Source organism: Telmatherina bonti (assembly GCF_933228915.1).
Source record: "Telmatherina bonti genome assembly, chromosome: 10".
NCBI classification, from domain to species: Eukaryota; Metazoa; Chordata; class Actinopteri; order Atheriniformes; family Telmatherinidae; genus Telmatherina; species Telmatherina bonti.
In genome coordinates, this window is record NC_136628.1 from 4,026,166 (window position 1) to 4,097,509 (window position 71,344).

Genomic DNA, 71,344 nt, shown 5'->3' on the forward strand with positions numbered 1-71,344 from the left:
CGTGGTTAAAGGGCCGACCGCGGTCCGTTTAAAGGGCCGAACAGCCCTAAAACCACAAACGTTCCCCCGCTCCATCGGCTCAGCAGAACCAGACAGGAAGTCTCTGCAGGGTTTTTTTTCAAAATGAAGTTTTTGGCAGAGAAGTACAACGACATACTTTTAATATTAATAATAAAATAGTACGCAATACGCAATAATATGCATAAATAAAGATGTTATGTTCTTATGGATTCATCCAGATAATCTCCACTGTGACACCTGAACAAAGCGATGGCGGTTCAGAAGGTGTGGCGGCGTTGCTTCAAGCAGCAGAAACTCTTATAATGACGACAGAGCTGGTTGGTGCTGATCGCTGCTGGCTGATGGAGGACCAAGGTAACCGGCAGGGAAACAAGAAGCAGATGAAGAACGTTCTCGTTTCGTCAGAGAATATCCTGCCGACGTCTCCTCAGTGTTGGGAGGAAAACTCAAACGTGATGACTGGCACCAGCACTCCTCCACCGGAGCGGTGGTGTCCTCCACCGGCGGACGGGCGGGCGGTGGTGTCCTCCACCGGCAGATGTGCGGGCGGTGTCCTCCACCGGCAGATGTGCGGTGGTGTCCTCCACCGGCAGACGGGCGGGCGGTGGTGTCCTCCACCGGCGGACGGGCGGGCGGTGGTGTCCTCCACCGGCGGACGGGCGGGCGGTGGTGTCCTCCATCGGCGGACGGGCGGGCGGTGGTGTCCTCCACCGGCGGACGGGCGGGCGGTGGTGTCCTCCACCGGCAGACGGGCGGGCGGTGGTGTCCTCCACCGGCAGACGGGCGGGCGGTGGTGTCCTCCACCGGCAGACGGGCGGGCGGTGGTGTCCTCCACCGGCAGACGGGCGGGCGGTGGTGTCCTCCACCGGCAGACGGGCGGGCGGTGGTGTCCTCCACCGGCAGACGGGCGGGCGATGTCCTCCACCGGCAGACGGGCGGGCGGTGTCCTCCACCGGCAGACGGGCGGGCGATGTCCTCCACCGGCAGACGGGCGGGCGGTGGTGTCCTCCACCGGCAGACGGGCGGGCGATGTCCTCCACCGGCAGACGGGCGGGCGATGTCCTCCACCGGCAGACGGGCGGGCGATGTCCTCCACCGGCAGACGGGCGGGCGATGTCCTCCACCGGCAGACGGGCGGTGGTGTCCTCCACCGGCAGATGGGCGGGCGGTGGTGTCCTCCACCGGCAGACGGGCGGTGGTGTCCTCCACCGGCAGATGGGCGGGCGATGTCCTCCACCGGCAGATGGGCGGGCGATGTCCTCCACCGGCGGACGGGCGGTGGTGTCCTCCACCGGCAGATGGGCGGGCGGTGGTGTCCTCCACCGGCAGACGGGCGGTGGTGTCCTCCACCGGCAGACGTGCGGGCTGTGTCCTCCACCGACAGATGTGCGGGCTGTGTCCTCCACCGGCAGACGGTGTCCTCCACCGCCAGATGTGCGGGCTGTGTCCTCCACCGGCAGATGGGCGGGCTGTGTCCTCCACCGACAGATGTGCGGGCTGTGTCCTCCACCGGCGGATGGGCGGGCTGTGTCCTCCACCGGCGGACGGGCGGGCTGTGTCCTCCACCGGCGGACGGGCGGTGGTGTCCTCCACCGGCGGACGGGCGGTGGTGTCCTCCACCGGCGGACGGGCGGTGGTGTCCTCCACCGGCGGACGGGCGGTGGTGTCCTCCACCGGCGGACGGGCGGTGGTGTCCTCCACCGGCGGACGGGCGGTGGTGTCCTCCACCGGCGGACGGGCGGTGGTGTCCTCCACCGGCGGACGGGCGGTGGTGTCCTCCACCGGCAGACGGGCGGTGGTGTCCTCCACCGGCAGACGGGCGGTGGTGTCCTCCACCGGCAGACGGGCGGTGGTGTCCTCCACCGGCAGACAGCTTACCGAACGTCACCATGAGAAATCTCTGCAGCGTTCGTCGCCTGGAAAAGCAAACATCCATCAGGCTTTCCTTCAACAGTTTTATTTTTACGGATGATCCCGTTAACCTGACAGACACCAGACCCAGTCTGACCGGAGCTTTCATCATTCAGCACGTCCAGCGGAGCCAGGACTTATCAAGAAAAACCCATTTTGTCAGGAAACCGGATCAGCTGTCGTTTTAGGTTGTCGTCAGGTTCAGTTCCTCCTTCCAGTCCAGTAAGAGTTCCTGCTGCTGGACACGTGGCCGCAGGCAGAGCGGAGACAACCAGAGCCACGCTGCGGATCACCACCGACAGCTAAGCAGGTTCTGCAGATGGGAAACGAGCGACCGCCGTGTCCAGGAAAGGTCCCAGACCTGACGGGCTACGCGGGGGATCCTTGGAAGCTCAGAGCGATGTTCAGCAGCTGAGCGCCCAGCTCCGCCTGCCCCCCGCCGGGCAGGAACTCTGCAGACAGCTCTCTGAAGGTGCAGCAGACTCGGCGCTGATGAATATCCTCCCTGCGAATGGCGTGTTTCCATCGATGCCTCGCGTCTCCGTGCAGCGCGACTAACCCTCTGCGAGGGAGATGCACGGACACGTGGACTTCCTCTGCGAGTCCCAGGTTGGGCAGGCCCTCCTGAAGAGACATGGTAAGCACAGTGTGCGACAGCAGGTTGATGGTGACCAGCCGCTCCCCCCACAGCCAGGAGTCGTCCAGGTGGGGGTCGATGGCGGCGCCTCGCTGCGGATGGTAGTCCAGATTGCACTGCTCCACCGGCTGAAAGCCCGCCAGGCAAGGCTGCTGCTGCATCCGGAGGACCAGTTTCTGGCTCAAAGGAGGGAGTCCGCGGAAGTCGCCGACACGCACTTTCCTTTTCTTAAAGTTGACCTTCGGGCCAAAGTCCTGCGAGAGGAGAACCCCTGGTTAAAGCACGAATGTTCTCTTTCTCAGACAGCAGCTGGTGTTACCGCCGACATGTTGGGACGTCGGTCCTCTTCAGGAGCGGCGTCTGTTTGACACGTCACACGGACGTCTCAGCATGTCAGAGGAAAAACCAGCTCCCTGCGAACGCCTGATAAAAAGCTAATCATCTATCTAAAGTCAGCTTGGACGTATTGAATGCTACAAAATCTTCTCACCGTGTTGAACAAGAAGAGCGTAGAGCGTTACCTGTTTCCTCCGACCAGACTGGGACTCCCTCCATGCATGCTGGTCCATGCACCCAATCAGCTCCTTCTCCTCCTCCTCTGATATGAAGTCCTCCCACAGGAAGACTCCAGGAAAAGGGAAGGACGACGCCTCGGCATGCTCAGCGCTGCTCGTCGAAGGGTTGTACAGGAAATGCTGCACGATCTTTACACAACAGAAAAAAAGACACAACAGCAGTTTAAAGGCAATAGTTTGGTTTTTTCATCTCTTTGGAGTAAAATCTAGTCCTACGATTTACATTTAAATCATTTCATGATTAATAATGACACTTTAATAACATGTATAGCAAGGCTTTTATTTCATACCAGGCCAGGATAAAACTTCATCCATGTCAGCAGATATTTTCCCTGAGCTCCTGTCGGAACATTTAACATATCCAGGATCAGAATGGTCGGGTATGTAGACGCAGCTTCTCACGACTTCTCCAGGCTGACCTCCGGCGTATCCAGACAATCTTTGCACCGTGTGTTTCAGCTTCTGCTCTGTTCAAAGGCTCTCAGGAAACTACTGGAAGTATTGGAACGCTGGTGGGCGATGTCATTTCAGTTAATCCAGCACCAGCAGATGGTGGTTGACATGGTAACGGAGGCATTCATAGACTCAACTCCATCTTGTTGCATCTTCAAGCTGATTTGTCTGAAGTCTGTCCGTCCACAAGACGGGCACCCAGCTGTGAAGAGACTGTTCTGCTGTGGCTGTGGGCATGAGAAACGCCTGGCTGTCGGCATGAGAAACGCCTGGCTGTGGGCATGAGAAACGCCTGGCTGTCGGCATGAGAAACGCCTGGCTGTCGGCATGAGAAACGCCTGGCTGTCGGCATGAGAAACGCCTGGCTGTGGGCATGAGAAACGCCTGGCTGTGGGCATGAGAAACGCCTGGCTGTCGGCATGAGAAACGCCTGGCTGTGGGCATGAGAAACGCCTGGCTGTGGGCATGAGAAACGCCTGGCTGTGGGCATGAGAAACGCCTGGCTGTGGGCATGAGAAACGCCTGGCTGTGGGCATGAGAAACGCCTGGCTGTGGGCATGAGAAACGCCTGGCTGTGGGCATGAGAAACGCCTGGCTGTGGGCATGAGAAACGCCTGGCTGTGGGCATGAGAAACGCCTGGCTGTGGGCATGAGAAACGCCTGGCTGTGGGCATGAGAAACGCCTGGCTGTGGGCATGAGAAACGCCTGGCTGTGGGCATGAGAAACGCCTGGCTGTGGGCATGAGAAACGCCTGGCTGTCGGCATGAGAAACGCCTGGCTGTCGGCATGAGAAACGCCTGGCTGTCGGCATGAGAAACGCCTGGCTGTCGGCATGAGAAACGCCTGGCTGTCGGCATGAGAAACGCCTGGCTGTCGGCATGAGAAACGCCTGGCTGTGGGCATGAGAAACGCCTGGCTGTGGGCATGAGAAACGCCTGGCTGTGGGCATGAGAAACGCCTGGCTGTGGGCATGAGAAACGCCTGGCTGTGGGCATGAGAAACGCCTGGCTGTCGGCATGAGAAACGCCTGGCTGTCGGCATGAGAAACGCCTGGCTGTCGGCATGAGAAACGCCTGGCTGTGGGCATGAGAAACGCCTGGCTGTGGGCATGAGAAACGCCTGGCTGTGGGCATGAGAAACGCCTGGCTGTGGGCATGAGAAACGCCTGGCTGTGGGCATGAGAAACGCCTGGCTGTGGGCATGAGAAACGCCTGGCTGTGGGCATGAGAAACGCCTGGCTGTCGGCATGAGAAACGCCTGGCTGTCGGCATGAGAAACGCCTGGCTGTCGGCATGAGAAACGCCTGGCTGTGGGCATGAGAAACGCCTGGCTGTGGGCATGAGAAACGCCTGGCTGTGGGCATGAGAAACGCCTGGCTGTGGGCATGAGAAACGCCTGGCTGTGGGCATGAGAAACGCCTGGCTGTGGGCATGAGAAACGCCTGGCTGTGGGCATGAGAAACGCCTGGCTGTCGGCATGAGAAACGCCTGGCTGTGGGCATGAGAAACGCCTGGCTGTCGGCATGAGAAACGCCTGGCTGTCGGCATGAGAAACGCCTGGCTGTCGGCATGAGAAACGCCTGGCTGTCGGCATGAGAAACGCCTGGCTGTCGGCATGAGAAACGCCTGGCTGTCGGCATGAGAAACGCCTGGCTGTCGGCATGAGAAACGCCTGGCTGTCGGCATGAGAAACGCCTGGCTGTCGGCATGAGAAACGCCTGGCTGTCGGCATGAGAAACGCCTGGCTGTCGGCATGAGAAACGCCTGGCTGTCGGCATGAGAAACGCCTGGCTGTCTGCCTGTCCATCTAATGGCAGCAGAGGAGTCACAGATGCATGAAGCAAGGCTACATCCCACTTCCTCATGCAGTCTTTCTAACATGGTGATCCTTTCTCACTTTGTCACGCGTACACACACACACACACAGAAACACACACACACACAACACGCTGAGGCTGAGAGCCAGTTGTATAAAAACAGATGTGTGCTCCAGCAATAGGCTGACTGCAGTGTCGTCATCATGTTTGACCTGCAACAGCGTGACGTCATCTCGCTGACAAACCCCAACACCGTGACGTCATCTCGCTGACAAACCCCGACCCCATCATCTAAAACACGTCAGGAGAACAGTTTGTCTTCTTCTGAGGGAAACCACTGACAGGACAGACCAGTAAAGAGTCTGTAGTTGTTTTAGCCGGACTACAAATGCAGTGTCCTGTGACGGCTTCCGTAGCAACAGACGTGCTGCGCTTCTACTTCTCAATGAATAAATAATCCTGTTTCTTCCGCCAGATGACCCTAAAGCTACACTTACCTTTTGTTCTCCTGGATTCCCTTTAATCTGCTCACACAGGAGACACCGCCGGACTCCTTTACACGCGCACAGAAAACCACCGCGTGCGCCGTCGCGAGCCATCGGTCTGCCGCGTCTTCTTCCAGAAATTCCAGAAAGTCACCGCTGGCGCCCCCTACTGGAGAGGAGGTCCGCCTGGCAGACACATCTCAGGGAAAACTACTGCAGAGCTGTAATGCAGCGCCACAGTCCGCCTGGCAGACACAGCTCAGGGAAAACTATGCAGGGCTGTAAGGCAGCGCCACAGTCCGCCTGGCAGACACAGCTCAGGGAAAACTACTGCAGGGCTGTAAGCCAGCGCCACAGTCCACCTGACAGTCACAGCTCAGGGAAAACTTACATTACAGGAAGCCACGCCTCCGGAAGTGTGCAGCGTTTTCCCGGGAAAACTCGGTCTCTGCGTTGATCTTCGGTCTGTTAGAAGTTTGGTAAGTTATTTTATTCATAGATGTCTACAATCCCCGCCAACCAGTGTTGGTTTCCGTTTAGTCTAGATTAGTTTAGTTTACGCAGATCGTATCGATACTTCGCTAATCGATACTTCCTTTGCACGTGGCTGACCCATAGACCGTGTATGAAAGATGAACGCAGCCTCCGGCAATTAAAAGTGAAATCTATGCGTGTTTCTCAATTCAGGGTCTGCACACTACCAAGTGCGCAGACTGCGTAGGCAACGAAGTGTTCTACGTGGTCTGCACACACCGAAGTGCGCTTCCTGCCAGTAAGATGAGACGGCCTCTCTAGTTGACGAGAATTACCCATAGTGCTCCAGTCCTCCGTTGCTTGGCAACTACATATGACAAGTTTATCTAATTACTGATAGCATTCTGACACAAAAATATTTTTTAAATGACAGAAAATGGTGGCATTAATTTAACTTTGATTTATTTTCTTTTTCCTTTGTGTGTAAATGAGCAACATGAGGCGGTTTAGACGAGCTCTCCTCTGGCTGACAGCTCATCCTGTCAAGCTGATGTTAACTTCAGTGGAAAATAATCCTTGTTAGACACATATACAGTCGTCTTCATATGTATTCATACCCTCCCATTAAAGAAGGAGAAAACAGCTGCCTGGGAAATAAGATGAAATTGACAAAAGTAATAATAAATAAAAGTGTCATGAGAGCCATGACATTATTTTCTAATTCTGGTTCAATAGAAATATTTTTTAAAAACCAAACCAATATGATAAAATAACATATGGTACATCACTCAAACTAACTAACATATATATATATATATATATATATATATATATATATATATATATATATATATATATATATATACACTACTCACAAAAAGTTAGGGTTATTTGGCTTTCAGGTGAAATTTATGGAAAATGCAATATGTTCATGCTACAGTGATATAATATCATAAAAGTAAGACATTTAAGTAGAAGGATGCACTACTGATTTCCTCATCTCAAAAAATTCATTCAACACAAAAGGTAACAACAATGGTAGTTACACCACAACAAAAAATTTGAACGTCTCAATATCTCGTCATGTGCCCTTGAGCATCAATTACAGCTTGACAACGACGTCTCATGCTGTTCACAAGGCAACTTATTGCCTGCTGAGGCATGGCATCCCACTCTTCTTGAAGGGCAGCCCTCAGGTCATTGAGGTTCTGGGGTGCAGGGTTTCGAGCCTCTACACGACGGCTGATGACACTCTGTGACACTCCAAGCTCAGTGGCCACCTCTGTCTGAGAACGTCCTGTTTGAAGCATCGCAATGGCAAGGGACTGTTGTTCCATTGTTAGGTGTCGTCTTGGTCTCATGATGTCAAAATGTGAACAGCATGATGAGGACAACTGTTTAAACACCAGCTCTAATTGAACCAGGACATTTATTGGTCAATTCAAGGATCACACACCTGCCGTGATTTTTGCCGTTAAGCTCCTTGTTAGAGAACAGCAACTTGTGCAAAATTTATTGAAACATTTAACAGTTGGACATGTGCATTTAAAAGCTTAGAGAAGATCACATTAAGTTCACCTGTACAGGTTTGAATGCATTTTAGGCTTGTTGTGAAATTTCACCCAAAAGCTGAATATCCCTAACTTTTTGTGAATAGTGTATATATATATATATATATATATATATATATATATATATATATCCATCCATCCATCCATCCATCTTCTGCCGCTTATCCGGGGTCGGGTCGCGGGGGCAGCAGCCTAAGCAGGGAAGCCCAGACTTCCCTCTCCCCAGCCACATTTCCCAACTCTACGGGGGGGATCCCGAGGCGTTCCCAGGCCAGCCGAGAGATATAATCCCTCCAGCGTGTCCTGGGTCTTCCCCGGGGTCTCCTCCCCGAGGGACGTGCCTGGAACACCTCACCAGGGAGGCGTCCAGGAGGCATCCTGACCAGATGCCCGAGCCACCTCAACTGGTTCCTCTCGATGCGAAGGAGCAGCGGCTCTACTCTGAGCCCCTCCCGGATGACTGAGCTCCTCACCCTATCTCTAAGGGAGAGCCTGGCCACCCTGCGGAGGAAACTCATTTAAGCCGCCTGTATACGAGATCTCGTTCTTTCGGTCACGACCCACAGCTCATGACCATAGGTGAGGGTAGGAACGTAGATCGACTGGTAAATCGAGAGCTTCGCCTTCTGGCTCAGCTCCTTCTTCACCACGACAGACCAGCGCAGAGCCCGCATTACTGCAGACGCCGCACCGATCCGTCTGTCGATCTCACGCTCCATCCTTCCCTCACTCGTGAACTAGACCCCGAGATATTTAAACTCCTCCACTTGAGGCAGGACCTGACTCCCGACCCGGAGAGGGCAATCCACCCTATTCCGGCTGAGGACCATGGTCTCAGATTTTGAGGTGCTGATTCTCATCCCAGCCGCTTCACACTCGGCCGCGAATCGCTCAAGCGAGAGCTGGAGATCACGACCAGATGAAGCCAACAGGACCACGTCATCCGCAAAAAGCAGGGACCCAATCCTGAGGCCACCAAGTCGGATCCCCTCAACCCCTCGGCTGCGCCTAGAAATTCTGTCCATATAAGTTATGAACAGAATCGGTGATAAAGGGCAGCCTTGGCGGAGTCCAACCCTCACCGGAAACGAATCTGACTTACTACCGGCAATGCGGACCAAGCTCTGACACCTGTCGTACAGGGACCGGACAGCTCGTACAAGGGGGTCCGGTACCCCATACTCCCGGAGTACCCCCCACAGGAGCCCCCGGGGGACACGGTCGAATGCCTTCTCCAGGTCCACAAAGCACATGTAGACTGGTTGGGCAAACTCCCATGCCCCCCCCAGGACCCCAGAGAGGGTATAGAGCTGGTCCACTGTTCTGCGACCAGGACGAAAACCACACTGCTCCTCCTCAATCCGGGATTCGACTATCCGGCGGACCCTCCTCTCCAGGACCCCTGAATAGACCTTACCAGGGAGGCTGAGGAGTGTGATTCCCCTGTAATTGGAACACACCCTCCGGTCCCCCTTCTTAAAAAGGGGGACCACCACCCCAGTCTGCCAATCCAGCGGTACTGCCCCCGATGTCCACGCGATGCTGCAGAGGCGTGTCAGCCAGGACAGCCCCACAGCATCCAGAGCCTTAAGGAACTCCGGGCGGATCTCATCCACCCCCGGGGCCTTGCCGCCAAGGAGCTTTTTGACCACCTCAGCGACTTCAGCCCCAGAGATAGGAGAGTCCACCCCTGAGTCCACCAGCTCTGCTCCCTCATGGGAAGCCGTGTTGGTAGGATTGAGGAGGTCTTCGAAGTATTCCCTCCACCGACCCACAACGTCCCGAGTTGAGGTCAGCAGCTCCCCATCTCCACTGTACACAGTATTGATGGAGCACTGCTTCCCCCCCCTGAGCCGCCGGATGGTGGACCAGAATCTCCTCGAAGCCATCCGGAAGTCTTTCTCCATGGCCTCGCCGAACTCCTCCCATGCCCGAGTTTTTGCCTCGGCAACGGCCGAAGCCGCATGCCGCTTAGCCCGTCGGTACCCATCAGCTGCCTCCAGAGTCCCACAGGCCAAGAAGGCCCGATAGGACTCCTTCTTCAGCTTGATGGCATCCCTCACTGCTGGTGTCCACCAACGAGTCCTGGGATTACCGCCACGACAGGCACCAACTACCTTACAGCCACAGCTCCGGCTGGCCGCCTCAGCAATAGAGGCACGGAACACAGCCCATTCGGACTCAATGTCCCCCGCCTCACTCGGGACATGTTCGAAGCTCTGCTGAAGGTGGGAGTTGAAGCTCGCTCTGACGGGGGACTCAGCCAGACGTTCCCAGCAGACCCTCACAACACGTTTGGGCCTGCCAGCTCTGACCGGCTTCCTCCCCCACCATCTGAGCCAACTCCCCACCAGGTGGTGATCAGTTGACAGCTCCGCCCCCCTCTTCACCCGAGTGTCCAAGGCATGTGGCCGCAGGTCCGACGATACGACTACAAAGTCGATCATTGAACTGCGGCCCAGGGAATCCTGATGCCAGGTGTACATATGGACACTCTTATGCTGGAACATGGTGTTCGTTATAGACAATCCATGACGAGCACAGAAGTCCAACAACAAAACACCATTTGGGTTCAGAGGGGGGGGACCATGCCTCCCAATCACTCCCCTCCAGGTCTCACTGTCATTGCCCACGTGAGCATTGAAGTCCCCCAGCAGAACAATGGAGTCCCCAGAAGGAGCACCCTCCAGCACTCCCTCCAAGGACCCCAGAAAGGGTGGGTACTCTGAACTGCTGTTCGGCGCATAAGCACAGACAACAGTCAGGACCCGTCCCCCCACCCGGAGGCGGAGGGAAACTACCCTTTCATCCACCGGGGTAAACCCCAACGTGCAGGCACCAAGCTGGGGGCTGATGAGAATGCCCACACCTGCTCGGCGCCTCTCACCATGAGCAACTCCAGAGTGGAAGAAGGTCCAGCCCCTCTCGAGGGTACTGGTTCCAGAGCCCAGGCCATGCGTCGAGGTGAGTCCAACTATATCTAGCCGGAACCGCTCAACCTCGCGCACAAGCTCAGGCTCCTTCCCCACCAGAGAGGTGACGTTCCACGTCCCTAGAGCCAGCTTCTGCAGCCGGGGATCGGACCGCCAGGGTCCCCGCCCCTTGCTGCCACCCAGCTCACACTGCACCCGACCCCTACGGCTCCTCCCGCAGATGGTGAGCCCACGGGAGGTGGGGCCCATGTAACCCTTTCGGGCTGAGGCGAAGGCCCGGCCACCAGACGCTCACTCTCGTACCCCGCCTCCAGGCCTGGCTCCAGAGGGGGGTCCCGGTAACCCGCGTCGGGGCAAGGGAACATTTATGCCCAGGTTTGTCATCGTCATAGGGGTATATATATATATATATATATATATATATATATATATATATATATATATATATATTTTTTTTTTTATTTTTTTTTTTTTTGGGTGCTGATTCGATTTAAATTGTGATTCTGAAAATTCTTCAATATTGATGATTTTTATTAAAAACAAAAACTTTTTTATAAAACTTCTTTTTGCTAGTAATTTTTCTTGATTTCAAAAAGCAACACAGTAGCCAGATCATTCTGCTGCTACAATGCCCAAGAAGACAAGTAAAAAGATCAATAGAACCAATGAAAATGACAAAAATTTTATAGTGGATTAATTTTATTCATTTGAAAAAAAACAAAACAAAACGATTTTTTAACAAAAAATCGATTATAAAATTGTGAAGAAAAAAAATCTAGATTTCCAATTTTTCGATTAGATTTTCCCACCCCTAATATATATATATATATATATATATATATGTATAATTTTTTTTTATTTATTATTTTATTTCTTTTAAATCCCTTGTTTTCACTTCAGTCAGGTGTTTTCTGTTCCTCTCAGTCAGACTTCTGCACCTGTTGACAGGTATTTTGTCCCACTGTTCATCAGTAAAATACTCGGATTTTTTTTTCTTTAACTCGATTAAATGACAAAACAGTGTCTTATACCACTGGATTATAAATTAGCACATTTTTAACTATTCATTCATTCATTTTCTGAACCGCTTATTCCAATTCAGGGTCGCGGGGAAGCTGGAGCCTATCCCAGCCGGCTTTGGGCGACAGGCAGGGTACACCCTGGACAGCTCGCCAGTCCTTCGCAGGACCACACAGAGACACACAACCACTCATTCCTAGGGGCAATTTAGAATGGCCAATTAACCTATCATGCATGTCTTTGGACGGTGGGAGGAAGCTGGAGTACCCGGAGAGAACCCACGCATACACGGGGAGAACATGCAAACTCCACAAAGGCCTCTGACCAAACCCCTCCCCAGCCAAGGATCAAACCAGTGACCTTCTTGCTGTGAGGCCACAGTGCTAACCACTGTTCCACCGTGCTGCATTTTTAATTATTGTTTATTATTTTAGTCTCCAGTTATCTGAGTGACTGTAATAAATTCAGCCTTTTCTTTAATGAAAGGAGACGAAGACATCTGAGGATAACTGGAGTGAAATTGATTTGTGGTTATTGGACACAAATATGTATGTATATATACATAAAAATAAATAAATAAACGGTCTCGCTAGTGTTGTACCTACACCGGCGCTCTGCTGCTCATTATTTTACATCAGGAACGCAATGAATTCTGGGATAGGTGAGGGTGCAAGGGATACATCTCTTGTATCCTTTGTTTTAAGCTAATCTAGAGCCAAACGAAGTGCGCATTTGAAGGGTGGATTTGAAGGAGCCTTTGAATTGGGACAGCACTTGGCGCGCCACCATGACGCATGCAGCCGACGAATCCGCACTTTGAATTGTGCAGACCCTGAATTGAGAAACACCCTATGTGAAGTGCATTAAACTGCAGTTCCCCCTTTAGCCACTAGGGGCTGCAAAACAGAGCAACCGCTAGACTCCCCATAGACTCCCATGTTAAAAAGGCCAACTTCACAGCAGAAAGAACATGTTTACAGCAGGAATAAACATGTTTACAGCAGGAATAAACATGTTTACAGCAGAAATAAACATGTTTACAGCAGAAATAAACACGTTTACAGCAGGAATAAACACGTTTACAGCCTGGTTCAAAAATCCATGTTAGGTTTAATAGGTCAGGTTTACCTTCATGACAACTGTGGGGGGAGTGAATTTTTTTCTAACTCGCCCGTTTAAAAGTAATTTTATCTCAAAGTTCGGCATATTTAGGGGCGTGTCCTTTTGATTGACAGGTACTCGATCTCCCGCATCAAGTCAGAAGAACGTAGAACAACCGCAGTTTTTAGCCGGTTAACAACGTGACTTAGCTTTAGCCTGCTTACCTCCGTTAGCTGGTTAGCTCCTGTTATCTCCGGGTTAGCTCTTAGCTACAGAAATCTCAGAGTTCGCTCGATGTCAATCATCCACCATGACGCTCACAGCCCCCCTCTCAGCTCCACCTCTTTGCCCATATTTGTATTTTCCGGGAGAGACGACACACATGCCCCTGCCAAGATGGTGATGGTAGGAACCGCCCACCGAGCTTCATTCAGCTCTTCAGAAACCTACGGGTGACGTCACGGAGGCTCCGCCCATCTCTTTAAATGCAGTCTATGGGCTGAGCTCTGACATCAAGCTGATGGTTTTTTCCACAGGTCGCGCCTGTATCAGAGGATCTGGTAGATAATCATCGCCAGCATCTCTGATCCTCATTAGGAAGATAAACTTTGGTTTTCTGCACAAACAGAGGAAGAAAATCTGAATCTGGTTTAGAAAGATGTTAGGAACCCAATCTTCTCCTGATAGTAGCCTGTAGTCCTCTCCAGATGCTCCAACCACGGAGCCGGACTTTCCAACCGGGGAGCCGGACGCTCCGACCGAGGAGCCGGACGCTCCGACCGAGGAGCCGGACGCTCTAACCGGGGAGCCGGACGCTCCAACCGAGGAGCCGGACGCTCCGACCGAGGAGCCGGACGCTCTAACCGGGGAGCCGGACGCTCTAACCGGGGAGCCGGACGCTCCGACCGAGGAGCCGGACGCTCCGACCGAGGAGCCGGACGCTCCGACCGAGGAGCCGGACGCTCCAACCGGGGAGCCGGACGCTCCGACCGAGGAGCCGGACGCTCCGACCGAGGAGCCGGACGCTCTAACCGGGGAGCCGGACGCTCCGACCGAGGAGCCGGACGCTCCGACCGGGGAGCCGGACGCTCTAACCGGGGAGCCGGACGCTCCGACCGGGGAGCCGGACGCTCCGACCGGGGAGCCGGACGCTCCGACCGGTTAGCCGGACGCTCCGACCGAGGAGCCGGACGCTCCGACCGAGGAGCCGGACGCTCCGACCGGTTAGCCGGACGCTCCGACCGGGGAACCGGACGCTCCGACCGGGTAGCCGGAAGCTCCATCCTGAACCTCTGGTCCTGCTTTTTCTCTGCAGAACATGGACAGAATAACGGAGGAACTCTTACTGGAGAAAGGCTCCCCGACAGCCAGCAAGCTGGAGGAAATCAAGACCCTGAAGTAGGTTTTCTCTCCATCTTTTGCTTTATATTTACACGAAACGTTGATGCTCCAACCCATCACATCCTTTCTGTTGTTCAGGCCGTCTCGGCACCTCAGGAGAGATCATCAGAATCAGATGGATTTTAAAGAAAAGGAATTATAGTTTTAAAGTGAAAGACACCTAAATGCTGGAAGTTTCGTGTTTTTTCATTTTGCAGTTTTAAATATGTGGTTTGGTGAACAACCTTTTATCAGCTGGACATCTGATGTCCATCTGGTGTTCAGTTTGTCCAGGATGGGGCTGAAGCTTCAGGACCTGCCCGTCCGGCTCCTGTCCCGCCTGCGGGCCCTGGAGCGCTGGGATCTGTCTGGAAACCGGCTCCAGGAGTTCCCTAAGACCCTGAAGCTGCCCGCACTTCGTTACCTGGACCTCAGCGACAACCAGATGGAGGACGTCACCTCTCTGGAGAGTCTGGGTGGTCTGGAAGAGCTCAGGATGGAGGACAACCTCTACGTCACCGTAAGGACCCGTTTACTGGCATGCAGTGGAAAAAGTGTGTGTGTGTGTGTGTGTGTGTGTGTGTGTGAGCTCTGTGGTCAAGTGTGTTTCAATCGTTAGCACGCCTGCAGATTCTTCTAAAGCCTTCATGTAGACTCCACCTGTCCATCTGGACGGTCCTCACCTCCACCTGTCCATCTGGACGGTCTTCACCTCCACCTGTCCATCTGGACGGTCCTCACCTCCACCTGTCCATCTGGACGGTCTTCACCTCCACCTGTCCATCTGGATGGTCCTGACCTCCACCTGTCCATCTGGTCGGTCCTGACCTCCACCTGTCCATCTGGTCGGTCCTGAACTCCACCTGTCCATCTGGACGGTCCTGAACTCCACCTGTCCATCTGGATGGTCCTGACCTCCACCTGTCCATCTGGACGGTCTTCACCTCCACCTGTCCATCTGGACGGTCCTCACCTCCACCTGTCCATCTGGTCGGTCCTGAACTCCACCTGTCCATCTGGACGGTCCTGAACTCCACCTGTCCATCTGGATGGTCCTGACCTCCACCTGTCCATCTGGACGGTCCTGACCTCCACCTGTCCATCTGGACGGTCTTCACCTCCACCTGTCCATCTGGACGGTCCTCACCTCCACCTGTCCATCTGGACGGTCTTCACCTCCACCTGTCCATCTGGATGGTCCTGACCTCCACCTGTCCATCTGGTCGGTCCTGAACTCCACCTGTCCATCTGGACGGTCCTGAACTCCACCTGTCCATCTGGATGGTCCTGACCTCCACCTGTCCATCTGGACGGTCTTCACCTCCACCTGTCCATCGGGTCGGTCCTGAACTCCACCTGTCCATCTGGATGGTCCTGACCTCCACCTGTCCATCTGGTCGGTCCTGAACTCCACCTGTCCATCTGGACGGTCCTGAACTCCACCTGTCCATCTGGATGGTCCTGACCTCCACCTGTCCATCTGGACGGTCCTGAACTCCACCTGTCCATCTGGACGGTCCTGAACTCCACCTGTCCATCTGGACGGTCCTGACCTCCACCTGTCCATCTGGTCGGTCCTGACCTCCACCTGTCCATCTGGACGGTCCTGAACTCCACCTGTCCATCTGGACGGTCCTGAACTCCACCTGTCCATCTGGACGGTCCTGAACTCCACCTGTCCATCTGGTCGGTCCTGAACTCCACCTGTCCATCTGGTCGGTCCTCACCTCCACCTGTCCATCTGGTCGGTCCTGAACTCCACCTGTCCATCTGGATGGTCCTGACCTCCACCTGTCCATCTGGATGGTCCTGACCTCCACCTGTCCATCTGGACGGTCCTGAACTCCACCTGTCCATCTGGATGGTCCTGACCTCCACCTGTCCATCTGGACGGTCCTGAACTCCACCTGTCCATCTGGACGGTCCTGAACTCCACCTGTCCATCTGGATGGTCCTGAACTCCACCTGTCCATCTGGTCGGTCCTGAACTCCACCTGTCCATCTGGTCGGTCCTGAACTCCACCTGTCCATCTGGTCGGTCCTCACCTCCACCTGTCCATCTGGTCGGTCCTGAACTCCACCTGTCCATCTGGATGGTCCTGACCTCCACCTGTCCATCTGGATGGTCCTGACCTCCACCTGTCCATCTGGATGGTCCTGAACTCCACCTGTCCATCTGGATGGTCCTGAACTCCACCTGTCCATCTGGTCGGTCCTGAACTCCACCTGTCCATCTGGTCGGTCCTGAACTCCACCTGTCCATCTGGATGGTCCTGAACTCCACCTGTCCATCTGGTCGGTCCTGAACTCCACCTGTCCATCTGGTCGGTCCTGAACTCCACCTGTCCATCTGGACGGTCCTCACCTCCACCTGTCCATCTGGACGGTCTTCACCTCCACCTGTCCATCTGGACGGTCCTGAACTCCACCTGTCCATCTGGTCGGTCCTGAACTCCACCTGTCCATCTGGACGGTCCTCACCTCCACCTGTCCATCTGGACGGTCTTCACCTCCACCTGTCCATCTGGACGGTCCTGAACTCCACCTGTCCATCTGGACGTTCCTGAACTCCACCTGTCCATCTGGATGGTCCTGACCTCCACCTGTCCATCTGGACGGTCCTGACCTCCACCTGTCCATCTGGACGGTCCTGAACTCCACCTGTCCATCTGGACAGTCTTCACCTCCACCTGTCCATCTGGACGGTCCTGAACTCCACCTGTCCATCTGGACGGTCCTGAACTCCACCTGTCCATCTGGACGGTCCTCACCTCCACCTGTCCATCTGGACGGTCCTGAACTCCACCTGTCCATCTGGATGGTCCTGAACTCCACCTGTCCATCTGGACGGTCCTGAACTCCACCTGTCCATCTGGACGGTCCTGAACTCCACCTGTCCATCTGGACGGTCCTCACCTCCACCTGTCCATCTGGTCGGTCCTCACCTCCACCTGTCCATCTGGACGGTCCTCACCTCCACCTGTCCATCTGGACGGTCCTCACCTCCACCTGTCCATCTGGACGGTCTTCACCTCCACCTGTCCATCGGGTCGGTCCTGACCTCCACATGTCCATCTGGACGGTCCTGACCTCCACCTGACCATCGGGTCGGTCCTGACCTCCACCTGTCCATCTGGACGGTCCTGAACTCCACCTGTCCATCTGGACGGTCCTGAACTCCACCTGTCCATCGGGTCGGTCCTCACCTCCACCTGTCCATCTGGACGGTCCTGAACTCCACCTGTCCATCTGGACGGTCCTGACCTCCACCTGTTCATCTGGTCGGTCCTGAACTCCACCTGTCCATCTGGTCGGTCCTCACCTCCACCTGTCCATCGGGTCGGTCCTCACCTCCACCTGTCCATCGGGTCGGTCCTCACCTCCACCTGTCCATCTGGTCGGTCCTGAACTCCACCTGTCCATCTGGTCGGTCCTCATCTCCACCTGTCCATCTGGTCGGTCCTCACCTCCACCTGTCCATCTGGTCGGTCCTCACCTCCACCTGTCCATCTGGTCGGTCCTGACCTCCACCTGTCCATCGGGTTGGTCCTGACCTCCACCTGTCCATCTGGATGGTCCTGACCTCCACCTGTCCATCGGGTTGGTCCTGACCTCCACCTGTCCATCTGGACGGTCCTCACCTCCACCTGTCCATCTGGACGGTCCTCGCCTCCACCTGTCCATCGGGTCGGTCCTGACCTCCACCTGTCCATCTGGATGGTCCTGACCTCCACCTGTCCATCTGGTCGGTCCTGACCTCCACCTGTCCATCTGGTCGGTCCTGACCTCCACCTGTCCATCTGGATGGTCCTGACCTCCACCTGTCCATCTGGATGGTCCTGACCTCCACCTGTCCATCTGGATGGTCCTGAACTCCACCTGTCCATCTGGTCGGTCCTGACCTCCACCTGTCCATCTGGTCGGTCCTGAACTCCACCTGTCCATCTGGATGGTCCTGACCTCCACCTGTCCATCTGGATGGTCCTGAACTCCACCTGTCCATCGGGACGGTCCTGAACTCCACCTGTCCATCTGGATGGTCCTCACCTCCACCTGTCCATCGGGTCGGTCCTGACCTCCACCTGACCATCGGGTCGGTCCTGACCTCCACCTGTCCATCTGGTCGGTCCTCACCTCCACCTGTCCATCTGGTCGGTCCTCACCTCCACCTGTCCATCGGGTCGGTCCTCACCTCCACCTGTCCATCGGGTCGGTCCTGAACTCCACCTGTCCATCTGGTCGGTCCTCATCTCCACCTGTCCATCTGGTCGGTCCTCACCTCCACCTGTCCATCTGGTCGGTCCTCACCTCCACCTGTCCATCTGGTCGGTCCTGACCTCCACCTGTCCATCTGGTCGGTCCTGACCTCCACCTGTCCATCTGGATGGTCCTGACCTCCACCTGTCCATCGGGTTGGTCCTGACCTCCACCTGTCCATCTGGATGGTCCTGACCTCCACCTGTCCATCTGGATGGTCCTGACCTCCACCTGTCCATCGGGTTGGTCCTGACCTCCACCTGTCCATCTGGATGGTCCTGACCTCCACCTGTCCATCTGGTCGGTCCTGACCTCCACCTGTCCATCTGGTCTGTCCTGACCTCCACCTGTCCATCTGGATGGTCCTGACCTCCACCTGTCCATCTGGATGGTCCTGAACTCCACCTGTCCATCGGGTCGGTAACCTTGGCTACGGCCAAGGCGGACATGTTTTTCCGTTCGCGTTTTAAGACTTAAAACGTTCTGGACGGATTTTCCTGAAGTTTTCAGGACTTGTTGGAGGTGTGAAAACGTAGAACTGGTTTAGTTTTGGTGCTGATCCGGTTCACCATTTGGAACTTTTTAAAGACCTTGGCAGGGTTGGTGCTCTGAGTGCTTTTCTAGCTTTAGCTTTGTTGGTGTCGCCGTGGTTTCAGGTCAGTGACAACTACAAGCTGATGGTGCTGCTGCCCAGTTTGAGGGTTTACAACGGGAAAGATGTCAGCAGCACCGCCAACCACCTACGCTACGTGTACAGCAACAACCTGAGGACCAGGGTACGCGCATCACCGCAGATCTGTTAGTTTGGTGTCTCAGCAGACGCTCACACTGTTCTTCTGTCCAGATCATCGGCGTGTGGGAGAGGAGCTTCAGCCTCCCGCATCCCATCTCAGCTGAGAAGATGTCCCACCTGGAGAAGAGCTTTGTGAACGCTGCATGTCAGCAAGTAAAATATGGGCCCAGTTCAGTCAGCGATTTCACCAAGTGGAAGGTAAGACCGGGACAAAGGCTGCAGACATTCTCCTGTCCCTTTAATCACTCCTCGTTTGGTGTCCAGGTGGAGATTCTAGCGAGGCAGTATCTTCGTTCGCTGGTAGAGTCAGAGGACCTGGACTCGAAGGAGAACAATGTAAGATTATGAAACATCCGCCTGATTGGCTGCCGCAGCCGTTAGGATCCGTGACGATGGTTTCTGTTGTCCAGGCCGTCTCGGCGCCTCAGAAGAGGAAACAAGCTCAACCTGCAACCGACACCAACATTCGTCTGACGCCGCACAAAAAGGCTCGCAGCGATCCCCCGGCCGAGGAAGGTCCTCACAAATCCCGCCTCAGACTGGAGACAGTAGCTGGGATCAGAATCAGTCCTCGCAAAGCAGTTAGAGGTCCTGCTGCCCCCACCAGAGCACCAACGAAGGCCGACACGACCAGGAAGGGTCCTGCTGCTGCGCCACACAAAGAGGAGGAAGCTCCAGCTGGACAGGGGGCTGCTGACTCGCTGCCCATCGCCGGCAGCGGGACGCAGGTAGGGTCCACAACTCGGTCCCTTCCACCGGCTCTGCTGCCGGACTTGGAGAAGACTTCCTGCCAGATCTGCAGATGTTCTTGCTTTTGGGTCATCCACTGCAACGTGTCCCTGCAGGACCGGCCGGCGTGTCTGAAGCCTCTCCATGTCCTCCAGTGTCACAGTAAACAGGACAGCTCTGACGACTTCTCCACGCAGCTGTGGGCCTGTGCCTTCCAGCCGCTGCTGGACTCCTCCGGTACTGGAAACCAGTTCCCCCACACTCCTCAGGCATCAGACAAGGCTTGACCCGTTCATCCTGTGTTTCCAGGGAACAGCCGCATGGTTGCAACCTGTGGAGGAGACTCTGTCTGTGTGATCGACTGTGAAACGGGAATGGTGATGAAGAAGTACAAAGTCCCCGGAGAGGTCTCCTCATGTCCTCTGATGACGACTTTGTTCTGTCCAGTTCTGCATGTTCAGCTTCTTCTTCGCTTGCAGGAGTTCTTCTCTCTGGCCTGGTCCACGGTGTCGATGTGCAGCGGGAACGAGGCTGCAGCTCAGCCCTGCAGCGTTCTCGCCGCCGCCGGCAGACGAGGACTCGTCAAGCTGATCCATCCCAGAAACAACGTGGCGTACGGAGAGTTCAGAGCCAGCCGGAAGACGCTGTCCGTCCTCCATTTCAACCCCCAGCAGGGGAACTTCCTGTTCTGTGAGTCCCCCGCGCCCCCCCACACCCCCCTCAGTTCTGACCTGGCTGTCCTCCCGGCTGTCTTCTCGCCCCGTCCACAGCAGTTATGTCCAGCTCGTCTTTGCAGCTGACCAGTTTGTTTCGTCTCGTTCTGGTTGACACTGGTTTGTGTTTCAGCAGCGGGAACTGGTTTGTGTTTCAGCAGCGGGAACTGGTTTGTGTTTCAGCAGCGGGAACTGGTTTGTGTTTCAGCGGGAACTGGTTTGTGTTTCAGCGGGAACTGGTTTGTGTTTCAGCGGGAACTGGTTTGTGTTTCAGCGGGAACTGGTTTGTGTTTCAGCAGCGGGAACTGGTTTGTGTTTCAGCAGCGGGAACTGGTTTGTGTTTCAGCAGCGGGAACTGGTTTGTGTTTCAGCAGCGGGAACTGGTTTGTGTTTCAGCGGGAACTGGTTTGTGTTTCAGCGGGAACTGGTTTGTGTTTCAGCGGGAACTGGTTTGTGTTTCAGCAGGAACTGGTTTGTGTTTCAGCGGGAACTGGTTTGTGTTTCAGCGGGAACTGGTTTGTGTTTCAGCAGCGGGAACTGGTTTGTGTTTCAGCAGCGGGAACTGGTTTGTGTTTCAGCGGGAACTGGTTTGTGTTTCAGCGGGAACTGGTTTGTGTTTCAGCGGGAACTGGTTTGTGTTTCAGCGGGAACTGGTTTGTGTTTCAGCGGGAACTGGTTTGTGTTTCAGCAGCGGGAACTGGTTTGTGTTTCAGCAGCGGGAACTGGTTTGTGTTTCAGCAGCGGGAACTGGTTTGTGTTTCAGCAGCGGGAACTGGTTTGTGTTTCAGCGGGAACTGGTTTGTGTTTCAGCGGGAACTGGTTTGTGTTTCAGCGGGAACTGGTTTGTGTTTCAGCAGGAACTGGTTTGTGTTTCAGCGGGAACTGGTTTGTGTTTCAGCGGGAACTGGTTTGTGTTTCAGCAGCGGGAACTGGTTTGTGTTTCAGCGGGAACTGGTTTGTGTTTCAGCAGGAACTGGTTTGTGTTTCAGCGGGAACTGGTTTGTGTTTCAGCGGGAACTGGTTTGTGTTTCAGCAGCGGGAACTGGTTTGTGTTTCAGCAGCGGGAACTGGTTTGTGTTTCAGCGGGAACTGGTTTGTGTTTCAGCGGGAACTGGTTTGTGTTTCAGCGGGGGCGTATGACAACCGGATCGTGATGTGGGACATCGGTGGAGTGGACAGCCAGTACAACTATAAAGTTGTGTGAGTCACTGTTTGTCCAAACTGCAGGATTCCTGCTGGTGTGAAGCGATCCAAACGTTCTCATCATGTCTGTTCCTCCAGCCAGCTGCTGGTGCTGGAGATCAGCGCCACCCCCCTGCACATCTGCCTGCCCCCAGCGTGTCCCGCCACACAGCTGCTGACGGCCTGCGAGGACGGCCTGCGCTGCTACAACACACAGCTCAGCACCCACAGCGCCTCCAGGAGGTGAGGAGGGGAAGGCCCCAGCTGGCTGCCTGAACGGGTATTTATGGTTCAACATCTCCATCTGGCTGGAGATGTTGCCTCCAGCCAGATGGAGATGTTGCCTCCAGCCAGATGGAGATGTTGCCTCCAGCTGATGATCAGGATCTCAAAGGGAAACCAGGAGACACCAACAGAAACGGATATGTTCTTGCAGGTCGTAGTCGGTTAATCCGTCTGGAGAACTTATCCGCTGGCGGTGTTTTAGCTATTGTGATGAGTATCCACAGCAACAGTAGACCTGCTCAGTCCAGATCTATATTAATCACTAAATCCCACACAGGTTTAAGGACTTTCAAAGTAAAGGTGGAGGTATGACAGGCTCATGGATCCATCCTGGACATGCTCAGGAGATCGGCAAACCGGACTCCGAGCTCTTCGCAGGGCAACGCAGCTTCATGTGCGGCTCAGTTGTTCAGTAACCGTGTGAACCTGCCAGTCACCACCAGGCTGTTGTTTTTAGGTCTAAGGAGATGGAGATAACTTTCCCCATCTATGAGGAGGAGGATGAAGAACACAACTACCACACAGTTGATGGCTTAAGTTTCCTGACTGATGACATCGTGGGTAAGTGAGGCTCCATCATCACACCGCCGTACGAACCACTCATTCTGTCTGACGGACTCTGGATGTGATCCGATGCCGTTTGGGTCGAGTGTCTGACGGATAATCATGTGCAGGATTGGTCAGACGTGTCTTCTTTCTCATTCCTTTTCTCTGCCTCGGTGGCTAACGCTGTTAGCCTCTAAGAGCTACATGCACGCTTGCATCTACTTATGGAGCTGGAGCAGGACCGCAGCCCAGCGGCCCGCCAGGAAGAGCAGAGCGGTGTGCGCCGTGGTTCTGGCTGAGCTGCAGTGGGCCAGCACGGACATTCCTTACCTGGCTCTGAACACCTGTCCCAGTAAGTCAGCTCCCTTCCTCTCCTTTAACTCTGAATAATTCGCCTGGCGACATCTTTTATCGGTGTGTGGTGATTCAAAGTGTGCTGTAATACGATACGATCCGTACTACGCACACAGACGGGTCAGAGATTGGGACACGTGTGCGTTCGTGTGTTTTAAAAACGCCCTGCACGGGACAGGAAGGCAGAGATGCAACTGACTCCTGTCACGGCGCCGATCTACGTCCTCCATCCCAGGGCCAGAACGCCCACCTGTCCAGCCCACTGCAGGTGTGTGTAAGGTCAATCTGATGTTCACATCAGTGATGAAATTCCATCCAGGGATTTTGTGAGTTTCATTTCTTTGAACTGAGGTTAATTTTTAAAAAAAAAATATTTGCATTTGGCAGAAACATATTCGACCAATCGCAGAAGGCGTGTTGACTGCTAGATCAGCGGTTCTGAACAATGCAGGCGTCACTTTTCACTGCTGTTCATTCAAACTTTGTATCATCGTGGCGGAGCGTCTCTATTATTTCTCTCTGCTCCTCAAAGCTAGCAGCTGCTGCGAAAGCAGGTCGTCCAGCTGTCTCACGGAAGGCCTAAAGTCCGTCCCGAAGTCCGTCCCGAAGTCCGTCCCGAAGTCCGTCCTGGTCCGTCCCGAAGTCCGTCCCGAAGTCCGTCCTGGTCCGTCCTGGTCCGTCCCGAAGTCCGTCCCGAAGTCCGTCCCGAAGTCCGTCCCGAAGTCCGTCCTGGTCCGTCCCGAAGTCCGTCCCGAAGTCCGTCCCGAAGTCCGTCCTGGTCCGTCCTGGTCCGTCCCGAAGTCCGTCCCGAAGTCCGTCCCGAAGTCCGTCCCGAAGTCCGTCCCGAAGTCCGTCCTGGTCCGTCCCGAAGTCCGTCCCGAAGTCCGTCCCGAAGTCCGTCCTGGTCCGTCCTGGTCCGTCCTGGTCCGTCCTGGTCCGTCCCGAAGTCCGTCCCGAAGTCCGTCCTGGTCCGTCCCGAAGTCCGTCCCGAAGTCCGTCCCGAAGTCCGTCCTGGTCCGTCCTGGTCCGTCCCGAAGTCCGTCCCGAAGTCCGTCCCGAAGTCCGTCCTGGTCCGTCCCGAAGTCCGACCCGAAGTCCGACCCGAAGTCCGTCCTGGTCCGTCCTGGTCCGTCCCGAAGTCCGTCCCGAAGTCCGTCCCGAAGTCCGTCCCGAAGTCCGTCCCGAAGTCCGTCCTGGTCCGTCCCGAAGTCCGTCCCGAAGTCCGTCCCGAAGTCCGTTTCCGAAGTCCGTCCCGAAGTCCGTCCCGAAGTCCGTCCTGGTCCGTCCCGAAGTCCGTCCTGGTCCGTCCTGGTTTGTCCCGAAGTCCGTCCTGGTTTGTCCCGAGGTCCGTCCCGAAGTCCGTCCTGGTCCGTCCCGAAGTCCGTCCCGAAGTCCGTCCTGGTCCGTCCTGGTTTGTCCCGAAGTCCGTCCCGAAGTCCGTCCTGGTCCGTCCTGGTTTGTCCCGAAGTCCGTCCCGAAGTCCGTCCTGGTCCGTCCCGAAGTCCGTCCCGAAGTCCGTCCTGGTCCGTCCTGGTTTGTCCCGAAGTCCGTCCCGAAGTCCGTCCTGGTCCGTCCTGGTTTGTCCCGAAGTCCGTCCTGGTCCGTCCTGGTTTGTCCCGAAGTCCGTCCCGAAGTCCGTCCCGAAGTCCGTCTCGAAGTCCGTCTTGAAGTCCGTCCCGAAGTCTGTGGTCCAGTTTCCAAACTTCTCTCTTTTCTAGAACAGGATGAACGCAGCGCCTCCTTCTGTCATCAGCACACTCCTGTCGTGGCCGGATGCGGAGTCCGTCTTGCATGTTTTAGAACTTTTTAACAATTATTCACGTTTTTGCGTGGCACTTGGTGTGCATAGACAGAAACGTCGATAATTCACCTCCGGAACTGCATTTTGGTGCCGTTTATTGGCTTCGGTCCCGCTGTGTAAAGGCCTTTAGGGTTATTATGTCATTTTTACCACTTTTAATGTCAACCTGTTACTTTTCTCTCTGCTTGTGGTTGCAGGACTTCTCACATGGTGACTTTCTAACTGCTCTTTTCCTCTAAAACAAGCGATTTCATATGGGTCTTACTGCAGGTTTCCAGCTGAACTGCTTCATGTGTTCTGTGCTACATGGTGACAGCTCTGTGTCCTCTTTAGGACGTGCTTACGTTGTGTGTGGCGATGATAAAGGGCAGATGTGGACCTACCACGTCACCGACCTCCAGAAAGCCAGCTTCCAGCCTGGAGAAGCCATCCTTCCCACTGAGGTATTGTGCACGCTAACTTTGCCAGGCTCGTCATGGCCACTGATGTAAGAGCTACGGGTCTCTGATCACTCAGGATGGATACGTTAAATTTTTCAGGACTGGTAGAATAATAGAGGGACTGCAGCTTGTTTAAGAACAGATTGAAAACGTCTGTGTGCATCTACTTGCTGCTCAGCAAAGCCTTCAGGTGTCACACCACACGGAGCAACAGTTGTACGGCGCTACAGAGCAGAGTCCTCTGGGTCGCAGGGACGTTTTACTGGAGTATCCATGTTAGATCCATCAAATGTGGCCTAAAACTTGCTAAGAGAGTCTGGGAGAACTGAGCTTTTCTTCAGATATGATTGGTCAAACACAGATAATCCAGCTGTTTAAAGCCAAAATAAAATCTAACAATGATATTGCAAACGTGACAGCAGCTCCATTCCAGTCCATGTTAGAGGAGCTGTTTGTTAATAAGCATTGTTAACACAGATTCCAGAGATAAATCCAAAGACAATAGGAAGAATATGTTTTTGGTTTATTTATTGTTTCACATATAACCATATAAAAGTATAAAGGAGCCACAGAGTGAGAAAAAAAAGATAAAAATCCTGATAATTGTCTAATAATCAAATTTTAACACCCTGAATTGTAATGACATTGAATTGTGCGGTAGGTAATATGACACACCTGAGAAGAAATGTCGACTGATCACCAGTTCCATGCTGAGACATTGGATACCCTCTGATGGCTGAAAACCAGCCTGATTACCAGGAGGAGCCATGTGCCGGCAAGAAATTCTGATAGTATGATAACCTTGAGCAAATATATCCGTTTCACGGTGGACCATTTTATTATGATTTCACTCTTAAATATTGTTTTGTTTGGTTTTTTTTGTGTGTGTGTAAAAATAAACATTTTGATTTTGGTTTGGAGTATTTGAAGATTTTCAATAGATAGTAGTTTGACTGGTTTTTGTTCCAGCGGTGTGGGCGGTGACGAGAGTGCGGCACGATGCTGTCGGGCGTAGGGGTAGCTGGAGTGAAGGCACGAAAGTAGCACCAATTGCGCAAAGTCAGATGACCCGATCCGTTGACTTTAATCTGATACCATAGACCAGGGATGCCCAAGTCCAGTCCTCAAGATCTACCATCCTGCAACCTTTAGATGCAACCCCTGTCCAGCACAGCTGAGTCAAATAGTTGAATTCCTCTTCTGCATGTCATTCAGCTCTGCAGAGGCCGGCTAACGAGCCACTTATTTGATTCAGGTGTGTTGGAGAAGGGTTGCACCTAAAAACAGCAGGATGGTAGATCTCCAGGACCGGACTTGGGCACCCCTGCCATAGACTGTATAGAGAGATGGGCAGAGCCTCCGTGACGTCACCCGTAGGTTTCTGAAGAGCTGAATTGGAGCTCGGTGGGCGGTTCCTACCATCACCATCTTTGCAGCGTCATGTGTGTCGTCTCTCCCGGAAAATACAAATATGGGCAAAGAGGTGGAGCTGAGAGGGGGGCTGTGAGCGTCATGGTGGATGATTGACATCGAGCGAACTCCGAGATTTCTGTATCTAAGAGCTAACCGAGCTAACCCGGAGATAACAGGAGCTAACCAGCTAACAGAGGTAAGCGGGCTAAAGCTAAGTCACGTTGTTAACCGGCTAAAAACCGCGGTTGTTCTACGTTCTTCTGACTTGAAGCGGGAGATCGAGTACCTGTCAATCAAGAGGACACGCCCCTAAATATGCTGAACTTCGAGATTAAATTACTTTTAAACGGGCGAGTTAGGAAAAAATTCACTCCCTCCACAGTTGTCATGAAGGTAAACCTGACCTATTAAACCTAAAATGGATTTTTGAACCAGGCTGTAAACTGGTTTATTCCTGCTGTAAACATGTTTATTCCTGCTGTAAACATGTTTATTTCTGTTGTAAACATGTTTATTTCTGCTGTAAACATGTTTATTTCAGCTGTAAACATGTTTATTTCTGCTGTAAACAAACATGTTATTTCTGCTATAAACGTGTATTTCTGCTGTAAACATGTTCATTCCTGCTGTAAACATGTTTATTCCTGCTGTAAACATGTTTATTCCTGCTGTAAACATGTTCATTTCTGCTGTAAACATGTTCATTTCTGTTGTAAACGTGTTCATTTCTGTTCTAAATGTGTTTATTCCTGCTGTAAACATGTTTATTTCTGCTGTAAACGTGTTTATTTCTGCTGTAAACATGTTTATTTCTGTTGTAAACATGTTTATTCCTGCTGTAAACATGTTTATTCCTGCTGTAAACATGTTTATTTCTGCTGCAAATGTGTTTATTTCTGCTGTAAACAAACATGTTTATTTCTGCTGTAAACATGTTTATTTCTGCTGTAAACATGTTTATTCCTGCTGTAAACATGTTTATTTCAGCTGTAAACATGTTTATTTCTGCTGCAAATGTGTTTATTTCTGCTGTAAACAAACATGTTTATTTCTGCTGTAAACATGTTTATTTCTGCTGTAAACATGTTTATTCCTGCTGTAAACATGTTTATTTCTGCTGTAAACATGTTTATTCCTGCTGTAAACATGTTTATTTCTACTGTAAACATGTTTATTTCTGTTGTAAACATGTTTATTTCTGCTGCAAATGTGTTTATTTCTGCTGTAAACAAACATGTTTATTTCTACTGTAAACATGTTTATTCCTGCTGTGAAGTTGGTCTTTTTAACATGGGAGTCTATGGGGATTTACTGTTTTGGAGCCTCTAGTGGATGAGGGCGGAACTGCAGTTTTATTCACTTTCGCATAGGCCCCACTTTACACCACCAGAGGCTCCATATTTCATACACAGTCATTGTCTGATGCTGATCATGACCCAGCAACTCCATCACCACCCCTGACCATTTGTTCAGGCTGGGGCCCTGTCGATTCCGGATGAATACCGTCATCCTAGGGACCAGTGGGTCTACTGTCCTTTCACGTCACCTGGAACATGTTGACTGTCCTTTCACGTCACCTGGAACATGTTGACTGTCCTTTCACGTCACCTGGAACATGTTGACTGTCCTTTCACATCACCGGAAACAAGTTGACTGTCCTTTCACGTCACCTGGAACATGTTGACTGTCCTTTCACATCACCGGAAACAAGTTGACTGTCCTTTCACGTCACCGGGAACAAGTTGACTGTCCTTTCACGTCACCGGGAACAAGTTGACTGTCCTTTCACGTCACCGGGAACAAGTTGACTGTCCTTTCACGTCACCGGGAACAAGTTGACTGTCCTTTCACGTCACCTGGAACATGTTGACTGTCCTTTCACGTCACCTGGAACATGTTGACTGTCCTTTCACGTCACCTGGAACATGTTGACTGTCCTTTCACATCACCGGAAACAAGTTGACTGTCCTTTCACGTCACCTGGAACATGTTGACTGTCCTTTCACATCACCGGAAACAAGTTGACTGTCCTTTCACGTCACCTGGAACATGTTGACTGTCCTTTCACATCACCGGAAACAAGTTGACTGTCCTTTCACGTCACCTGGAACATGTTGACTGTCCTTTCACATCACCGGAAACAAGTTGACTGTCCTTTCACGTCACCGGGAACAAGTTGACTGTCCTTTCACGTCACCGGGAACAAGTTGACTGTCCTTTCACGTCACCTGGAACATGTTGACTGTCCTTTCACGTCACCTGGAACAAGTTGACTGTCCTTTCACGTCACCTGGAACATGTTGACTGTCCTTTCACATCACCGGAAACAAGTTGACTGTCCTTTCACGTCACCTGGAACAAGTTGACTGTCCTTTCACGTCACCTGGAACAAGTTGACTGTCCTTTCACGTCACCGGGAACAAGTTGACTGTCCTTTCACGTCACCGGGAACAAGTTGACTGTCCTTTCACGTCACCTGGAACATGTTGACTGTCCTTTCACGTCACCTGGAACATGTTGACTGTCCTTTCACGTCACCTGGAACAAGTTGACTGTCCTTTCACGTCACCTGGAACAAGTTGACTGTCCTTTCACGTCACCGGGAACAAGTTGACTGTCCTTTCACGTCACCTGGAACATGTTGACTGTCCTTTCACGTCACCTGGAACAAGTTGACTGTCCTTTCACGTCACCGGGAACAAGTTGACTGTCCTTTCACGTCACTGGAACATGTTGACTGTCCTTTCACGTCACCTGGAACATGTTGACTGTCCTTTCACGTCACCTGGAACAAGTTGACTGTCCTTTCACGTCACCTGGAACAAGTTGACTGTCCTTTCACGTCACCTGGAACATGTTGACTGTCCTTTCACGTCACCGGGAACAAGTTGACTGTCCTTTCACGTCACCTGGAACATGTTGACTGTTCTTTCACGTCACCTGGAACATGTTGACTGTCCTTTCACGTCACCGGGAACAAGTTGACTGTCCTTTCACGTCACCGGAAACAAGTTGACTGTCCTTTCACGTCACCTGGAACATGTTGACTGTCCTTTCACGTCACCTGGAACATGTTGACTGTCCTTTCACGTCACCTGGAACATGTTGACTGTCCTTTCACATCACCGGGAACAAGTTGACTGTCCTTTCACGTCACCGGGAACAAGTTGACTGTCCTTTCACGTCACCTGGAACATGTTGACTGTCCTTTCACATCACCGGAAACAAGTTGACTGTCCTTTCACGTCACCTGGAACATGTTGACTGTCCTTTCACGTCACCGGAAACAAGTTGACTGTCCTTTCACGTCACCTGGAACATGTTGACTGTCCTTTCACGTCACCGGAAACAAGTTGACTGTCCTTTCACGTCACCTGGAACATGTTGACTGTCCTTTCACGTCACCTGGAACATGTTGACTGTCCTTTCACGTCACCTGGAACATGTTGACTGTCCTTTCACATCACCGGAAACAAGTTGACTGTCCTTTCACGTCACCTGGAACATGTTGACTGTCCTTTCACGTCACCGGGAACAAGTTGACTGTCCTTTCACGTCACCGGGAACAAGTTGACTGTCCTTTCACGTCACCTGGAACATGTTGACTGTCCTTTCACGTCACCTGGAACATGTTGACTGTCCTTTCACGTCACCTGGAACATGTTGACTGTCCTTTCACGTCACCTGGAACAAGTTGACTGTCCTTTCACGTCACCGGGAACAAGTTGACTGTCCTTTCACGTCACCTGGAACATGTTGACTGTCCTTTCACGTCACCTGGAACATGTTGACTGTCCTTTCACGTCACCTGGAACATGTTGACTGTCCTTTCACGTCACCTGGAACAAGTTGACTGTCCTTTCACGTCACCGGAAACAAGTTGACTGTCCTTTCACGTCACCTGGAACATGTTGACTGTCCTTTCACGTCACCGGAAACAAGTTGACTGTCCTTTCACGTCACCTGGAACAAATTGACTGTCCTTTCACGTCACCTGGAACAAATTGACTGTCCTTTCACGTCACCTGGAACAAGTTGACTGTCCTTTCACGTCACCTGGAACAAGTTGACTGTCCTTTCACGTCACCTGGAACATGTTGACTGTCCTTTCACATCACCGGAAACAAGTTGACTGTCCTTTCACGTCACCTGGAACAAGTTGACTGTCCTTTCACGTCACCTGGAACAAGTTGACTGTCCTTTCACGTCACCGGGAACAAGTTGACTGTCCTTTCACGTCACCGGGAACATGTTGACTGTCCTTTCACGTCGCCTGGAACATGTTGACTGTCCTTTCACGTCACCTGGAACATGTTGACTGTCCTTTCACGTCACCTGGAACAAGTTGACTGTCCTTTCACGTCACCTGGAACAAGTTGACTGTCCTTTCACGTCACCGGGAACAAGTTGACTGTCCTTTCACGTCACCTGGAACATGTTGACTGTCCTTTCACGTCACCCGGAACAAGTTGACTGTCCTTTCACGTCACCGGGAACAAGTTGACTGTCCTTTCACGTCACTGGAACATGTTGACTGTCCTTTCACGTCACCTGGAACATGTTGACTGTCCTTTCACGTCACCTGGAACAAGTTGACTGTCCTTTCACGTCACCTGGAACAAGTTGACTGTCCTTTCACGTCACCTGGAACATGTTGACTGTCCTTTCACGTCACCGGGAACAAGTTGACTGTCCTTTCACGTCACCTGGAACATGTTGACTGTTCTTTCACGTCACCTGGAACATGTTGACTGTCCTTTCACGTCACCGGGAACAAGTTGACTGTCCTTTCACGTCACCGGGAACAAGTTGACTGTCCTTTCACGTCACCTGGAACATGTTGACTGTCCTTTCACGTCACCTGGAACATGTTGACTGTCCTTTCACGTCACCTGGAACATGTTGACTGTCCTTTCACGTCACCTGGAACAAGTTGACTGTCCTTTCACGTCACCGGGAACAAGTTGACTGTCCTTTCACGTCACCTGGAACAAGTTGACTGTCCTTTCACGTCACCTGGAACATGTTGACTGTCCTTTCACGTCACCTGGAACATGTTGACTGTCCTTTCACGTCACCTGGAACATGTTGACTGTCCTTTCACGTCACCTGGAACATGTTGACTGTCCTTTCACATCACCGGAAACAAGTTGACTGTCCTTTCACGTCACCTGGAACATGTTGACTGTCCTTTCACGTCACCGGAAACAAGTTGACTGTCCTTTCACGTCACCTGGAACAAATTGACTGTCCTTTCACGTCACCTGGAACAAATTGACTGTCCTTTCACGTCACCTGGAACAAGTTGACTGTCCTTTCACGTCACCTGGAACAAGTTGACTGTCCTTTCACGTCACCGGAAACAAGTTGACTGTCCTTTCACGTCACCTGGAACATGTTGACTGTCCTTTCACGTCACCGGAAACAAGTTGACTGTCCTTTCACGTCACCGGAAACAAGTTGACTGTCCTTTCACGTCACCGGAAACAAGTTGACTGTCCTTTCACGTCACCGGAAACAAGTTGACTGTCCTTTCAGGGCATAATAACTGTTTATTCTAATAATTTCTAACCCTTAAACAACACAAAGTTCTTGTTTCTCTGAAACAATATAATATTGTCTGAGGAATAAAGGGGACGTTTTGGGTCTCTGTGACCTGAAAGGACAGAAAATCATGACACCTACATCAGTGAAGTGAAACTTCTCTAATATTTATTTCTTTATTTGTTGTGTTTTTCAGGTGTTGGAGTGGCCTGCGCCGATGAGGAAAGGCTTTGGCCAGATAGATGGCCCCTCCATAAATGTTGTGGCGATGGACCCAGAGCTTCGCTACCTTGTTGCCCTCAGTGACAAGAACATGGTGATAATATGGAGGAGAGAGGATTCCTGAGCAGCATGATCTGGAAGATTCAGATAGAAAGTCCAAAAACTTTTATTTTTCTGACATGTTGGAGCTCAGATCCATGTTTTCTGGCAGCCTGCTGGGATCCTGTCCAGGATCTGGACCTTCACGTCTGAAGGAAAATTCCCTTATTGAGCTTCTGAGACTGAAGATGTACAGAAGCAATCATCTTTTATAAAAATGTTCGGTATTTTTATTCCTAAGTTTGACCTAAACTCTGATTTAGTGTGTTTTGTTTAATTTTACATGAATAAGCTGCTGCTGTGGGGAAGGTCAACAATGCCAGGATGGTTGAAATGCTATGTGAGCGTAGATGCAGCTAATTAGCTGAGACAGGAGCTTTTGGCTCTGTTATGGGAACCTTGTGGCTTCAGTTCTGCAGGAAGATGTGCAGATCTGCTGTAGACAGTCCATTCAACAGAGCGGGGGTGTACTACTCCGGCCCCAAAGGCCCAGTGTCCTGCAGGACATTTTGATGCTGCTGTACCAGGTTCTTTCTGAGAAATTGGGAACCAGAACAGAGATGCAGCCGCCTCGTCGTGGTAACATAAAACCTTGAATCCTTTGGTACGTTGGTGTGTAAACCAGGCTGCTGCTCACTAAGCTGCAGGTAAAATAAATGTTGATCTTAAACTTGTTTGCTTTTTTTTTGTGGCTTTTTTCTGCTCTGTTGTGGGATCAGATTAATTTTATATGAAGGTCTAAACCATTTTCCTTTTTTCTGTAATTCCATCCAAATTAAGGCCACATTGTGCCGTTTTTTTAAAGGATTTCTGTACTTTAGCATTTCTCGCGCTGCAGAGCAAGTTTAGAATTTATCCGAATGGTGAAAAAACTAAAGTATACTGTAGTATAGTATAGTAGTGTGTTAACTTCTCAGCATGGGTTTGTTTTGTAGATATGTGACAATCAGCTGATGAGTTCTGAGTGAGTTCTGACTTCAGTCTGGAGCTGCTTTCCATAACTGAATGTCTGGTAGAAGCTTTTATACAGAACGTACAGGTAATGTTTCTACAGACAACTGGGAGGGTCCCACAATACCATAGCATGCCGTTACACCAGGTTCAGGGGTTGGTTTAGCTACCAATGTAGTTTCAATGTAGAGCTCGTTGCATAAAGAGTCTGCCTGGATGAGTTGTGTCCTCAGTTATATCAGTGATAATATATCAATTATAGCTCTGATACACCGAGGGGTGTAGAGTTCATCCAAACTGATAGAAAGACAGAAGGTCAAATGTCAGAAGAGAAAACCCGTTTAAATCATTCATTTATAGCTTTAAAGATGATTGCGTTGTGGAGACGATCATGGCCAGATGACAGGATCTGAAATGACATGTCAGTCTGCGTTTCATCACATTCATTTTCTCCAACTGCTTAAATGATGAGAAGGTAGAAGAGTTAGTTGTTCTGGGGTTATCCTTGGGTTACAAACTTGCCACGATCAGGGATATAAAATCATGAAGTTTGGTGTCTGGTGGATTCTGTGGGGGATTCTGGGTGTATTGGAGCAGTGATACTGGGAAGAACCCAGAACCATTACAGTTCCACGTCAGGCCCAGCAGGGGATGCTCTTCCCCATTCACACCCAGGATGATTAACAGGTGTGGGTTTCGATTAATTAATCAAGATAAATACCTCTATGATGTTTCTTAGGAGTAATCTTTTCCTAAGCTCTTCGTTGGAAACCTCTCTGGGTCGAGGAAAAGTCTGAGGACGCAGGACATGATGCTGATGTACTGAAAGTACAGGTGATCAATAACCCCGCTGCAGCGACTTCATCAATCTCTCATAGTTTAGATTAGAGCTTATCTTCGAGTATAATAAGATAAGCAACAGTTCAAAAGATTTGGGAAGCTCTATAACATTCCAATAAAAAGGAGTGTATTGATCAGCTCATCTTCTCTCTGCAGTGGAAGAAAAAACATAACAGATGATTAAACTGAGATTTTATCATCTTCAAAGTGTCCCTGGAGCTCCGTGATGCATATCAGGCAGTGTTTACCGGCTCCAATACACCCGACTCACCGGTGTGGGGAAGATGGTGGGCAACTGGATCCATTACAGTGGAAGGAACCCTGAAATGCTGGACCCACTTCAGTAGGAGGAACACTGAAAAGCTGCAGGACTTGCTGGACCTGCTGAAATCCATGATGTAAAGTACAGTGTGTCCTGCGCGTCCTGCCTAGCTCCGCCTCTCACTGCTGTTCTGATTGGCTCAGCCGTCACCTCGTCCCCGCAGAACGCTTTCCTATTGGCCGGTGAGCTCAGCGGCCTCTCTGCGGCTCTACTGTACTCAGATCAGATCTGGAGTCTTTGTGCTCCAGCTCCGCCTTCTCATGGCTCTGCGGCTCTACTGTACTCAGATCAGATCTGGAGTCTTTGTGCTCCAGCGCCGCCTTCTCATGGCTCCGTAGCAGCGTCGCATTTACTGCTCCCACCTGGACAGGCTCGCGGCTCGTTTCCACATGCACGCTGGACTGGCAGGTATCGCAGCGGAGATGCTGAGCGGTGCCGCCCGCAGGGCCAGGCCGAGGCTCGGCAGCCTCCTGCTGCCGTTGTCAGGCGCGGAGAGCCCCAGGTTCCGGTCCACCTCATCGATGCAGGGATTTTCCGAGCTGGCGAGAGAGAGGTCGAAGACCGTCACGTCGTTTTACAACCAGTCTGCGATCGATGCTTCCGCGGAGAAGGTAGGGCTTCCAGTCCGCCTTGTAGCAGGGGTCCCGCAGCGGCGGGTTTAGCCGCCTTGTAGCCGGGGTCCCGCAGCGGCGGGTTTAGCCGCCTTGTAGCAGGGGTCCCGCAGCGGCGGGGTTAGCCGCCTTGTAGCAGGGGTCCCGCAGCGGCGGGGTTAGCCGCCTTGTAGCAGGGGTCCCGCAGCGGCGGGGTTAGCCGCCTTGTAGCCGGGGTCCCGCAGCAGCAGAGCGGCGGGGTTAGCCGCCTTGTAGCCGGGGTCCCGCAGCAGCAGAGCGGCGGGGTTAGCCGCCTTGTAGCCGGGGTGCCGCAGCAGCAGAGCGGCGGGGTTAGCCGCCTTGTAGCCGGGGTGCCGCAGCAGCAGAGCGGCGGGGTTAGCCGCCTTGTAGCCGGGGTGCCGCAGCGGCGGGGTTAACTAGTTAACTGGTTAACTAGCGCAGGTTAACCCAGCCGCTAACCCCGCTGCTGCGTTCAATGACAGCCCGGAGGACGACATGCCGGAGCTTTAAAGTGTGACAATGTCAAACTGTCCAAGTCATGGAAGATATGGTATGACTTAGTCCAAAACACAAGAGGTTGTTTTATTACGTGACAACTTTATTGGACGTTGACTGTTAGGATAATAATTAGTATTTTTTATTCCGAAGTGGCGAGGGGACACCTGAATGCAGCATGAAAAGAACAAAATGTTTAACTAGGGGACATTAATTCCTGCTCACACACATTTCTGCTGCTTTTATACAGAATAACAGGAGCTGGTGGAAAGTTTCAGGAGTCTAACTTTAGTCTGGATCCTTCCTTTTCATACCAGGAGTGAAATAAAGCTGTTGTTTAGAAGTACAGAAGAATAATGTGTTGAATTAAAGACAGCGGAGCTCAAATGATCAGAAACGTAGCAGTAGTTTAAATTATGGATGTCTTGTTTCCCACCCCCCTGAGTTATCTGTCTGTCTGGAAACCTCCCCATCCTCCCAACTAATCCAGTGCCAGTAAACCAGGAGGCTCTATTCTGTCATTGTGTGCTCGGCAGATGTCTTCTGTTTCACATCTTCAGCCCGTCAGAGATGTCCTGGACGTATTTCTTCACAGAGACGAGGGAAGGAATCTGCAGCCACGGCGCTTTACAGTATTTACTGATGGAACGGCTGAGAGGACGTGGTGGACGTGTGCAGCCTGTAACAGACAGAAAAAAGCCAGTTCCATTCATTTCTTCGTGCCTGTTGGGCCGCACTGGCTCTGTTGGTTCCCCGCTCACCACATGATTAAAGGGGAGATAAAGATTGCTGCGTTCTCATGGAGCTGGGAGAACTGGGTCAGATTTTCCTCCTGGACAGGCAGGTTTTTCTTTGCAGGAGTTTTCGAACAGCAGCTGGGCTCGGTATCAAGGTGGCGTCTCGTTCTGTGTTTTATTCTCCGTTAGGATGGAATATTCCGGTTAAAGCTGCAGAAAGTCTGTCCATGCCTGAACACCTGGAGACGTCTTCTTCTGCCGCTGCAGCCGTCCGGCCCATGCAGACGTGCAGTCGGCGGGCAGCTGTTTTCACACCGTGTTATGTCTAGCATGCTCTGTGTGTCACCAGCATGTTGCATAACACAGTTTTCGGTTGTGTAATTGGATCCAGTCCCAGTGAGACTGGGACTGGATCCAACACCTTGTCCAAGGTGTCTTTCTCTCAACATATATTTTTTGCAGCATGTTAACATGTTTTTAAAAGTTCCATGTGAAGGTAAAGTCATTTACATTGTTAAAGTCAGTCGAGAAGAACCTCTCACTGACAACGAAGACCTGGCGAGAACACGTTTGAATAAACAACGAAGCTGCATCTTTCTTCTGGTTGATGTTTAAACATCTCGGCAGGTGTTGTTGATCGACCTGCAGTCTGAACGTGTTGGTTATTTCACATATCGTTGTGTCTGCAGGCCTCAGTGCGACTTACCCTAGCAACGCTCCTGTATTCTGGGAAGTCTCCTGATGGACATCACATCCTGGTAAACGTCTCATCCACACTGAGAGGACAACAAATCTGCTTCTGTAACTCTTCCCTCACTCCATTTACATTTTATCTGTGTGTGTGTGTGTGTGTGTGACCCCAGAGTAGTGCCAAGTACCTTCACAAGGAGCTGCCTGTACGGATCGCCCATCGCATCAAGGGCTTCCGCAGTCTACCCTTCATCATCGGCTGCAACCCCACCATCCTGCAAGTGGTGAGAAAGTCCTTTCTCACATATTAAAGTGGCGTTTTGTTGTTTATTTGCTGATGTGAATTTGATGCCAGCAGCACATGTGAAAATGTTCTGGAAAGACTTCCGCCTCATCAGGCCCACCTTTCAGTGTGGAGCCCGGGTGGATTGAACCAGGTGATTGAAAGGTTCCTCAGACTGTGGAGATGATGTGAGCTCTGCAACATCATGCGGCTGGAGGTCATCAGAACGCGCTACACGGTGCTCATAACTGCGATGGTCGGTGTCGCCTACATATGATGTGATAGTATTCCAGTGTTTTCCTGGCGTCAGGTTTGAAATGAGCATGCCGGCAGGTTTAGCCTCCGTAATCTCTGCTGATTAAACATGCGGAGGACGACGTATCCATTGCAGGCATGACCTGGCAAAGTCTTCCCTGCTGCGACTATAAGCGTGTTTCATGAAGGAGGAGCAGAAATTTCCACCTGAGTGTCGCGTTTCAGTCCCTGCTGAGTGGAGCTGGAGTTGGTGCATACCTGCAACAGCTGCCGACTCAGCTGACCCGGGAAAGAATGCCGTTCGCACCATTCCCAGCCAGGACAAAAGCTCTGGGAGTGTCGGGCTTTTTTATCTGTTCCTCCCACGGAGGTTAGAATCAGACAGCTGCTTCGGCCTCCTGCTGCTCCTCCAGGAGCAGATCCTGAGCTCTCTGTGAAGAGCTGGGCGGCTCGGCAGCTGCATGACGGAGCAGCTCATAGCATCATGTGGTATTTTAGGAAATCAGGCTTTTCCATGTAAAATGTGCTGTTACAGTGTGTATAACACATGCGGAGCCTCTCAGCCGGTTCTTCCTCCGCAGCTCTTGGTAACGGTTGTGTGTAGCTGAACTTTCACCCAGATGCTTTCTTGTGGCATGTCGCGGCGCTCTGAGCTGTTACATAAGCTCAGTGAGAGCGCTGGAGGCCGTCCTGCTTTGTTCCAGCAGACCTGCTGGATGTCGTATTTACAGCCGAGGCGTTGATGAACGCATCCTGACATGTTCAGTAACAGGAGCCTTGTGGGGATTGGTTGGTTTTGGTGCAGGGGCCCCTCTGAGGGGCGGCTGGTTTGATGCTGGATGAGTCTAACTCTGGCATCTCTTCTTCTCTGCAGCACGAGCTGTACATCAGAGCCTACCACATGCTCAGCGACTTCCCCCAGGTGAGTGCCACACAGGTACGCGGCGTGCCACACAGGTACGCGGCGTGCCACACAGGTACGCGGCGTGCCACACAGGTACGCGGCGTGCCACACAGCAGTCAGATTCCTGAGGGACACAGGCGCTTCCTGGGTGGGAACATGTATGTTACGTTACACACATGTGGAAACGACCAACAGATGCTTTAAAAAGCAAACTTTCAACTAAGTTTTAACATCAGGTTTATAAATTCATTGTACGGCAGCTCGATTATGACAAAAATTATAATCACGATTATTTTTGACTGAAATTGACATCTCAATTATTTAACATGATTATCCAGTATGTCTAAACAACGCTGCGCGTCGTGGTGTTCTAGACTCCATGTTGTGCATTATAACGTCTAATGAGTTGATTAATCTGCTTTTACCGCTTAAATAGAAACTATTTTACGTTGGCCTGGATGTACGTTTTATGCCAAACAACCGCTGTCAGGCTGCAGCGCGTTTCTCTCATTCACCTGTTAAAAGACGGCTGATCTGAACCAGCTGGTTAACGCGTTGCTATGGTAACGCCCCGTAACGGAGGGATATTACAGTGTTTAACTGGCCGAACTATGTATAGGAAAATAATGCAGCCAGTTGTCAGTGACAATGGTATAAAGTATGTTTAGGTGAACTTCCACAACCTACTGCAGTTATTCTACATTGACCTGCAGCCGGAGCCGACTGAGACTGGCCGCCTGGGAGTGCTTTAGGACGGGAGAGGCTCCCGCTGCTCCTTCCTTACAGTAACTGCAGAACAATATGTGCCTTCAAGTCAGTCGCCAAAACACCAGAAACGTCTCTAATAACTCCAGTAAAAGTTGATAGATTTGTCGCTTTTAACAAAAAAGTCTCCAGATTTAGCGAGAAAGTCTCCAAGTTGGCAACAGTGTCTGAATGAAAGCAAAGCGGCTGTGGGAGGAGTTTACAGCACAGCGCTGCAACGCCAGAGACGCTCGATTAGCAGCTGAAGACAGCAGGAGAGGAAACTGCAGAGAGGAAAATAATCACACCCTTTTAGTTTTATCATCGATGGAAACCCAGATCGTACTGAGATTAAAACCCGATTAATCGCCCAGTCCTAGTTCATCGTGTTTAATGTTTCCCCGCACAATAACGTTTTATTTCCAATAACATCAATGATCTTTATCACAACAACTAATCTCAGTGGATCAGAGCGTAAAACCTGATCCGATCCATGTGGAAGCCGTCCTGGTCCTGACGCTTCTCCTCCGCTCACGTCAGATGGCGGAGAATAAAGCTGCAGACATGTCTTCTGTCCTGATGACCTGAACTTCTCAGAGACATCATAAACTCCAATAAGCCTGACTTGCATCCAGTCAGGTAGATCTCAGGATCCTGGAGGCCTGGGGTCCTGGAGGCCTGGGGTCCTGGAGGCCTGGGGTCCTGGAGGCCTGGGGTCCTGGAGGCCTAGGATCCTGGAGGCCTGGGGTTCTGGAGGCCTGGGGTTCTGGAGGCCTGGGGTCCTGGAGGCCTAGGGTCCTGGAGGCCTGGGGTCCTGGAGGCCTGGGGTCCTGGAGGCCTAGGGTCCTGGAGGCCTGGGGTCCTGGAGGCCTGGGGTCCTGGAGGCCTAGGGTCCTGGAGGCCTGGGGTCCTGAGAAGAGGATTTTGTAAGAAGAACAAGATCCTAAAGGACCAATCACACGCCTGATCAATAACATGAACAGATTTACTCCGATTACTGATCAGTCAGCTGGAAGATCCTCTCATCCACATGGAAGGTGCTGTACAAGTTTAATTGGTTTATACCATGTACTGGTTTCATTCCCTGGTCCCTTATCCTTGTCCTGTCCAGCTAGTCCACCAGACCTGCCCCCCGCTATCCAGCCTGGATGTGACGCTCTGTTCTGTTTCCAGATCAAGGACCAGGACGTGGAGACTCGTTTCTGCAAACTGGTCCAGCAGCTGCTGGACGACCACAAGGATGTGGTGACCATGTTGGCGCAGGGCTTCAGAGAGTGTCGCAGACACATCCAGGTATTTCCACATGGACTTTATTAGAAGAACCTCACCACCATGGTGGTTCTGGTCCAGTTAGAAGAACCTCACCACCATGGTGGTTCTGGTCCAGTTAGAAGAACCTCACCATCATGGTCCAGTTAGAAGAACCTCACCACCATGGTGGTTCTGGTCCAGTTAGAAGAACCTCACCATCATGGTCCAGTTAGAAGAACCTCACCACCATGGTGGTTCTGGTCCAGTTAGAAGAACCTCACCATCATGGTCCAGTTAGAAGAACCTCACCACCATGGTGGTTCTGGTCCAGTTAGAAGAACCTCACCATCATGGTCCAGTTAGAAGAACCTCACCACCATGGTGGTTCTGGTCCAGTTAGAAGAACCTCACCACCATGGTGGTTCTGGTCCAGTTAGAAGAACCTCACCATCATGGTCCAGTTAGAAGAACCTCACCACCATGGTGGTTCTGGTCCAGTTAGAAGAACCTCACCATCATGGTCCAGTTAGAAGAACCTCACCACCATGGTGGTTCTGGTCCAGTTAGAAGAACCTCACCATCATGGTCCAGTTAGAAGAACCTCACCACCATGGTGGTTCTGGTCCAGTTAGAAGAACCTCACCATCATGGTCCAGTTAAAAGAACCTCACCACCATGGTGGTTCTGGTCCAGTTAGAAGAACCTCACCACCATGGTGGTTCTGGTCCAGTTAGAAGAACCTCACCATCATGGTCCAGTTAGAAGAACCTCACCACCATGGTGGTTCTGGTCCAGTTAGAAGAACCTCACCATCATGGTCCAGTTAAAAGAACCTCACCACCATGGTGGTTCTGGTCCAGTTAGAAGAACCTCACCACCATGGTGGTTCTGGCCCAGTTAGAAGAACCTCACCATCATGGTCCAGTTAAAAGAACCTCACCACCATGGTGGTTCTGGTCCAGTTAGAAGAACCTCACCATCATGGTCCAGTTAAAAGAACCTCACCACCATGGTGGTTCTGGTCCAGTTAGAAGAACCTCACCACCATGGTGGTTCTGGCCCAGTTAGAAGAACCTCACCATCATGGTCCAGTTAAAAGAACCTCACCACCATGGTGGTTCTGGTCCAGTTAGAAGAACCTCACCATCATGGTCCAGTTAGAAGAACCTCACCACCATGGTGGTTCTGGTCCAGTTAGAAGAACCTCACCATCATGGTCCAGTTAGAAGAACCTCACCACCATGGTGGTTCTGGTCCAGTTAGAAGAATCTCACCATCATGGTCCAGTTAAAAGAACCTCACCACCATGGTGGTTCTGGTCCAGTTAGAAGAACCTCACCACCATGGTGGTTCTGGTCCAGTTAGAAGAACCTCACCATCATGGTCCAGTTAGAAGAACCTCACCACCATGGTGGTTCTGGTCCAGTTAGAAGAATCTCACCATCATGGTCCAGTTAGAAGAACCTCACCACCATGGTGGTTCTGGTCCAGTTAGAAGAATCTCACCATCATGGTCCAGTTAGAAGAACCTCACCACCATGGTGGTTCTGGTCCAGTTAGAAGAATCTCACCATCATGGTCCAGTTAGAAGAACCTCACCACCATGGTGGTTCTGGTCCAGTTAGAAGAACCTCACCATCATGGTCCAGTTAGAAGAACCTCACCACCATGGTGGTTCTGGTCCAGTTAGAAGAATCTCACCATCATGGTCCAGTTAGAAGAACCTCACCACCATGGTGGTTCTGGTCCAGTTAGAAGAATCTCCAGGTGATGCTTTGTTGTGTAAAAGCTGACAGCGAGTCAGCCTGGACCACATTTAGCTGCCATTTTGAGCTGGTTTTGGAGCCTTTTGAATGTTTTTGGACCCCAGAGAGGGACCGGACCAGGAGATGTAGGTTCTGGACCCCAGAGAGGGACCGGACCAGGAGATGTAGGTTCTGGACCCCAGAGAGGGACCGGACCAGGAGATGTAGGTTCTGGACCCCAGAGAGGGACCGGACCAGGAGATGTAGGTTCTGGACCCCAGAGAGGGACCGGACCAGGAGATGTAGGTTCTGGACCCCAGAGAGGGACCGGACCAGGAGATGTAGGTTCTGGACCCCAGAGAGGGACCGGACCAGGAGATGTAGGTTCTGGACCGCAGAGAGGGACCGGACCAGGAGATGTAGGTTCTGGACCGCAGAGAGGGACCGGACCAGGAGATGTAGGTTCTGGACCGCAGAGAGGGACCGGACCAGGAGATGTAGGTTCTGGACCGCAGAGAGGGACCGGACCAGGAGATGTAGGTTCTGGACCGCAGAGAGGGACCGGACCAGGAGATGTAGGTTCTGGACCGCAGAGAGGGACCGGACCAGGAGATGTAGGTTCTGGACCGCAGAGAGGGACCGGACCAGGAGATGTAGGTTCTGGACCGCAGAGAGGGACCGGACCAGGAGATGTAGGTTCTGGACCGCAGAGAGGGACCGGACCAGGAGATGTAGGTTCTGGACCGCAGAGAGGGACCGGACCAGGAGATGTAGGTTCTGGACCGCAGAGAGGGACCGGACCAGGAGATGTAGGTTCTGACGTGAACCAGTGAGTTTAGTTTGTTTTCTGGCTCCTGCAGGATGAGGCGATCCTCCGCAGCTTCCTGGACACAACGCTGTGCTCTCGTCTGGGAATCAGGATGCTGGCCACGCACCATCTGGCCCTCCATGAAGACAACGTACGGCGGGCGCCATGTGATCCGTTCCTGACGGACCAACAGCCCAACCTTTCTGAACACCTTCTCCAGAAGGAACCGGAACATCCTGCAGCTTGCTGAACTAACCTTCCTTCTCGTTTCAGCCCGATTTTGTGGGGATCATATGCAGACGTCTTTCTCCTAAAAAGATCATTGAGAAGTGGGTGGACTTTGCCAGGTGAGCGTTTGCTCCTCGCCTGCAGCCAGGTGAGCGTTTGCTCCTCGCCTGCAGCCAGGTGAGCGTTTACTCCTCGCCTGCAGCCAGGTGAGCGTTTGCTCCTCGCCTGCAGCCAGGTGAGCGTTTACTCCTCGCCTGCAGCCAGGTGAGCGTTTGCTCCTCGCCTGCAGCCAGGTGAGCGTTTGCTCCTTTCCCGCTGCTCTCCGGCAGCTTCAGGCGGTGTTCTCCCCTCCTGTTTCCATGGTAACAGAGTTTTGAGCGGATGTCACTGCGCAGCGTTGACCGCGCCATGCCAGGCAGGTCTGGTCAGAGTAAACCGGAACCTCTCGGGGACGAGGATGTCTTCATGTCACACCCTGCTGAGAACATGGCGGCAGACGTCTGCTGCTGCGTGATGTTTTACGTCTGAAGTCAAACCTGCTGGAACATTTCCGTCCTCAGTGAATCCACAGCAGATCAGCGGGTAGCATGATGCGCTGCAGTGTTTGCTGTCCTGATGAGGACGGAGTTTCTTCACCGCCCCCTGGAGGCCTGGCATGCACAGTGCACGTGGCCTAAACGTGACCTGGGTTGCAGGAAACTGAAACAAGCTAATTTAAACAGGTTTTAATGTTTTATTAAAAGATGCAAAGCGGTCAGATTCACTCAGAAGCCAAACAAGGAAGGAAATAAATGATTGAAAAGCGTTTTATTGGTTAGAAAACATGATTTTAATTCCTTATGTGTCCATAATAATGATAAAGAAGAAGATAGTCGTGCATAAGGAGTGCATGTGACAGTAAGCGGTGTGTTATGGATCAGATGGATGCATGTTGGTGTCTGCCATGAACCCAGTGGAGTGAGAACCCAGCAGGATAATTCCGGACTCGTATCTGATTCCGGCTCCAGGAGCGATCCGGAGGAACCTCCACCTATGCAGCTAAACGTCCCTGATGCTGAATTGGTTCTCAGGTCGTTGCTGAAAGATTTAAAACGCTTTGAGACAAAAACAAAACATGTTTGTATGTGTGAGAATGGGAACGAGGCCGACTGGTCCGTGGATGCGTTCAGCTTTCCTTGCTGTGTTGATAAACACAGCAGATCATGATTTTCTACCTGGACAGGCTTTAATAAACGTCTCCTACTGAGTCTTCTCCAGCTCTCCCTGGTTTTATGCAGGCATTCTGTGTTTATTAGATAAAAACCAGAGTTTGTCTTCTCATCCGACGCTGGTGGGAAGCTGAGACCAGAGTCGGGAGGAGAAATGAAACCCTTGCAGGTGGCAGAGCTGAACTTCCGTTGTTGTCGTTGGACAGGCGTCTGTGTGAACATCAGTATGGAAACTCGCCCAGAGTGCGCATCAACGGCCACGTGGCGGCTCGCTTCCCCTTCATCCCCCTGCCTCTGGATTACATCCTGCCGGAGCTCCTGAAGAACGCCATGAGGTGATTTCAGCAGCCGCTTCACATCTTCTGCTGTCAGACGAACAGAAGCTTTCTGATCTTTGCTTCACTGTCAGGATTATTTCTCTCCACGCTGAACTGATTTTATATCCAAAACAAAAAGAAGACGGCTCTGCTGAGGTTTCGCAGCAGCTGATGCACATTTATGACTTTTAACTCGGATCATCTGCAGGAAAACCTTCAGATTTCCTGTTTTTCCTCTTCAGGGCCACCATGGAGAGCCACCTGGACACCCCCTACAATCTGCCCGATGTGGTGGTCACCATCGCCAACAACGACATCGACTTCGTCATCAGGTGAGCAGCACTGTGTCCGAAAGCCGATCACACGGCGCAAAGCGGGGAAGCTCCTGGCTTCATCCCAGAGAGCTGCGTTCCGTAAAGCTCATGGATGCACGACTCCTCATCCTGCACGGCCGGTAAGGGCTTCACAAGAAGGAGCCGGCTTACACACGATTCCACAGGAAACCACTCGAATCTGGGAATGTTGGAATCTAACCGGTCTGTTTTACTGGCGACGGAGACGTCTGACCATCCTAACCAGTCTGTTTTACTGGCGACGGAGACGTCTAACCATCCTAACCGGTCTGTTTTACTGGCGACGGAGACGTCTGACCATCCTAACCGGTCTGTTTTACTGGCGACGGAGACGTCTGACCATCCTAACCGGTCTGTTTTACTGGCGACGGAGACGTCTGACCATCCTAACCGGTCTGTTTTACTGGCGACAGAGACGTCTAACCATCCTAACCGGTCTGTTTTACTGGCGACGGAGACGTCTAACCATCCTAACCGGTCTGTTTTACTGGCGACGGGGACGTCTAACCATCCTAACCGGTCTGTTTTACTGGCGACGGAGACGTCTAACCATCCTAACCGGTCTGTTTTACTGGCGACGGAGACGTCTGACCATCCTAACCGGTCTGTTTTACTGGCGAAGGAGACGTCTGACAATCCTAACCGGTCTGTTTTACTGGCGACGGAGACGTCTAACCATCCTAACCGGTCTGTTTTACTGGCGACGGAGACGTCTGACCATCCTAACCGGTCTGTTTTACTGGCGACGGAGACGTCTGACAATCCTAACCGGTCTGTTTTACTGGCGACGGAGACGTCTGACCATCCTAACCGGTCTGTTTTACTGGCGACGGAGACGTCTGACAATCCTAACCGGTCTGTTTTACTGGCGACGGAGACGTCTAACCATCCTAACCGGTCTGTTTTTACTGGCGACGGAGACGTCTAACCATCCTAACCGGTCTGTTTTACTGGCGACGGAGACGTCTAACCATCCTAACCGGTCTGTTTTACTGGCGACGGAGACGTCTGACCATCCTAACCGGTCTGTTTTACTGGCGACGGAGACGTCTAACCATCCTAACCGGTCTGTTTTACTGGCGACGGAGACGTCTGACCATCCTAACCGGTCTGTTTTACTGGCGAAGGAGACGTCTAACCATCCTAACCGGTCTGTTTTACTGGCGACGGAGACGTCTGACCATCCTAACCGGTCTGTTTTACTGGCGACGGAGACGTCTGACCATCCTAACCGGTCTGTTTTACTGGCGACGGAGACGTCTGACCATCCTAACCGGTCTGTTTTACTGGCGACGGAGACGTCTGACCATCCTAACCGGTCTGTTTTAGTGGCGACGGAGACGTCTAACCATCCTAACCAGTCTGTTTTACTGGCGACGGAGACGTCTAACCATCCTAACCGGTCTGTTTTACTGGCGACAGAGACGTCTAACCATCCTAACCAGTCTGTTTTACTGGCGACGGAGACGTCTAACCATCCTAACCGGTCTGTTTTACTGGCGACAGAGACGTCTAACCATCCTAACCAGTCTGTATGAGGTCATCTAGCAGCGTTCAGATGTGTCTTCTCTCATCAGGATTTCAGACCGAGGAGGCGGTATCCCCCACAACATCATCGACAAGGTGATGGACTACCACTTCAGCACTGCGGAGGAGAGTGCACAGGACCCCCGCATGAGCAACCTCTTCAACAACATCACCAACAGTGGAAACCAGTCCAACCCGATGCACGGGTAAGCACGTCCACAATATCCCAGTTCACATGTCCGTCTGTGTCCAGTCTGGACTGCCGTCTGTGTGGGCGGGTTCATCCAGGTGAGTAGAACACGGACAGGGATGGCGTGTGGACTCCTCATGGCAGACGAGACGTGTCCTCCTGCACACGCCTGTTCAGTAGAAACGCCGACATTGATCTGGTAACGGGGCGGAGCAAAGCGATTGGTCCAAGAGGCATTAAATTCACACTTATTAGATTGAAACGGTGCCGACTACTTCCCGTAGGGGCGGACTACTTCCCGTAGGGGCGGACTACTTCCCGTAGGGGCGGACTACTTCCTGGACTGACAGACTACTTCCCGTAGGGGCGGACTACTTCCCGTAGGGGCGGACTACTTCCTGGACTGACGGACTACTTCCCGTAGGGGCGGACTACTTTCCGTAGGGGCGGACTACTTTCCGTAGGGGCAGACTACTTTCCGTAGGGGCGGACTACTTCCTGGACTGACGGACTACTTCCCGTAGGGGCGGACTACTTCCCGTAGGGGCGGACTACTTCCCGTAGGGGCGGACTACTTCCTGGACTGACGGACTACTTCCCGTAGGGGCGGACTACTTTCCGTAGGGGCGGACTACTTTCCGTAGGGGCAGACTACTTTCCGTAGGGGCGGACTACTTCCTGGACTGACGGACTACTTCCCGTAGGGGCGGACTACTTCCCGTAGGGGCGGACTACTTCCCGTAGGGGCGGACTACTTCCTGGACTGACGGACTACTTCCCGTAGGGGCGGACTACTTCCCGTAGGGGCGGACTACTTCCTGGACTGACGGACTACTTTCCGTAGGGGCGGACTACTTTCCGTAGGGGCGGACTACTTTCCGTAGGGGCGGACTACTTCCTGGACTGACGGACTACTTCCCATAGGGGCGGACTACTTCCTGGACTGACGGACTACTTCCCGTAGGGGCGGACTACTTCCTGGACTGACGGACTACTTCCTGGACTGACGGACTACTTCCCGTAGGGGCGGACTACTTCCTGGACTGACGGACTACTTCCCGTAGGGGCGGACTACTTCCCGTAGGGGCGGACTACTTCCTGGACTGACGGACTACTTCCCGTAGGGGCGGACTACTTTCCGTAGGGGCGGACTACTTTCCGTAGGGGCAGACTACTTTCCGTAGGGGCGGACTACTTCCTGGACTGACGGACTACTTCCCATAGGGGCGGACTACTTCCCGTAGGGGCGGACTACTTCCCGTAGGGGCGGACTACTTCCTGGACTGACGGACTACTTCCCGTAGGGGCGGACTACTTCCCGTAGGGGCGGACTACTTCCTGGACTGACGGACTACTTTCCGTAGGGGCGGACTACTTTCCGTAGGGGCGGACTACTTTCCGTAGGGGCGGACTACTTCCTGGACTGACGGACTACTTCCCATAGGGGCGGACTACTTCCTGGACTGACGGACTACTTCCCGTAGGGGCGGACTACTTCCTGGACTGACGGACTACTTCCTGGACTGACGGACTACTTCCCGTAGGGGCGGACTACTTCCCGTAGGGGCGGACTACTTCCCGTAGGGGCGGACTACTTCCTGGACTGACGGACTACTTCCCGTAGGGGCGGACTACTTTCCGTAGGGGCGGACTACTTTCCGTAGGGGCGGACTACTTTCCGTAGGGGCGGACTACTTCCTGGACTGACGGACTACTTCCCATAGGGGCGGACTACTTCCCGTAGGGGCGGACTACTTCCCGTAGGGGCGGACTACTTCCTGGACTGACGGACTACTTCCCGTAGGGGCGGACTACTTCCCGTAGGGGCGGACTACTTCCTGGACTGACGGACTACTTTCCGTAGGGGCGGACTACTTTCCGTAGGGGCGGACTACTTTCCGTAGGGGCGGACTACTTCCTGGACTGACGGACTACTTCCCATAGGGGCGGACTACTTCCTGGACTGACGGACTACTTCCCGTAGGGGCGGACTACTTCCTGGACTGACGGACTACTTCCTGGACTGACGGACTACTTCCCGTAGGGGCGGACTACTTCCTGGACTGACGGACTACTTTCCGTAGGGGCGGACTACTTTCCGTAGTGGCGGACTACTTCCTGGACTGACGGACTACTTCCCGTAGGGGCGGACTACTTCCCGTAGGGGCGGACTACTTCCCGTAGGGGCGGACTACTTCCTGGACTGACGGACTACTTCCCGTAGGGGCGGACTACTTCCCGTAGGGGCGGACTACTTCCCGTAGGGGCGGACTACTTCCCGTAGGGGCGGACTACTTCCTGGACTGACGGACTACTTCCCGTAGGGGCGGACTACTTTCCGTAGGGGCGGACTACTTTCCGTAGGGGCAGACTACTTTCCGTAGGGGCGGACTACTTCCTGGACTGACGGACTACTTCCCATAGGGGCGGACTACTTCCCGTAGGGGCGGACTACTTCCCGTAGGGGCGGACTACTTTCCGTAGGGGCGGACTACTTCCTGGACTGACGGACTACTTCCCGTAGGGGCGGACTACTTCCCGTAGGGGCGGACTACTTCCTGGACTGACGGACTACTTTCCGTAGGGGCGGACTACTTTCCGTAGGGGCGGACTACTTTCCGTAGGGGCGGACTACTTCCTGGACTGACGGACTACTTCCCATAGGGGCGGACTACTTCCTGGACTGACGGACTACTTCCCGTAGGGGCGGACTACTTCCCGTAGGGGCGGACTATTTCCCGTAGGGGCGGACTACTTCCCGTAGGGGCGGACTACTTCCTGGACTGACGGACTACTTCCCGTAGGGGCGGACTACTTCCTGGACTGACGGACTACTTTCCGTAGGGGCGGACTACTTTCCGTAGGGGCAGACTACTTTCTGTAGGGGCGGACTACTTCCTGGACTGACGGACTACTTCCCGTAGGGGCGGACTACTTCCCGTAGGGGCGGACTACTTCCCGTAGGGGCGGACTACTTTCCGTAGGGGCGGACTACTTCCTGGACTGACGGACTACTTCCCGTAGGGGCGGACTACTTCCCGTAGGGGCGGACTACTTCCTGGACTGACGGACTACTTTCCGTAGGGGCGGACTACTTTCCGTAGGGGCGGACTACTTTCCGTAGGGGCGGACTACTTCCTGGACTGACGGACTACTTCCCATAGGGGCGGACTACTTCCTGGACTGACGGACTACTTCCCGTAGGGGCGGACTACTTCCCGTAGGGGCGGACTATTTCCCGTAGGGGCGGACTACTTCCCGTAGGGGCGGACTACTTCCTGGACTGACGGACTACTTCCCGTAGGGGCGGACTACTTCCTGGACTGACGGACTACTTCCCGTAGGGGCGGACTACTTCCTGGACTGACGGACTACTTCCCGTAGGGGCGGACTACTTCCTGGACTGACGGACTACTTCCCGTAGGGGCGGACTACTTCCCGTAGGGGCGGACTACTTCCTGGACTGACGGACTACTTCCCGTAGGGGCGGACTACTTCCTGGACTGACGGACTACTTTCCGTAGGGGCGGACTACTTTCCGTAGGGGCGGACTACTTTCCGTAGGGGCAGACTACTTTCCGTAGGGGCGGACTACTTCCTGGACTGACGGACTACTTCCCATAGGGGCGGACTACTTCCCGTAGGGGCGGACTACTTTCCGTAGGGGCGGACTACTTCCTGGACTGACGGACTACTTCCCGTAGGGGCGGACTACTTCCCGTAGGGGCGGACTACTTCCCGTAGGGGCGGACTACTTCCTGGACTGACGGACTACTTTCCGTAGGGGCGGACTACTTTCCGTAGGGGCGGACTACTTTCCGTAGGGGCGGACTACTTCCTGGACTGACGGACTACTTCGCATAGGGGCGGACTACTTCCTGGACTGACGGACTACTTCCCGTAGGGGCGGACTACTTCCCGTAGGGGCGGACTACTTCCTGGACTGACGGACTACTTCCCGTAGGGGCGGACTACTTCCCGTAGGGGCGGACTACTTCCTGGACTGACGGACTACTTCCCGTAGGGGCGGACTACTTCCTGGACTGACGGACTACTTCCCGTAGGGGCGGACTACTTTCCGTAGGGGCGGACTACTTCCTGGACTGACGGACTACTTCCCATAGGGGCGGACTACTTCCTGGACTGACGGACTACTTCCCGTAGGGGCGGACTACTTTCCGTAGGGGCGGACTACTTTCCGTAGGGGCGGACTACTTCCCGTAGGGGCGGACTACTTCCCGTAGGGGCGGACTACTTTCCGTAGGGGCGGACTACTTTCCGTAGGGGCGGACTACTTTCCGTAGGGGCGGACTACTTCCCGTAGGGGCGGACTATTTCCCGTAGGGGCGGACTACTTTCCGTAGGGGCGGACTACTTTCCGTAGGGGCGGACTACTTTCCGTAGGGGCGGACTATTTCCCGTAGGGGCGGACTATTTCCCGTAGGGGCGGACTACTTCCTGGACTGACGGACTACTTCCCGTAGGGGCGGACTACTTCCTGGACTGACGGACTACTTCCCGTAGGGGCGGACTACTTCCTGGACTGACGGACTACTTCCCGTAGGGGCGGACTACTTTGTGTAGGGGCGGACTACTTTGTGTAGGGGCGGACTACTTCCTGGCTGAACCACAACGACGTTGCCGTGACACGATCGTGCAGCATGTCTGAACTGCAGTTTTGTTGCCTGATCCTGATTCAGGTGCTTTGTGTTCCTCAGGTTTGGGTTCGGTCTGCCCACTTCCAGGGCCTACGCCGAGTACCTGGGGGGCTCTCTGTCGGTACAGTCTATGCAGGGCATCGGCACCGACGTCTACCTGCGTCTGCGCCACATTGACGGCAAAGGAGAGAGCTTCAGAGTGTGAAGCTGCTTCTCCTGTAGGAGCCGGGGGGTTCCCACCTCAGCGGACGAGGCCGGCAGAGGACGAGGCCTCCTGTCCAGACGGACGGCCTTCACACTGTTCTGTCTTCTTTGTTTTGCCTTCCGCTGATTATCAGCTATGTTAGCTCTGAGTTTGATGATTTTCCTGTTTTCCTTGTGTTGTCCCTGTAATGTGGCGTCTCAAAATGTGTTTGGAGTTACGGGACAGACGCGGTGGTGGACGCTGATGGAAAGACACGACGTTACTGGTCCCTTAGCCTCACTTTGATGATAAATGTTTGCAGACACTCCAGCAGCCTGATTGCTTTAAAACAGCAGATCTGGCGCCCCACAGGCAGCGACAGTCTGCGCGGAAGCTGCCATACACCACGTTGCTCTTTAACTGAAGTCCGTCTGGTGGTGCTGGAGAAGCCGGCGGCGTCTCTGTCCAGACTAAGACGTTGAGCCGTCCTTCCCTGCATCACGGCTTCCACCTCTTCTTCAGTTTGTTGCCTTTGCTTCATGCAGACGCTCCTCCTCGTTGTTTGTTTATTTGCACAGTACATAGATTAGCTGCTGTCCTGCACGCGTCGTAGTTTATCATCGCTCCGGCGTAAGCATCGACCTGAAGATTGGTCTTCTTCAGCTGCGTTTTGTATGGAATCACATTTCAGCAACAAGGTCTCTGCTTTCTGCAAGTTCTGATTGGCTTCTGATGAACAGGTGAAAACTCGAGATGAAACTCATTTCAGGATTAGGCGAAGCGTTGAGCTGTGTGGAGTTTGAGGTAAGCACTCCTCCCTTTGTGTTGAAACATTCCCGGAAAGAAGCGTTCCCTCCGATTGGCCTGGCTGTTTCCTTCCAGCCGGATTTTATCACAACTCCAACTCTGAGTCTCTTCTGCCGTATTTTGTTGCACATCGACTTTCCACCTGCATCCACCGCGTCCCAGCTGAGCTGAGAGTCAACCGAGAGTCAACGAACCAGCTTCTTCTTCTGCAGATTGAATTTGTGCAGAAACCGCTTCAGATTGGCGATTTTGTTAGATTTAAAACATGATGAGTTTATTTTATAGTCATATTTATTTTCCCACGCGGTTCCTGGAAAAGCAGAGAAGCCACCTTTCCTGGATTCTTCCTTATGAAGTGTTTATTGTAAAAAGTCTGAAGGAGAAAGACTGTAAAATGCAGCTTCTAGCTATGAAGCAGAGGCAGGAGCTGCTTTAATGATGGTTGAAGAGATGGGCGGCAGCTGGAGGAGGCTGTGTGGACAATCATTCTGAACTGGACTGTGCCATGAAATGAGCACCGTCTTCCCTCTGCTGGCCTGGACCGGTCACAGCGGGCTGAAAAACATTTATGAAAACTATTTCTTTCCTCTGCATGAGGATAAAAAGTGTAAAGATGTCCAGACAGCTGAACATCAAAGTTACTGACTGAAGGTGGCATCATGGAGGGTTTGTTAGATTAATCTTAGCTCCTCATGATTTCTGTTGTCCACGAAACTTTCTAGATATTAAACTCTCTTCACTTCCACTTTGAGTCTGACTTGTTTTTTCTGTTGATGCAGGAGGATGTAGGATGATGCAGGACTATGTAGGATGATGCAGGGGGATGTAGGATGATGCAGGAGGATGTAGGATGATGCAGGACTATGTAGGATGATGCAGGGGGATGTAGGATGATGCAGGAGGATGTAGGATGATGCAGGACTATGTAGGATGATGCAGAATGATGCAGGAGGATGTAGGATGATGCAGGACTATGTAGGATGATGCAGGAGGATGTAGGATGATGCAGGACTATGTAGGATGATGCAGGGGGATGTAGAATGATGCAGGGGGATGTAGGATGATGCAGGAGGATGTAGGATGATGCAGGGGGATGTAGGATGATGCAAGAGGATATAGGACTATGTAGGATGATGCAGGGGGATGTAGAATGATGCAGGAGGATGTAGGATGATGCAGGGGGATGTAGGATGATGCAAGAGGATATAGGACTATGTAGGATGATGCAGGGGGATGTAGAATGATGCAGGGGGATGTAGGATGATGCAGGATGATGCAGGGGGATGTAGAATGATGCAGGGGGATGTAGGAGGATGCAGGAGGATGTAGGATGATGCAGGGGGATGTAGAATGATGCAAGAGGATATAGGAGGATGCAGGGGGATGTAGGATGATGCAGGAGGATGTAGGATGATGCAGGGGGATGTAGAATGATGCAAGAGGATATAGGAGGATGCAGGGGGATGTAGGATGATGAAGGGGGATGTAGGATGATGCAGGACTATGTAGGATGATGCAGGATGATGTAGGAGGATGCAGGGGGATGTAGGATGATGCAGGGGGATGTAGAATGATGCAGGAGGATGTAGGAGGATATAGGCTGATGCAGGGGGATGTAGGATGATGCAGGAGGATGTAGGATGATGCAGGATGATGTAGGAGGATGCAGGGGGATGTAGGATGATGCAGGAGGATGTAGGAGGATATAGGCTGATGCAGGGGGATGTAGGATGATGCAGGAGGATGTAGGATGATGCAGGATGATGTAGGAGGATGCAGGGGGATGTAGGATGATGCAGGAGGATATAGGCTGATGCAGGGGGATGTAGGAGGATGTAGGATGATGCAAGAGGATATAGGAGGATGCAGGACTATGTAGGATGATGCAGGGGGATGTAGAATGATGCAGGGGGATGTAGGATGATGCAGGGGGATGTAGAATGATGCAGGGGGATGTAGGAGGATGTAGGATGATGCAGGGGGATGTAGAATGATGCAAGAGGATATAGGAGGATGCAGGGGGATGTAGGAGGATGAAGGGGGATGTAGGATGATGCAGGACTATGTAGGATGATGCAGGGGGATGTAGGATGATGCAGGACTATGTAGGATGATGCAGGGGGATGTAGGATGATGCAGGAGGATGTAGGATGATGCAGGACTATGTAGGATGATGCAGGGGGATGTAGGATGATGCAGGAGGATGTAGGATGATGCAAGAGGATGAAGGGGGATGTAGGATGATGCAGGACTATGTAGGATGATGCAGGGGGATGTAGGATGATGCAGGAGGATATAGGCTGATGCAGGGGGATGTAGGAGGATGTAGGATGATGCAAGAGGATATAGGAGGATGCAGGACTATGTAGGATGATGCAGGGGGATGTAGAATGATGCAGGGGGATGTAGGAGGATGCAGGATGATGCAGGGGGATGTAGAATGATGCAAGAGGATATAGGAGGATGCAGGGGGATGTAGGATGATGTAGGAGGATGAAGGGGGATGTAGGATGATACAGGACTATGTAGGATGATGCAGGGGGATGTAGGATGATGCAGGACTATGTAGGATGATGCAGGGGGATGTAGGATGATGCAGGGGGATGTAGGATGATGCAGGAGGATGTAGGATGATGCAGGGGGGTGTAGGATGATGCAGGAGGATGTAGGATGATGCAGGGGGATGTAGAATGATGCAAGAGGATATAGGAGGATGCAGGGGGATGTAGGATGATGCAGGAGGATGTAGGATGATGCAGGGGGATGTAGGATGATGCAAGAGGATATAGGAGGATGCAGGGGGATGTAGGATGATGAAGGGGGATGTAGGATGATGCAGGACTATGTAGGATGATGCAGGATGATGTAGGAGGATGCAGGGGGATGTAGGATGATGCAGGGGGATGTAGAATGATGCAGGGGGATGTAGGATGATGCAGGAGGATGTAGGAGGATATAGGCTGATGCAGGGGGATGTAGGATGATGCAGGAGGATGTAGGATGATGCAGGATGATGTAGGAGGATGCAGGGGGATGTAGGATGATGCAGGAGGATGTAGGATGATGCAAGGGGATGTAGAATGATGCAGGGGGATGTAGGATGATGCAGGAGGATATAGGCTGATGCAGGGGGATGTAGGAGGATGTAGGATGATGCAAGAGGATATAGGAGGATGCAGGACTATGTAGGATGATGCAGGGGGATGTAGAATGATGCAGGGGGGATGTAGGAGGATGTAGGATGATGCAGGAGGATGCAGGATGATGCAGGGGGATGTAGAATGATGCAAGAGGATATAGGAGGATGCAGGGGGATGTAGGAGGATGAAGGGGGATGTAGGATGATGCAGGACTATGTAGGATGATGCAGGGGGATGTAGGATGATGCAGGACTATGTAGGATGATGCAGGGGGATGTAGGATGATGCAGGAGGATGTAGGATGATGCAGGACTATGTAGGATGATGCAGGGGGATGTAGGATGATGCAGGAGGATGTAGGATGATGCAAGAGGATGAAGGGGGATGTAGGATGATGCAGGACTATGTAGGATGATGCAGGGGGATGTAGGATGATGCAGGAGGATATAGGCTGATGCAGGGGGATGTAGGAGGATGTAGGATGATGCAAGAGGATATAGGAGGATGCAGGACTATGTAGGATGATGCAGGGGGATGTAGAATGATGCAGGGGGATGTAGGAGGATGCAGGAGGATGCAGGATGATGCAGGGGGATGTAGAATGATGCAAGAGGATATAGGAGGATGCAGGGGGATGTAAGATGATGTAGGAGGATGAAGGGGGATGTAGGATGATGCAGGACTATGTAGGATGATGCAGGGGGATGTAGGATGATGCAGGACTATGTAGGATGATGCAGGAGGATGTAGGGTGATGCAGGAGGATATAGGCTGATGTAGGAGGATGTAGGATGATGCAAGAGGATATAGGAGGATGCAGGACTATGTAGGATGATGCAGGGGGATGTAGAATGATGCAGGGGGATGTAGGAGGATGTAGGAGGATGCAGGAGGATGTAGGATGATGCAGGAGGATGTAGGATGATGCAGGGGGATGTAGAATGATGCAAGAGGATATAGGAGGATGCAGGGGGATGTAGGATGATGCAGGATGATGTAGGAGGATGAAGGGGGATGTAGGATGATGCAGGACTATGTAGGATGATGCAGGATGATGTAGGAGGATGCAGGGGGATGTAGGATGATGCAGGAGGATGTAGGATGATGCAGGGGGATGTAGAATGATGCAGGGGGATGTAGGATGATGCAGGAGGATGTAGGAGGATATAGGCTGATGCAGGGGGATGTAGGATGATGCAGGAGGATGTAGGAGGATATAGGCTGATGCAGGGGGATGTAGGATGATGCAGGAGGATGTAGGATGATGCAGGATGATGTAGGAGGATGCAGGGGGATGTAGGATGATGCAGGAGGATGTAGGATGATGCAGGGGGATGTAGAATGATGCAGGAGGATGTAGGATGATGCAGGATGATGCAGGAGGATATAGGCTGATGCAGGGGGATGTAGGAGGATGTAGGATGATGCAAGAGGATATAGGAGGATGCAGGACTATGTAGGATGATGCAGGGGGATGTAGAATGATGCAGGGGGATGTAGGAGGATGTAGGATGATGCAGGAGGATGTAGGATGATGCAGGGGGATGTAGGATGATGCAAGAGGATATAGGACTATGTAGGATGATTCAGGGGGATGTAGAATGATGCAGGGGGATGTAGGATGATGCAGGAGGATGTAGGATGATGCAGGAGGATGTAGGATGATGCAGGAGGATGTAGGAGGATGCAGGAGGATGTAGGATGATGCAGGAGGATGTAGGATGATGCAGGGGGATGTAGAATGATGCAGGGGGATGTAGGATGATGCAGGAGGATGTAGGGTGATGCAGGAGGATATAGGCTGATGCAGGGGGATGTAGGAGGATGTAGGATGATGCAAGAGGATATAGGAGGATGCAGGACTATGTAGGATGATGCAGGGGGATGTAGAATGATGCAGGGGGATGTAGGATGATGCAGGAGGATGTAGGATGATGCAGGAGGATGTAGGATGATGCAGGAGGATGTAGGATGATGCAGGGGGATGTAGAATGATGCAGGGGGATGTAGGATGATGCAGGAGGATGTAGGGTGATGCAGGAGGATATAGGCTGATGCAGGGAGGATGTAGGATGATGCAAGAGGATATAGGAGGATGCAGGGGGATGTAGGATGATGCAGGGGGGTGTAGGATGATGCAGGAGCATGTAGGGTGATGCAGGAGGATATAGGCTGATGTAGGAGGATGTAGGATGATGCAAGAGGATATAGGAGGATGCAGGACTATGTAGGATGATGCAGGGGGATGTAGAATGATGCAGGGGGATGTAGGATGATGCAGGAGGATGTAGGATGATGCAGGGGGATGTAGTATGATGCAGGAGGATGTAGTATGATGCAGGAGGATGTAGGAGGATGCAGGAGGATGTAGTATGATGTAGGAGGATGTAGGATGATGCAGGATGATGTAAGATGATGCAGGATGATGCAGGAGGATGTAGAATGATGCAGGAGGATGTAGGATGATGCAGGATGATGTAGGAGGATGTAGAATGATGTAGGAGGATGTAGGATGATGCAGGATGATGCAGGGGGATGTAGGATGATGCAGGAGGATGTAGGATGATGCAGGGGGATGTAGTATGATGCAGGATGATGCAGGAGGATGTAGGAGGATGCAGGAGGATGTAGTATGATGTAGGAGGATGTAGTATGATGTAGGATGATGCAGGATGATGTAGGATGATGTAGGAGGATGTAGAATGATGCAGGAGGATGTAGAATGTTGTAGGATGATGTAGGAGGATGCAGTAGGAGGATGTAGAATGATGCAGGAGGATGTAGGATGATGCAGGAGGATGTAGGATGATGCAGGAGGATGTAGTATGATGTAGGAGGATGTAGGATGATGCAGGAGGATGTAGGATGATGTAGGATGATGCAGGAGGATGCAGGAGGATGTAGGATGATGCAGGAGGATGTAGTATAATGCAGGATGATGTAGGATGATGCAGGAGGATATAGGATGATGTAGGATGATGCAGGAGGATGTAGGATGATGTAGGAGGATGTAGGATGATGTAGGAGGATGCAGGAGGATATAGGATGATGCAGGAGGATGCAGGATGATGCAGGATGATGTAGGATGATGCAGGAGGATATAGGATGATGTAGGAGGATGTAGGATGATGCAGGAGGATGTAGGATGATTCAGGATGGTGTAGGATGATGCAAGAGGATGTAGGATGATGTAGGAGGATGCAGGAGGATATAGGATGATGCAAGAGGATGTAGGATGATGTAGGAGGATGCAGGAGGATATAGGATGATACAGGAGGATGTAGGATGATGCAGGAGGATGTAGAATGATGCAGGAGGATGTAGGATGATGTAAGATGATGCAGGAGGATGCAGGAGGATATAGGATGATGTAGGAGGATGTAGGATGATGCAGGAGGATGTAGGATGATTCAGGATGATGTAGGATGATGCAGGAGGATGTCGGATGATGCAGGAGGATGTAGGATGATGCAGGAGGATATAGAATGATGTAGGATGATGTAAGATGATGCAGGAGGATGCAGGAGGATATAGGATGATGTAGGATGATGTAAGATGATGCAGGAGGATGCAGGAGGATATAGGATGATGCAGGAGGATGTAGGATGATGCAGGAGGATGTAGGATGATGTAGGAGGATGCAGGAGGATATAGGATGATGCAGGACGATGTAGGATGATGCAGGATGATGTAGGATGATGCAGGAGGATATAGGATGATGTAGGAGGATGTAGGATGATGCAGGATGATGCAGGAGGATGCAGGAGGATATAGGATGATGCAGGAGGATGTAGGATGATGCAGGATTATGTAGGATGATGCAGGAGGATGTAGGATGATGCAGGAGGATATAGGATGATGTAGGATGATGCAGGAGGATGTAGGATGATGTAGGAGGATGTAGGATGATGTAGGATGATGCAGGATGATGTAGGATGATGCAAGAGGATGTATAATGATGCAGGATGATGTAGGAGGATGCAGGAGGATGTAAGATGATGCAGGAGGATGTAGGAGGATGTAGTATGATGCAGGATGATGTAGGAGGATGTAGGATGATGTAGGATGACGCAAGAGGATGTAGGAGGATGTAGGATGATGCAGGAGGATGTAGGATGATGCAGGATGATGTAGGATGATGCAAGAGGATGTAGAATGATGCAGGATGATGTAGGAGGATGCAGGAGGATGTAGGATGATGTAGGATGATGCAGGATGATGTAGGATGATGCAAGAGGATGTAGAATGATGCAGGATGATGTAGGAGGATGCAGGAGGATGTAAGATGATGCAGGAGGATGTAGGAGGATGTAGTATGATGCAGGATGATGTAGGAGGATGTAGGATGATGTAGGATGATGCAGGATGATGTAGGATGATGCAGGAGGATGTAGGAGGATGTTGGATGATGCAGGAGGATATAGGTGGATATAGGATGATGCAGGAGGATGTAGGATGATGCAGGAGGATGTAGGATGATGCAGGAGGATGTAGGATTATGTAGGATGATGCAGGATGATGTAGGATGATGCAAGAGGATGTAGAATGATGCAGGATGATGTAGGAGGATGATGCAGGAGGATGTAAGATGATGCAGGAGGATGTAGGAGGATGTAGTATGATGCAGGATGATATAGGAGGATGTAGGATGATGTAGGATGATGCAAGAGGATGTAGGAGGATGTAGGATGATGCAGGAGGATGTAGGATGATGCAGGAGGATGTAGGAGGATGTAGGATGATGCAGGATGATGTAGGATGATGCAAGAGGATGTAGAATGATGCAGGATGATGTAGGAGGATGCAGGAGGATGTAGGAGGATGTAGGATGATGCAGGAGGATGTAGGATGATGCAGGATGATGCAGGAGAATGTAGGGTGATGCAGGAGGATGTAGGATGATGCAGGAGGATGCAGGATGATGCAGGATGATGTAGGAGGATGCAGGAGGATGTAGGGTGATGCAGGAGGATGTAGGATGATGCAGGAGGATGCAGGATGATGTAGGATGATGCAGGATGATGTAGGATGATGCAAGAGGATGTAGAATGATGCAGGATGATGTAGGAGGATGCAGGAGGATGTAGGATGATGCAGGATGATGTAGGAGGATGCAGGAGGATGTAGGAGGATGTAGTATGATGCAGGATGTTGTAGGAGGATGTAGGATGATGTAGGATGATGCAGGATGATGTAGGAGGATGCAGGAGGATGTAGGATGATGCAGGAAGATGCAGGAGGATGTAGGATGATGCAGGAGGATGTAGGATGATGCAGGAGGATGTAGGATGATGCAGGATGATGTAGGAGGATGCAGGAGGATGTAGGATGATGTAGGAGGATGTAGGATGATGCAGGAGGATGTAGGATGATGCAGGATGATGCAGGATGATGTAGGAGGATGCAGGAGGATGTAGGATGATGCAGGAGGATGTAGGATGATGCAGGAGGATGTAGGATGATGTAGGAGGATGCAGGATGATATAGTAGGATGCAGGAGGATGTCGGATGATGCAGGAGGATGTAGGATGATGCAGGATGATGTAGGATGATGCAGGAGGATGTAGGAGGATGTAGGATGATGCAGGAGGATGTAGGATGATGCAGGAGGATGTAGGATGATGCAGGGGGATGTAGGATGATGCAGGAGGATGTAGGATGATGCAAGAGGATGAAGGGGGATGTAGGATGATGCAGAACTATGTAGGATGATGCAGGGGGATGTAGGATGATGCAAGAGGATATAGGAGGATGCAGGACTATGTAGGATGATGCAGGGGGATGTAGAATGATGCAGGGGGATGTAGGATGATGCAGGAGGATGTAGGATGATGCAGGAGGATGTAGGATGATGCAGGAGGATGTAGGAGGATGCAGGAGGATGTAGGATGATGCAGGGGGATGTAGAATGATGCAGGGGGATATAGGCTGATGCAGGGGGATGTAGGAGGATGTAGGAGGATGCAAGAGGATATAGGAGGATGCAGGGGGATGTAGGATGATGCAGGATGATGTAGGAGGATGAAGGGGGATGTAGGATGATGCAGGACTATGTAGGATGATGCAGGGGGATGTAGGAGGATGCAGGACTATGTAGGATGATGCAGGGGGATGTAGAATGATGCAGGATGATGTAGGAGGATGTAGAATGATGCAGGAGGATGTAGGATGATGCAGGAGGATGTAGGATGATGCAGGAGGATGTAGGATGATGTAGGAGGATGTAGGATGATGCAGGAGGATGTAGGATGATGTAGGAGGATGCAGGAGGATGTAGGATGATGCAGGAGGATGTAGTATGATGCAGGATGATGTAGGATGATGTAGGATGATGCAGGAGGATATTTGATGATGTAGGATGATGCAGGAGGATGTAGGATTATGTAGGAGGATGTAGGAGGATGCAGGAGGATATAGGATGATGCAGGAGGATGTAGGATGATGCAGGATGATGTAGGATGATGCAGGATGATGCAGGAGGATATAGGATGATGTAGGATGATGCAGGAGGATGTAGGATGATTCAGGATGATGTAGGATGATGCAAGAGGATGTAGGATGATGTAGGAGGACGCAGGAGGATATAGGATGATGCAAGAGGATGTAGGATGATGTAGGAGGATGCAGGAGGATATAGGATGATACAGGAGGATGTAGGATGATGCAGGAGGATGTAGGATGATGCAGGATGATGTAGGATGATGCAGGATGATGCAGGAGGATATAGGATGATGTAGGATGATGCAGGAGGATGTAGGATGATTCAGGATGATGTAGGATGATGCAGGAGGATGTAGGATGATGTAGGATGATGCAGGATGATGTAGGATGATGCAAGAGGATGTAGAATGATGCAGGATGATGTAGGAGGATGCAGGAGGATGTAAGATGATGCAGGAGGATGTAGGAGGATGTAGTATGATGCAGGATGATGTAGGAGGATGTAGGATGATGTAGGATGATGCAGGATGATATAGGATGATGCAGGAGGATGTAGGAGGATGTTGGATGATGCAGGAGGATATAGGTGGATATAGGATGATGCAGGAGGATGTAGGATGATGCAGGAGGATGTAGGATGATGCAGGAGGATGTAGGATGATGTAGGATGATGCAAGAGGATGTAGAATGATGCAGGATGATGTAGGAGGATGATGCAGGAGGATGTAAGATGATGCAGGAGGATGTAGGAGGATATAGTATGATGCAGGATGATATAGGAGGATGTAGGATGATGTAGGATGATGCAAGAGGATGTAGGAGGATGTAGGATGATGCAGGAGGATGTAGGATGATGCAGGAGGATGTAGGAGGATGTAGGAGGATATAGGATGATACAGGAGGATGTAGGATGATGCAGGAGGATGTAGAATGATGTAGGAGGATGTAGGATGATGTAAGATGATGCAGGAGGATGCAGGAGGATATAGGATGATGTAGGAGGATGTAGGATGATGCAGGAGGATGTAGGATGATTCAGGATGATGTAGGATGATGCAGGAGGATGTCGGATGATGCAGGAGGATGTAGGATGATGCAGGAGGATATAGAATGATGTAGGATGATGTAAGATGATGCAGGAGGATGCAGGAGGATATAGGATGATGTAGGATGATGTAAGATGATGCAGGAGGATGCAGGAGGATATAGGATGATGCAGGAGGATGTAGGATGATGCAGGAGGATGTAGGATGATGCAGGATGATGTAGGATGATGCAAGAGGATGTAGGATGATGTAGGAGGATGCAGGAGGATATAGGATGATGCAGGACGATGTAGGATGATGCAGGATGATGTAGGATGATGCAGGAGGATATAGGATGATGTAGGAGGATGTAGGATGATGCAGGATGATGTAGGATGATGCAGGAGGATATAGGATGATGTAGGAGGATGTAGGATGATGCAGGATGATGTAGGATGATGCAGGAGGATATAGGATGATGTAGGAGGATGTAGGATGATGCAGGATGATGTAGGATGATGCAGGAGGATGTAGGATGATGCAGGATTATGTAGGATGATGCAGGAGGATGTAGGATGATGCAGGAGGATATAGGATGATGTAGGATGATGCAGGAGGATGTAGGATGATGTAGGAGGATGTAGGATGATGTAGGATGATGCAGGATGATGTAGGATGATGCAAGAGGATGTATAATGATGCAGGATGAATTAGGAGGATGCAGGAGGATGTAAGATGATGCAGGAGGATGTAGGAGGATGTAGTATGATGCAGGATGATGTAGGAGGATGTAGGATGATGTAGGATGATGCAAGAGGATGTAGGAGGATGTAGGATGATGCAGGAGGATGTAGGATGATGCAGGATGATGTAGGATGATGCAAGAGGATGTAGAATGATGCAGGATGATGTAGGAGGATGCAGGAGGATGTAGGATGATGTAGGATGATGCAGGATGATGTAGGATGATGCAAGAGGATGTAGAATGATGCAGGATGATGTAGGAGGATGCAGGAGGATGTAAGATGATGCAGGAGGATGTAGGAGGATGTAGTATGATGCAGGATGATGTAGGAGGATGTAGGATGATGTAGGATGATGCAGGATGATGTAGGATGATGCAGGAGGATGTAGGAGGATGTTGGATGATGCAGGAGGATATAGGTGGATATAGGATGATGCAGGAGGATGTAGGATGATGCAGGAGGATGTAGGAGGATGTAGTATGATGCAGGATGATATAGGAGGATGTAGGATGATGTAGGATGATGCAAGAGGATGTAGGAGGATGTAGGATGATGCAGGAGGATGTAGGATGATGCAGGAGGATGTAGGAGGATGTAGGATGATGCAGGATGATGTAGGATGATGCAAGAGGATGTAGAATGATGCAGGATGATGTAGGAGGATGCAGGAGGATGTAGGAGGATGTAGGATGATGCAGGAGGATGTAGGATGATGCAGGATGATGCAGGAGAATGTAGGGTGATGCAGGAGGATGTAGGATGATGCAGGAGGATGCAGGATGATGCAGGATGATGTAGGAGGATGCAGGAGGATGTAGGGTGATGCAGGAGGATGTAGGATGATGCAGGAGGATGCAGGATGATGTAGGATGATGCAGGATGATGTAGGATGATGCAAGAGGATGTAGAATGATGCAGGATGATGTAGGAGGATGCAGGAGGATGTAGGATGATGCAGGATGATGTAGGAGGATGCAGGAGGATGTAGGAGGATGTAGTATGATGCAGGATGATGTAGGAGGATGTAGGATGATGTAGGATGATGCAGGATGATGTAGGAGGATGCAGGAGGATGTAGGATGATGCAGGAGGATGCAGGAGGATGTAGGATGATGCAGGAGGATGTAGGATGATGCAGGAGGATGTAGGATGATGCAGGATGATGTAGGAGGATGCAGGAGGATGTAGGATGATGTAGGAGGATGTAGGATGATGCAGGAGGATGTAGGATGATGCAGGATGATGCAGGATGATGTAGGAGGATGCAGGAGGATGTAGGATGATGCAGGAGGATGTAGGATGATGCAGGAGGATGTAGGATGATGTAGGAGGATGCAGGATGATATAGTAGGATGCAGGAGGATGTCGGATGATGCAGGAGGATGTAGGATGATGCAGGATGATGTAGGATGATGCAGGAGGATGTAGGAGGATGTAGGATGATGCAGGAGGATGTAGGATGATGCAGGAGGATGTAGGATGATGCAGGGGGATGTAGGATGATGCAGGAGGATGTAGGATGATGCAAGAGGATGAAGGGGGATGTAGGATGATGCAGAACTATGTAGGATGATGCAGGGGGATGTAGGATGATGCAAGAGGATATAGGAGGATGCAGGACTATGTAGGATGATGCAGGGGGATGTAGAATGATGCAGGGGGATGTAGGATGATGCAGGAGGATGTAGGATGATGCAGGAGGATGTAGGATGATGCAGGAGGATGTAGGAGGATGCAGGAGGATGTAGGATGATGCAGGGGGATGTAGAATGATGCAGGGGGATGTAGGATGATGCAGGAGGATGTAGGGTGATGCAGGAGGATATAGGCTGATGCAGGGGGATGTAGGAGGATGTAGGATGATGCAAGAGGATATAGGAGGATGCAGGGGGATGTAGGATGATGCAGGATGATGTAGGAGGATGAAGGGGGATGTAGGATGATGCAGGACTATGTAGGATGATGCAGGGGGATGTAGGAGGATGCAGGACTATGTAGGATGATGCAGGGGGATGTAGAATGATGCAGGGGGATGTAGGATGATGCAGGAGGATGTAGGATGATGCAGGGGGGTGTAGGATGATGCAGGAGGATGTAGGATGATGCAGGAGGATGTAGGAGGATGCAGGAGGATGTAGTATGATGTAGGAGGATGTAGGATGATGCAGGATGATGTAGGATGATGCAGGATGATGTAGGAGGATGTAGAATGATGCAGGAGGATGTAGGATGATGCAGGAGGATGTAGGATGATGCAGGAGGATGTAGGATGATGTAGGAGGATGTAGGATGATGCAGGAGGATGTAGGATGATGTAGGAGGATGCAGGAGGATGTAGGATGATGCAGGAGGATGTAGTATGATGCAGGATGATGTAGGATGATGTAGGATGATGCAGGAGGATATTTGATGATGTAGGATGATGCAGGAGGATGTAGGATTATGTAGGAGGATGTAGGAGGATGCAGGAGGATATAGGATGATGCAGGAGGATGTAGGATGATGCAGGATGATGTAGGATGATGCAGGATGATGCAGGAGGATATAGGATGATGTAGGATGATGCAGGAGGATGTAGGATGATTCAGGATGATGTAGGATGATGCAAGAGGATGTAGGATGATGTAGGAGGACGCAGGAGGATATAGGATGATGCAAGAGGATGTAGGATGATGTAGGAGGATGCAGGAGGATATAGGATGATACAGGAGGATGTAGGATGATGCAGGAGGATGTAGGATGATGCAGGATGATGTAGGATGATGCAGGATGATGCAGGAGGATATAGGATGATGTAGGATGATGCAGGAGGATGTAGGATGATTCAGGATGATGTAGGATGATGCAGGAGGATGTAGGATGATGTAGGATGATGCAGGATGATGTAGGATGATGCAAGAGGATGTAGAATGATGCAGGATGATGTAGGAGGATGCAGGAGGATGTAGGAGGATGTAGTATGATGCAGGATGATGTAGGAGGATGTAGGATGATGTAGGATGATGCAGGATGATATAGGATGATGCAGGAGGATGTAGGAGGATGTTGGATGATGCAGGAGGATATAGGTGGATATAGGATGATGCAGGAGGATGTAGGATGATGCAGGAGGATGTAGGATGATGCAGGAGGATGTAGGATGATGTAGGATGATGCAAGAGGATGTAGAATGATGCAGGATGATGTAGGAGGATGATGCAGGAGGATGTAAGATGATGCAGGAGGATGTAGGAGGATGTAGTATGATGCAGGATGATATAGGAGGATGTAGGATGATGTAGGATGATGCAAGAGGATGTAGGAGGATGTAGGATGATGCAGGAGGATGTAGGATGATGCAGGAGGATGTAGGAGGATGTAGGATGATGCAGGATGATGTAGGATGATGCAAGAGGATGTAGAATGATGCAGGATGATGTAGGAGGATGCAGGAGGATGTAGGAGGATGTAGGATGATGCAGGAGGATGTAGGATGATGCAGGATGATGCAGGAGAATGTAGGGTGATGCAGGAGGATGTAGGATGATGCAGGAGGATGTAGGATTATGCAGGATGATGTAGGGTGATGCAGGAGGATGTAGGGTGATGCAGGAGGATGTAGGATGATGCAGGAGGATGCAGGATGATGTAGGATGATGCAGGATGATGTAGGATGATGCAAGAGGATGTAGAATGATGCAGGATGATGTAGGAGGATGCAGGAGGATGTAGGATGATGCAGGATGATGTAGGAGGATGCAGGAGGATGTAGGAGGATGTAGTATGATGCAGGATGATGTAGGAGGATGTAGGATGATGTAGGATGATGCAGGATGATGTAGGAGGATGCAGGAGGATGTAGGATGATGCAGGATGATGCAGGAGGATGTAGGATGATGCAGGAGGATGTAGGATGATGCAGGAGGATGTAGGATGATGCAGGATGATGTAGGAGGATGCAGGAGGATGTAGGATGATGCAGGAGGATGTAGGATGATGCAGGAGGATGTAGGATGGTGCAGGATGATGCGGGATGATGCAGGAGGATGTAGGATGATGTAGGATGATGCAAGAGGATGTAGAATGATGCAGGATGATGTAGGAGGATGATGCAGGAGGATGTAAGATGATGCAGGAGGATGTAGGAGGATGTAGTATGATGCAGGATGATATAGGAGGATGTAGGATGATGCAGGAGGATGTAGGATGATGCAGGAGGATGTAGGAGGATGTAGGATGATGCAGGATGATGTAGGATGATGCAAGAGGATGTAGAATGATGCAGGATGATGTAGGAGGATGCAGGAGGATGTAGGAGGATGTAGGATGATGCAGGAGGATGTAGGATGATGCAGGATGATGCAGGAGAATGTAGGGTGATGCAGGAGGATGTAGGATGATGCAGGAGGATGTAGGATTATGCAGGATGATGTAGGGTGATGCAGGAGGATGTAGGGTGATGCAGGAGGATGTAGGATGATGCAGGAGGATGCAGGATGATGTAGGATGATGCAGGATGATGTAGGATGATGCAAGAGGATGTAGAATGATGCAGGATGATGTAGGAGGATGCAGGAGGATGTAGGATGATGCAGGATGATGTAGGAGGATGCAGGAGGATGTAGGAGGATGTAGTATGATGCAGGATGATGTAGGAGGATGTAGGATGATGTAGGATGATGCAGGATGATGTAGGAGGATGCAGGAGGATGTAGGATGATGCAGGATGATGCAGGAGGATGTAGGATGATGCAGGAGGATGTAGGATGATGCAGGAGGATGTAGGATGATGCAGGATGATGTAGGAGGATGCAGGAGGATGTAGGATGATGCAGGAGGATGTAGGATGATGCAGGAGGATGTAGGATGGTGCAGGATGATGCAGGATGATGTAGGAGGATGCAGGAGGATGTAGGATGATGCAGGAGGATGTAGGATGATGCAGGAGGATGTAGGATGATGTAGGAGGATGCAGGATGATATAGGAGGATGCAGGAGGATGTCGGATGATGCAGGAGGATGTAGGATGATGCAGGATGATGTAGGATGATGCAGGAGGATGTAGGAGGATGTAGGATGATGCAGGAGGATGTAGGATGATGCAGGAGGATGTAGGATGATGCAGGAGGATGTAGGATGATGCAGGGGGATGTAGGATGATGCAGGAGGATGTAGGATGATGCAAGAGGATGAAGGGGGATGTAGGATGATGCAGGACTATGTAGGATGATGCAGGGGGATGTAGGATGATGCAAGAGGATATAGGAGGATGCAGGACTATGTAGGATGATGCAGGGGGATGTAGAATGATGCAGGGGGATGTAGGATGATGCAGGAGGATGTAGGATGATGCAGGAGGATGTAGGAGGATGCAGGAGGATGTAGGAATGCAGGGGGATGTAGAATGATGCAGGGGGATGTAGGATGATGCAGGAGGATGTAGGGTGATGCAGGAGGATATAGGCTGATGCAGGGGGATGTAGGAGGATGTAGGATGATGCAAGAGGATATAGGAGGATGCAGGGGGATGTAGGATGATGCAGGATGATGTAGGAGGATGAAGGGGGATGTAGGATGATGCAGGACTATGTAGGATGATGCAGGGGGATGTAGGAGGATGCAGGACTATGTAGGATGATGCAGGGGGATGTAGAATGATGCAGGGGGATGTAGGATGATGCAGGAGGATGTAGGATGATGCAGGGGGGTGTAGGATGATGCAGGAGGATGTAGGATGATGCAGGAGGATGTAGGAGGATGCAGGAGGATGTAGTATGATGTAGGAGGATGTAGGATGATGCAGGATGATGTAGGATGATGCAGGATGATGTAGGAGGATGTAGAATGATGCAGGAGGATGTAGGATGATGCAGGAGGATGTAGGATGATGCAGGAGGATGTAGGATGATGTAGGAGGATGTAGGATGATGAGGGAGGATGTAGGATGATGTAGGAGGATGCAGGAGGATGTAGGATGATGTAGGAGGATGTAGTATGATGCAGGATGATGTAGGATGATGTAGGATGATGCAGGAGGATATAGGATGATGTAGGATGATGCAGGAGGATGTAGGATGATGTAGGAGGATGTAGGAGGATGTAGGAGGATGCAGGAGGATATAGGATGATGCAGGAGGATGTAGGATGATGCAGGATGATGTAGGATGATGCAGGATGATGCAGGAGGAAGTAGGATGATTCAGGATGATGTAGGATGATGCAAGAGGATGTAGGATGATGTAGGAGGATGCAGGAGGATATAGGATGATGCAAGAGGATGTAGGATGATGTAGGAGGATGCAGGAGGATATAGGATGATACAGGAGGATGTAGGATGATGCAGGATGATGCAGGAAGATGTAGAATGATGCAGGAGGATGTAGGATGATGTAGGATGATGTAAGATGATGCAGGAGGATGCAGGAGGATATAGGATGATGCAGGAGGATGTAGGATGATGCAGGATGATGTAGGATGATGCAAGAGGATGTAGGATGATGTAGGATGATGTAGGATGATGCAAGAGGATGTAGGATGAGGTAGGAGGATGCAGGAGGATATAGGATGATGTAGGATGATGCAGGATGATGTAGGATGATGCAGGAGGATGCAGGAGGATATAGGATGATGTAGGATGATGCAAGAGGATGTAGGAGGATGTAGGATGATGCAGGAGGATTTAGGATGATGCAGGATGATGTAGGATGATGCAAGAGGATGTAGAATGATGCAGGATGATGTAGGAGGATGCAGGAGGATGTAAGATGATGCAGGATGATGTAGGAGGATGCAGGAGGATGTAGGAGGATGCAGGAGGATGTAGGATGATGCAGGAGGATGTAGGAGGATGCAGGAGGATGTAGGATGATGCAGGATGATGTAGGAGGATGCAGGAGGATGTAGGATGATGTAGGATGATGCAGGATGATGTAGGATGATGCAAGAGGATGTAGAATGATGCAGGATGATGTAGGAGGATGCAGGAGGATGTAAGATGATGCAGGAGGATGTAGGAGGATGTAGTATGATGCAGGATGATGTAGGAGGATGTAGGATGATGTAGGATGATGCAGGAGGATGTAGGATGATGCAGGAGGATGTAGGATGATGCAGGAGGATGTAGGATGATGTAGGATGATGCAGGATGAT

The 71,344-nt window shown here is 51.6% G+C and overlaps 3 protein-coding genes across 4 annotated transcripts; 2 read left to right on the top strand and 1 right to left on the bottom strand.

Annotated features, from left to right (window-relative positions):
* Nucleotides 1-1,766: 1,766 nt before the first annotated feature.
* alkbh4 (alkB homolog 4, lysine demthylase) lies at nt 1,767-6,012 on the bottom strand. Of its 2 annotated transcripts, none has more exons than XM_079248162.1 (3): nt 5,912-6,012; nt 3,091-3,273; nt 1,767-2,823 (listed from the first exon to the last, which is right to left on the bottom strand). In XM_079248162.1, exons 2-3 carry the CDS (start codon nt 3,136-3,138, stop codon nt 2,302-2,304), a joined length of 570 nt encoding a protein of 189 aa, XP_079104288.1. In that variant the 5' UTR covers nt 3,139-3,273; nt 5,912-6,012; the 3' UTR covers nt 1,767-2,301. The 2 variants fall into 2 exon arrangements, with proteins under 2 accessions (XP_079104288.1, XP_079104287.1); XM_079248161.1 differs by lacking the exon at nt 5,912-6,012 and adding an exon at nt 3,435-3,504.
* Nucleotides 6,013-6,345: 333 nt separating this feature from the next.
* On the top strand, nt 6,346-32,979 carry lrwd1 (leucine-rich repeats and WD repeat domain containing 1). Its single transcript, XM_079247969.1, has 16 exons — nt 6,346-6,378; nt 14,314-14,396; nt 14,664-14,898; nt 19,292-19,411; nt 19,480-19,626; nt 19,693-19,764; nt 19,839-20,156; nt 20,274-20,394; nt 20,467-20,564; nt 20,637-20,847; nt 21,998-22,070; nt 22,152-22,295; nt 22,795-22,898; nt 23,074-23,235; nt 25,372-25,481; nt 32,632-32,979. The coding sequence occupies exons 2-16, from the start codon at nt 14,317-14,319 to the stop codon at nt 32,779-32,781; spliced, it is 2,145 nt and encodes a 714-aa protein (XP_079104095.1). The 5' UTR covers nt 6,346-6,378; nt 14,314-14,316; the 3' UTR covers nt 32,782-32,979.
* Nucleotides 32,980-35,171: 2,192 nt separating this feature from the next.
* bckdk (branched chain ketoacid dehydrogenase kinase) lies at nt 35,172-53,609 on the top strand. Its single transcript, XM_079247729.1, has 11 exons — nt 35,172-35,480; nt 37,402-37,470; nt 37,576-37,686; nt 38,815-38,862; nt 40,762-40,881; nt 43,445-43,543; nt 43,666-43,739; nt 45,035-45,163; nt 45,388-45,477; nt 47,076-47,231; nt 51,934-53,609. The coding sequence occupies exons 1-11, from the start codon at nt 35,259-35,261 to the stop codon at nt 52,076-52,078; spliced, it is 1,263 nt and encodes a 420-aa protein (XP_079103855.1). The 5' UTR covers nt 35,172-35,258; the 3' UTR covers nt 52,079-53,609.
* Nucleotides 53,610-71,344: the final 17,735 nt, after the last annotated feature.

Excerpts from the sequence above, each read along its gene's own strand:
- alkbh4 (XM_079248161.1), bottom strand. The coding sequence starts at position 3,503 with ATGTTAAATGTTCCGACAGGAGCTCAGGGAAAATATCTGCTGACATGG. Across the intron at positions 3,274-3,434 it reads TGAAGTTTTATCCTGGCCTG|ATCGTGCAGCATTTCCTGTA; the intron begins GTATGAAATAAA and ends TGTTGTGTAAAG. Across the intron at positions 2,824-3,090 it reads AGTCTGGTCGGAGGAAACAG|GACTTTGGCCCGAAGGTCAA; the intron begins GTAACGCTCTAC and ends CTCCTCTCGCAG.
- lrwd1 (XM_079247969.1), top strand. The coding sequence starts at position 14,317 with ATGGACAGAATAACGGAGGAACTCTTACTGGAGAAAGGCTCCCCGACA. Across the intron at positions 20,157-20,273 it reads TCGCCGGCAGCGGGACGCAG|GACCGGCCGGCGTGTCTGAA; the intron begins GTAGGGTCCACA and ends GTGTCCCTGCAG. Across the intron at positions 20,848-21,997 it reads GCAGGGGAACTTCCTGTTCT|CGGGGGCGTATGACAACCGG; the intron begins GTGAGTCCCCCG and ends TTTGTGTTTCAG.
- bckdk (XM_079247729.1), top strand. The coding sequence starts at position 35,259 with ATGCACGCTGGACTGGCAGGTATCGCAGCGGAGATGCTGAGCGGTGCC. Across the intron at positions 45,164-45,387 it reads CTCCTGAAGAACGCCATGAG|GGCCACCATGGAGAGCCACC; the intron begins GTGATTTCAGCA and ends TTTCCTCTTCAG. Across the intron at positions 47,232-51,933 it reads CAGTCCAACCCGATGCACGG|GTTTGGGTTCGGTCTGCCCA; the intron begins GTAAGCACGTCC and ends TGTGTTCCTCAG.